Source organism: Gymnoscopelus microlampas, assembly GCF_963454915.1.
Source record: "Gymnoscopelus microlampas genome assembly, chromosome: 6".
NCBI classification, from domain to species: Eukaryota; Metazoa; Chordata; class Actinopteri; order Myctophiformes; family Myctophidae; genus Gymnoscopelus; species Gymnoscopelus microlampas.
Genome location: NC_139943.1, coordinates 28,852,977 through 28,924,573, shown reverse-complemented (window position 1 = coordinate 28,924,573; position 71,597 = coordinate 28,852,977). Strand labels below are relative to the sequence as shown.

At 41.2% G+C, this 71,597-nt stretch overlaps 4 protein-coding genes across 14 annotated transcripts in view; 1 reads left to right on the top strand and 3 right to left on the bottom strand.

Annotated features, from left to right (window-relative positions):
* ciapin1 (cytokine induced apoptosis inhibitor 1) overlaps positions 1–6,089 on the top strand; it is a 7,480-nt gene extending 1,391 nt beyond the window's left edge. For all 3 annotated transcript variants that reach the window (XM_084060312.1, XM_084060313.1, XM_084060314.1), the window contains 7 exons: positions 36–179; positions 526–605; positions 799–970; positions 1,223–1,287; positions 1,551–1,666; positions 4,928–5,012; positions 5,273–6,089. In XM_084060312.1, the coding sequence (XP_083916438.1) occupies positions 36–179; positions 526–605; positions 799–970; positions 1,223–1,287; positions 1,551–1,666; positions 4,928–5,012; positions 5,273–5,380 (770 nt within the window). In that variant the 3' untranslated portion in view covers positions 5,381–6,089. The remainder of the gene's footprint in view (positions 1–35; positions 180–525; positions 606–798; positions 971–1,222; positions 1,288–1,550; positions 1,667–4,927; positions 5,013–5,272) is intronic.
* Positions 6,081–14,367, bottom strand: prmt7 (protein arginine methyltransferase 7). The gene is made up of 17 exons (XM_084060311.1): positions 14,155–14,367; positions 13,077–13,113; positions 12,686–12,835; positions 12,414–12,522; positions 12,036–12,148; positions 10,778–11,007; positions 10,497–10,677; positions 10,121–10,248; positions 9,767–9,905; positions 9,546–9,629; positions 9,377–9,424; positions 8,955–9,044; positions 8,590–8,751; positions 8,430–8,504; positions 7,887–8,047; positions 7,445–7,541; positions 6,081–7,267 (listed from the first exon to the last, which is right to left on the bottom strand). Exons 1-17 carry the CDS (start codon positions 14,247–14,249, stop codon positions 7,112–7,114), a joined length of 2,055 nt encoding a protein of 684 aa, XP_083916437.1. The 5' UTR covers positions 14,250–14,367; the 3' UTR covers positions 6,081–7,111.
* A 2,195-nt stretch (positions 14,368–16,562) lies between these two features.
* On the bottom strand, positions 16,563–34,162 carry exoc3l1 (exocyst complex component 3-like 1). Of its 3 annotated transcripts, none has more exons than XM_084059363.1 (15): positions 33,946–34,162; positions 30,571–30,746; positions 30,247–30,466; positions 29,552–29,764; positions 28,585–28,784; positions 26,908–27,126; positions 26,224–26,294; positions 25,054–25,171; positions 24,129–24,254; positions 23,622–23,722; positions 23,372–23,488; positions 22,819–23,089; positions 20,777–20,932; positions 17,815–17,948; positions 16,563–17,328 (listed from the first exon to the last, which is right to left on the bottom strand). In XM_084059363.1, the coding sequence occupies exons 1-15, from the start codon at positions 33,983–33,985 to the stop codon at positions 17,145–17,147; spliced, it is 2,346 nt and encodes a 781-aa protein (XP_083915489.1). In that variant the 5' UTR covers positions 33,986–34,162; the 3' UTR covers positions 16,563–17,144. The 3 variants fall into 3 exon arrangements, with proteins under 3 accessions (XP_083915489.1, XP_083915490.1, XP_083915491.1); XM_084059364.1 differs by having other exon boundaries at positions 20,777–20,923; XM_084059365.1 differs by lacking the exons at positions 30,571–30,746; positions 33,946–34,162 and having other exon boundaries at positions 29,552–29,757; positions 30,247–30,386.
* A 2,255-nt stretch (positions 34,163–36,417) lies between these two features.
* anln2 (anillin, actin binding protein 2) lies at positions 36,418–61,696 on the bottom strand. Of its 7 annotated transcripts, none has more exons than XM_084059832.1 (25): positions 61,545–61,696; positions 60,777–60,870; positions 60,395–60,562; positions 58,842–58,943; positions 57,947–58,125; positions 57,557–57,649; positions 55,990–56,079; positions 55,006–55,089; positions 54,281–54,365; positions 50,946–51,271; positions 48,011–48,105; positions 47,535–47,664; positions 46,110–46,245; positions 44,985–45,155; positions 44,506–44,632; positions 44,267–44,315; positions 44,075–44,128; positions 43,942–43,974; positions 43,614–43,638; positions 41,862–41,971; positions 40,968–41,021; positions 39,997–40,083; positions 39,398–39,505; positions 38,624–38,775; positions 36,418–38,041 (listed from the first exon to the last, which is right to left on the bottom strand). In XM_084059832.1, the coding sequence occupies exons 2-25, from the start codon at positions 60,862–60,864 to the stop codon at positions 37,870–37,872; spliced, it is 2,718 nt and encodes a 905-aa protein (XP_083915958.1). In that variant the 5' UTR covers positions 60,865–60,870; positions 61,545–61,696; the 3' UTR covers positions 36,418–37,869. The 7 variants fall into 7 exon arrangements, with proteins under 7 accessions (XP_083915958.1, XP_083915959.1, XP_083915960.1 ...); XM_084059833.1 differs by having other exon boundaries at positions 43,614–43,635; XM_084059834.1 differs by lacking the exon at positions 40,968–41,021.
* Positions 61,697–71,597: the final 9,901 nt, after the last annotated feature.

The window sequence follows — 71,597 nt, the reverse complement described above, 5'->3', positions numbered from 1 at the left end:
TAACTCTCTGTTCTCTTGAACTCTACTCTTCTCAGCCAAACATGCAGCATCCACGTTTGATTGGGTACTGTCGTGCATTCTTGCCGACAGTTACTTCATCCACAGCTCAGAGACTCTAGAGGAAATGGCCAGAGTTCTCAAGCCTGGTGGAAAACTAGTTATCGAGGAGCCAGTCACAGGTGAGAGTAATGGTGGAGTAAGAATTTAAAGGGGATAAATTATATATTATTTGTTAAAATAAGTGTTAAATAGCAAAAAAAATCTGATGGTAATCATTGTGTGTTTGTTTAGTAACAGATCTCCCATTCTCTCAAGCTCTTCAGTAAACGGAAAACAAATTTTTATGTCGGGATACAAATTTAATTGATTCAGGAGAGAGAACTCATGCAGCATACAGGATTAACAAGTGAAAAAAAATAGCAGAACTTGAAAACTATAAAATTGAAGCTGATAAATGATCATGGTACAATCAGTGTAGGTCCCGGTGTGCAGACTATTAAAGTTTCTCCTCTACTTCTGTCCCAGAGCGTGACAGCCAGAGTGTGAGGACCACTGAAAAATTGACATCAGCTCTGAAGTTGTCTGGTTTGATATCTGTTACGGAGGTGAGTACATGACTTTGACTAGGTCCTCTCCATTATAGTTTTTTCAAATGATTTAGGCTTGTGCTGTGAAGAACTTTATATATAATAAATATATACTGTGTAATAACAAGACAAACCAATTCACAACATCTCACTTTCATATTAAAACATTCATTTTGATAAACATTTCTTTACTGTTTCCACCTCCATCCAGTTGAGTAAGGGAACACTGTCCCCGGATGTAGTAAGCTCCTTCAGGAGTTCCACAGATTACCAAGGTAACTCGCTGACCAGGGTCCGTATATCTTCTTCCAAGCCTTCCTATGAGGTGGGATCTTCCACTCAGCTCAAGCTGTCGTTTGGGAAAAAGAAACCCGCCAAACCAGGTACGATGATGCCCATGGCTCCTCACACATTTTGTAGATTATTCGGTAGACTTGCCCGATCAAGATGGAACTGTGACTACCATGCAGCTAGTAATTTTCAGACTGAGCTGAAGGCAAATCATCATCTCTGGAAAGAAAGAGCATGTAAACAGGCTAATTGATAGTTATAGTATGGTGGACAGAGTGGTATGCTCCTTCATTGATTTTTTTGTTGTTCCTGTTGGTGTGTAATGTCCATTGCTGTTGTTTTAGCTCTTGATCCCAATGCTGCAAAGATGTGGACCCTATCAGCATTGGACATGGATGATGATGATGTGGTGAGTTGATTATCTATACTTACTTCTGTGCCGAAACCCACATATAGATCCTACAGACATGTAAAGTAACGAAAATGACATGAGCATTAAATAATTGTGGTGTGGACTGTCACCTGTCTATAAGAATGAAAGGATTACTTTCGACCTTTTCAACTTTATCTTAATATAATTGATCCTCACTAATTATAAGATTGCACCATTTCTGTCGACTCACTCTGTCACAGGGTTTAAGCCAGTTAGTTCTTTCTTTCCCCCATCTTCAGGATCTGCTAGACTCGGATGCTCTGCTGGATGATGAAGACCTGAAGAAGCCTGACCCGACCTCTCTCAAAGCAGCCTGTGGACCGAACTCCAAGGCAAAGAAAGCATGTAGGGATTGGTGAGTATACCAGCATAAATACAGCGCTGTTTCTTCCCTGAACTCTTATCACAAGAAAAGCCTCCATCCTGTAGCCCACGATAATTCTAGCCTCTTGCAGAATGCAGACCCAGTAGATGTGAGCACATGATCCATTTTTGGTATTTAATCTTCATGAAATCAGACAATGATATTTTTCTGTTCACAAAAAAGTAAAGCTGCTTTGGTTGTGGCTGCCATTAACAAGAGCGAGTGAGAGAGGTGTTAATTAGAGGGTCGGTTGCAGATGCATAGAATCCAACTGAAGTGTAGATATTTAACTCTCACATGAAAAAGTTTAAAAGCATGTATTAATTTAGCAAGAACTGCTGTTGATTTTGCTAGTTTTATTAGGAAGAAAATCCAGACTGGATCCTGATCTTCAAATAGTAACAGGAAATTGACATTTTATAATGATAATAAAAAATATAGCTGCAAGCAGCGATAATACGGGGCCAGGAGAGAGATAGAGAAATGATAATTCCTTTAACAGGTCAGTTCATGAAAGTCCTTGCGGTCTTGTTTCCAATGAGGGCCTGTGAGCAATTAGGGGTCCCTGAGTCTTGCTCAAGGACAAATTTCGTTTCATCGACACATTTGCTGACCTGGCCTGGAATCGTACCTGGGTCAACCAGAGCCTCTGGCTCCCTAGGCGGGCTCACTAACCACTCAGCAGAGAGAGAGAGAGAGAGAGAGAGAGAGAGAGAGAGAGAGAGAGAGAGAGAGAGAGAGAGAGAGAGAGAGAGAGAGAGAGAGAGAGAGAGAGAGAGAGAGAGAGAGAGAGAGAGAGAGAGAGAGAGAGAGAGAGAGAGAGAGAGAGAGAGAGAGAGAGAGAGAGAGAGAGAGAGAGAGAGAGAGAGAGAGAGACGGAATAGATTGAAGATAGAAACGGAATAGATTGAAGCAGGGTCCCCACGGTCATGAAATTCCTGGAAATATTTTGAAATTAAAAAAAAAAAAATCCAGTACTGGAAAAGGTTTGAAATTGATCAAACTTCATCAAAGGTCCTGGAATTTATCAAGGGTCCTGGAAAAATATTTGGCTATGCATTGTTTTTGGCTATTGTTTTTGTTAAAACAAAACATTTTCATAAACATGAATAATATTACACAAAATATGTAACATAAGTAGTTTTTCGCCGAACGGGCTGTGTGACGGCAGCCTAATGTATGTCTCAAACCTTATTTTTGCTACACTGCCTATCTTTGGGCATTCTACATAGGAGTAAGAGACACATTATTGCGCCGAATGATTGTCATATAGGCCTGGAAATTGGGCTAAACATTCTGGAAAAGTTTTGGAAAAGTTTTGGAAATTCATTGCTAAAAATGTGTGGGGACCCTGTTGAAGAGACATGGAAACGGAATAGATTGAGTCATGTTTTTTTGCAATTCAACTTAAATGAGTCTGCATCAAGTGAGGCTTGAACCGGCAACCTTGGGATCGTGAGGCACTCTTAGGTAGCTGCAACACTACCTATAGTGCTATAGCTTTGTCCAGGCTGATATTGTCTGTTGAGGATCACAAACTCTTGCCTTCTGTCATGACCCAAGCCCCTGTTTCACTAACACAAAGATCACTCGTTCACAAACCATTTACCAATGAAGAAATTGTACATCTCCTCAGAACCAAAACTAGTGAAAGTAGCCGATCTACAAGCTCACAAACCATTAAAAGTTGTCAGATTGTACATCGGCTATTTTCACAATGAAGTATGTTATACATTGAAAAAACATACTCTCATTGCTATCTGAAAAGTTCTGAGATTGTAGATCAGCTATTCTCACAATGAAGTATGTAAAAAAACACTCAATTAAGTATTTCATGTTATCTTTAACAATTGCAAATGTATTCATTGATAGTCATGTTGTGTGAAATGCAACTTAGATGAAGTCTGCACCAAGTGAGGCTTGAACCTGTGACCTTGAGGTTGTGAGACATACACTTAAGCGGGACGCTATTGGACCAACAGACAAACCTCTGAAAAAAGAGATCACAGTGATCATACAGTTTCACGCAAATAGCTGAAAAATCCTGGGTCTAAGTGTTTTTCAAACTGCTCAAGATTGCGAACAATCTAAGGGCGGTGCTTACTGGTCAACGTGATAGATGTGTTCCTCATTAGTCAAGGCACATGTGTAAGCAGGTCTAATGGCTGTCGGCCAAACGAGGCATGACTTTTGCCTGTTTAAAGTTTCAATTTTCAAAAAATTGCTATAGCGCCCCCGTTTGACCAATTGGAGTAAGATTGGTTTCAGTGATATTTGGAATGGCCCTTTACATTTCTGCAAAGTTTCAAAGAATGGTAAGTCTGCATGTATGTGTTAGGGGCAGATGAATAATTGTCATAAGACTGCAATATTCATTGGCTCATTAAAGCTTCATTTTTTCACTTATGGAAAATATTTTGCAAACGTTTTTTGGCATAGGTCCAAAGTTCATGTGTACAAAGTTTCGTGCAGATTACTCAAAAATCCCAGGAGGAGATAGGTTTTAACTGTTTTTCATATAATTCAAAATGGTGGGAGATCTAAAGGTCAGAGGTCAGAGGGTGAAAGTTGTTAGGCATGAGGAGACGCATGTGTGCATCGAAGTTTCATGGCTGTAGGTCAAACAGGGCATGAGTTGTACCTGTTCAAAGTTGGCATTTTCAACTGAGTGCTATAGCGCCACCTTTTGACGAAAGATTGTGAGATTTCTTTTTTGATCGTTTTTCATGACCATCTATCATATGGCCGAGTTTCGTAAAAAGCGTATGCACGGTTCAGCCAGAACTGGCAAAAACGGCAGAAGAAGAAATGGAATAATGCCAATAACAATACGGGTCCATGCTGGAAGCCTGGCCCCGTAATAATACCAATAACAAAACGGGTCCATGCTGGAAGCCTGGCCCCGTAATAAAATAAACACTGGGTTTTGTTATATATTGGCAAAATCAGCTTTGTTTGCATCTGTTTATGGGCTAATAGTGACTTTGAAAGCTGTTTCACTGTACAATGTATGTCAATGAGGAACATATTTTGAATGATCAATTTCTAATCAATGGAGCAACTTTTATATATCTCACACACCTTAGTTACATCATTGCAAGGTAACTACACAACCAAAACCACTACCAAAGTGTCGTTGCCCTTTAATGTGGGTGGCCCTAGTGAGAAGTGCATCACTTTCCCCTTGTCTTGGTGTCTTGGTGCCTCAGCACACATAATAATAGCCCACTGACATTATTACTGTTTTTGTAGCTCATGTGGTTTCGCTGAGGAGTTGGAAGGGAATAATGATGGAGCCAAGAAGAAGGCCAACCTTCCAAAGTCTTCCTGTGGAAGTGTGAGTAGCTTTCTTTGAGTTGGCAGAAAAGAGATAACTTTGTGTGAAACATCAGCCAACCCGCTTGTGACAATACTATAACACGAAATTACAATGACTAATGGATTTATCCATGATTTCACTTGTGGTGATTTTCCAACCCTAAATATACAGCATTGATTCCCTTCTGAGACAGTTATGTAATCATTTTAATGATATTTTGTGTGGCATTTATTATTTACCAGACCTCTTCATAATTGACACATGTATTTCATTTTCAGTGTTACCTGGGTGATGCTTTCCGATGTGCCAGTTGCCCGTATACGGGCATGCCAGCATTCAAACCTGGAGAGAAGATTCTGTTGGACAACAAGACTCTTGATGCCTAAGAACTATCTTGATGCTCCAACACATCGCATTGAGTTACATTCCATCCACCTTAGAAGCCCCAAATTCCCTGTTGACCCACATTAACCATATGCAAGACTATTATTTTGAAAGATGCTTTTTCCAAATGGATCTTGTTGAGATGAGTTCTGTTTGACAGGCAGTGTGTGAGAAAGATATTACCAACTTCAATCACCTTGTTTTACTCAGTTGGTGGGCAGTGGTCATGTGTTGTCTGTACAAGTTGAATTGAGTCATTCTTGCCCAGCATCAAGCCTGATTTTTGCTTTGGCAACAAAGCGCAACTTGTCAACGTTTTCCTTTTTTTATTATTCATTTGAAAATGTAATTTTTGTCAAAAGCACCAAACAGACTAGATGCAGAGATTGGCAGTGCAGGCATGTTGGTGTGGAAGGTAATCAAAAATTATCTGATGCAGTGTTATTGCCGTTTGATTCTTGATTTTGGCAATTGTGCAAAGTTATAATTACTAGGTAGTTATTGGAGTACTTGAGAAGCACTGACTGAAAGCAGCTACGTTTCTGGCCTTATAATCCTAGGTAGTTAAGTCTGATTAGCAATACATTCACAACTATGTAATCAACACTTATGTCCATATAAGGCAGCCCACACAAAGCTTTTCAGAATTTTCTCTGTATAGATACACGATCGAGATCAGTGTTTTAACAGATTAAACAAAAGTTGTTTGCAGGTATGTTATTTATTTCACTGGTGTCAGGTTAATAAATCAGATAAAAAAAATCTAATTCACAATTCACATGTATGTCATCAGATGATACAACACACCACTCCATAAAAACAATCCAAGTCCCATTTCCCAGTCTGACTATACTGGCAGAGTATATTGACTGAGTTTTGCCAACTGAAAGAAAACCAAATAATATGAACATTTTATGCACAACATGTGCAACATTGAAGGAAATTATTATAAATGATTTTACAGTACTGTCAGTAGTAGTAAGACCCTTTTCCTTTCTGCTTGCTTCAATCAAGCAAGGTAACAATCTGTGTTCTCTGTAGATAGCAAACTAACGACTTCATGAGTAAATGCATGTTTAACTTTTAAACTAGCCTTTGTAAATCTGAAATGAATCAACTCCATGCCTATTTCTCGCCTCAAATGTTAAACTATGTTGATAACACAGACATCGGGGCAACAGGGTCGTGAAACTATTTCCCCCTTCTCTCTTTCACTGTCTCCAGTTTTTGCCGTTGACGTTATCCAATGAAATTGCCGTCATAGCTATGAGGTGTGGCCATTGCAGTAAGTTGGGGACGGTGGGATTAAAGGACTTCTTTTACATGGATAATTTTGTATTCCCAAATGATGCCAACCAAAGGCTTACAGTGGGACGATAAAAAAAAAAAGAATAGAGTCTGCACACTGGTGAAGTTGCAAAAAGCTCTGCTTGGTATTTTAATGCTCGTCAACGTTTCGGCCTGTTCAGACCTTCATCAGGACATATATATATATATGATGAAGGTCTGAACAGGCCGAAACGTTGACAATAAAATACCAAGCAGAGCTTTTTGCAACTTCACCAGTGTGCAGACTATTATTTTTTTAAGATACTTTATCTTGCACCTGGGCCACGGATGTGCGTGCACTACCTTTTTCATACGTTACAGTGGGATGATCACACGGTACAGTCAAGTAAAAGCAGTGAACTGTAGAAAAGCATCTAGTCTGTCCATCTCCAATTTAGGACTCATCATGACTCTACAGTGAAATCCATTTTGATATCTCCTAACCTGGGTTCAAAGGTGAAGCTGTAAGACACTCCGGCACTCCCATCCCCTAAGCTCTCCCACGGTGACCTGAAGAAGAAGACACCCTGTCTTCTGTGCCGACTCCACTCACAGGCACCCTGTAGAGCAGGAACAGAAAGTTAGCATAAAGCATTGGCTCACATGATAAATAATATACAGTATGGGTAATGTTCCTGGGATAGAAATAATGTCTCTACAGGAATAAGCTTGGTGCATGAGCAGAACTGTAATACTGAAATGAACTCGGGAAGACTGGGCTGCAGTGTTAATATTACCTGTTCACTGATAGGTCTAATCAGACCCATGCTGACAGTGATGTCATCAGTCAGCTGGTACTCCATCCACAATGCAACCCCATGACAGCAACCACTCCTGAAACCACAGAGTACAGACCAGGGGTCCTCAAACCGTTTGTTTTGTTGTTTTACATCATGAACTCCCTTTGGTCGATAAGTGCATGGACCAAAATGTTGTGGGAGATCATGACTGATGTGACCTGTAACATCGGGGCAGCAGCTTAAATCCCCAGAGCCAGTCAATAGAGTCAAGGCAGGATGGAGGTTAATGCCACGGCATAGTCACAGCAGGAGTATACTGTAGGTTACTGTAGGTTGAATTTACTTATTGTATGAAATATGCTATAGATAAAGTTGCCTTTTAATTACTTGCATGGTCTGTGTGATATCACTGATGGAAACCTGAAGAAAGTCTCTGTACCTTATGAATGGGAGCAATCCCCGACTGCTGATTTGCTGTTGAGGGACACACTGTGTAAAGTCAAAGGTCATGACAGCTTTGGTCTGGGTCAGAGCACGGCAGGGGTACTCCCACAGGGGGTGGGGCTCCGACTCACTGGACTCACGGAAGTCCAGAGATTTCTGAAGAGAGAGGGAATACATGGCGGGAGAGGAGGTGTGAAAAGAAACAAATATAGAGAGTGAGATAGACGTTAGATAATGATATGATTTCAAAAATAAATGTGATGTGCTGAAAGGGTAACTTTAACAGTTAAATTGTTAACTTTAACCACTTTCAACCTGGCATTACTATTTTCGGCTATTCAAAATAAATAAATAAAATAGGGTTTAAGTGGTTAATCTTTAAAATGAGAATGGGACTTTAACATAGTCTTTTCTTTATTGCATGCACATCACATTTATTCCACATAATACATTTATGATTATGATGATACATTATCACTGAAACACTTATCTCACAGGATGTAACCTGACAACTGACTGGCTGACAGAGTGGATTTACCTGGACCATCTCATCCATGGGTCTGACATCAAAGCCCTCACATGTCCCACATGGTGCTCTTATCCTCCATAGATCCTAAAACAGAAAACTGGTTAAAGAAGTTTTTTTTCCTGGCCTGGCAAAACACTCAAATTGGCATTTGCAGAAGTCTCTGTCTCACCTGGAATTCCACTGCCACCATGTGGAGGGTTGCAGCACAGGGAAGGATGGTAGCAGTGGGCTGTAGAAGTCCCACAAGGGCGGTCCGACAGTACCAGAAGTACAAGGAGTGCCATGGTAAGAGGCTGGTGCTAAAGTAGGGTTCGCCCAGCAGTACTGAGATCTACAGGACAGATGCCACACAGGATTGTGGTAATGAGGGGCATAACGTATGACTGAATATCTTATTTCTTAATACAAAATTGGTGTATTACACACTGCAATGCTACAATATGTGTGACTGAGTGACTGTGTGTGTGTGTGTGTGTGTGTGTGTGTCTGTGTGTGTGTTTATCCCAAAGACAATCATGGTCACTCCAGAAGTACCTGTTCTCCTCCTAAGTCACTACTGGTCAGCTGGTCAGGTCTGCTCTCTAGCAGCTGAACTCCTCCTTTCATGGAGTTAGCTTCTAACACCTGAAGAGTACATAACATAGCGTAAGGACCTTCAAGTTCGCCTGCATTGTTTAGTTAGTAACATTACTCAATCAAATTGATCCATTCCTTAATTATTATTTTTTCTTTTAATAAACCATGTCAATGTTCTTTTTTGAATTGTAAAATGGAAAATGTAATTATTTTCTTTATCATCATCATCATCATCATCCTTTATCAACATATGCCATATGTATATATATTTTTCCAGAGCCAATGCTAATATATACGTATATATGACAACAGTTTTAGTGTTTGGTTACTCTAACAACATTAATATTTGATGGTCATTTATTATTATTATTATTATTTACCTGTTCAATAACCTGCTTGGACATTCTAGAATGTTCCAAACTGAAAACCTGAATGGACAGAGGTAGGTAGTTTAGTGAGTGGTCATAGTGGATTCAGATGTCAAATAAGCCAAACGGTCTAAAAGTATCATTGAAATAAAACAAAGTAAAACACTTCTGTGTTGGATACCTTCTTGGCTCCAAGCATGTGAGCAAAGACAGGGAGGAGGCTCCCATCACTGACTCCTAGACACACACTGTCTGTCTTTAACACCTGGACGTGACACAAACCAAACCATACCACATTCATTAACACTATTGCACTAAAGCCTTATCATTTACTTGGATGACCAAAGTACAAATGCTGCTTAAAGGCTGCTTAACATTGAACCGCAGACATCTGTCACTTACACTGCGTAGTGCACGGACATAGCTCTCCGTACGATGCCGGTCATTAAGCTCCCCAAATCGTGGCCGTGTCCACACCAAGTGGGCCTGGCAGGTACAACATGGTCGACATGGAGGTGCTTCTGTGTTTGTGTCCTGTTGGCTGAGAGGATCAACAACCAAAAGGTCAAAAAGCTTAGTTAAAACAGACGGCAAACATAGGATAAGTACACACTCATTCCTCTGAAGGCCTAGAATAATGTTTTGGTAAGGTGCGAAGGTTTCATACAACATTTTTAAGACAATATGGATTACTGTGAATGAATCTCAGTGTTTCAAGGCACATGTGATGTTTTCATTGTGTGTAGTGTAGTGCACCTGTTTAACTGGAGGCTGTACCACAGGCTGTAATCATCATGGCAGACAGTCAGAGCCACCTCTTCTCCCTCTGTCACCCTCCTCTCTATAGGCAGGAAGTAGACACTCTGCATCCAGTGGTCACGCCACTGGAAAAACAACATATAGACATAAATTGGGATTAATGGTACCCCAAATGTACGGGATAGTAGACAGTAAAGAAGGATACACATTTGTTAGGATTACATCAGTGACAGTAAAATATGACACCAGAAACACTGATAACAGCATGTAAGAAAGATCATTTAGAAGGTTGCTCAGTAATGAAAAAAGAAATACACTTGTATCATAGAAATTAACCTCAACACGATACCACGGTATCAAGACACAAACTAACCGGAGCGGTCTTAGCATCTGGGTAGGTCCATTTGGGAGCCATGGAGCAGACAATAGTTCCGCTAGGGTCCATGTCGATATCCCACCAGGATAGGACCACCTGCGCACGCCCGCTGGACTGAGCCAAGAACCGGGAAGAGTACGTTTGAGAAGCGCTGCTCACTGGCTTACTGAAGTCCACACTGACAAGTATAGTGTAAAAAGAGAAATATAATGTTTTTGGTAGGGGGGCTTACATACAACTGGAAGCATAATCAATACTTTGCTTTCTCAGTCTCTCACCTGAACATGGTGCAGAGAGGACCCAGGGGGGTGAAGCTGTCAGGGGTCACTTGACTCAGCTGGATGTCACAGACAGAATGGGCTCCAGCACAGGAGGCCACTGTGGAGGGGGGCACCAATCTTCTGTTCTCCACCACTATGGGCTGGAGTTGAGCCCAGCTCCACAACAGCTCTGACTCAACCAGTTGGGCATAGATGGTAGCCCGGTGGGGCACAGCCTCACAGCCGTCCTATGGTGGAGAGGAAATATTAACAAAAGCATATTAACTTTAAAGAAGTAATTGATGCATATTTCCTGATTTGAGAAACTGTAATTTATTATTTATACATCACTTCAAATAAGTTACGCATTACTACCCTAAATGGATCCAATATATAAAGGGTTGCTCAATACAAGTACCTTGGAATCTGGCTTGATGACAAATTTAGACCCATTTAGACAATCTTGCCTGTAAACTAAGGCAAAAGATTGCCTTTTTTTTTTACAGGAACGGAGCTAGTTTCCCAATGATATGTAGGAAAAGGGTTATTGAAGCTTTCTTTCTGTGTTGGACTAAGGAGATGTAATTTATGGGAATGCTGCTCTGGATGCTATGCTGTATCTGGAGAACATTATAGGACTCATCACTACATCCTGTATGATAGAGTGGGTTGGTCTTCCTTGACTGACAGGCGAAACAAACACTGGTACCCGTTTGTTTTTAAGGCAGTTGATGGGACTTTACCACTGTATATTAAATCTCAGCTGGAATGGAATTCTGTAACATATAGGACACGCTCCAATGACTGGCTCCTGCTAAAGGTCCCCAAAGTAAAGACTGAACTGGGAAAAACAGCCTTTTGTTTTAGTGCCCCAACCACTTGGAATGACCTACAGCTTAAATTAAATGTATGTTCTCCCATAACATACGGTCAATTTAAATCTTTGATTGCAGACCTACCCACAAACGTCTGTAACTGCTTTTAAACTTGTGTTTAAGATAGGGGAAAGTTTTGTTTTGTTTTATCATTGATGTGAATATGAAATTGTACTGTGATGTATCTCGACGACACTGCAAATGAGGGCAACCTCAATGTCTTTTGAGAATAAATAGGTTTTAATGAATGAAAATGATAGAGACGATGCCTTACACACGCATCGTCATAAACCAAACATACAAAATCACAAATGATGACTTTGACTCTCTGTCTACATGAAGGGGAAAAAAGAGCAGACAGACAGACAGACAGACAGACAGACATACAAACACACACATACTTGAACCAGATGCAGGAGAGCATGTTCATAACTGGGTAGAGCTCCTTCTCCTATCAGTTCAGTATCAAATAGTTCTGTGACCAGGACATTGGCTCTCGTTTGCATGTCTCCATCTGTGATCAGTCACAAGTACAACACATATTTTATTGGAATGTGCCTACCATTCACATACACTATCATCGCTGTGGGGTGGAAACAAAACTTTTCACGTTACTTTTCAGGAAATTGAAAAAATTAAGTAGTTATTAATTAGTCACAAGCTCTTGCTAATGCGGTTCATTGGTTAGATATTTATAAAACCCACAGGCAAAAATAGTAAAAAACAAATAGAATTGAATGTGTGTGTGTGTACATGTACACACGCATGTTGACTCTGACCTGGCCCTACAGTGACTTCAGTGGAGTGTTTGTTGATAATCTTGATCTTGTCAGAGAATCCATTTTTCTCCACAATGCACTGGGCTGCATCAGCCATGGGCTTGAACACCTGGAAACAGCATTAGTCATGTGTTTATACAGTTTATGATGGTGAGCTGACCCAGAATAAAACATGACATGACATGACATATGTCCCTTCTTAGACTGTATGGACAGTCAATGCTAAGACCACTGATCCATCAGCAACACCCCAAACACAAGACTAGCCTCACCTCCACAGCATAACAGAAGTCAGCCCCGGCTGTGAGAGCCATCATGGAGAGTAGACCTGTTCCTGTCCCAATGTCTAGAACAATGACTCTCTCACCCCGTGCCTTGACTCTGGAGACAGCTGCACGGATTCCCTGGTAATACTTCACATTCTGGAAGAGAGAGACACATTAACAGTGTTAATGAGTGAGCATGTCTTGCAGTCACCGTTTTGTTCAGATTGATCAAGGAGGCATAAATAGTTTTTATTATCATTTTCCCCTAAAATCCCATATTTATGAAACGCTTACAACTTTTAACAATATATTTTAATGGCAGTTTATAGTGGATTTTAAAGGGAATCTGTGAGGACAATAACTGGGGGAGAACATGATATAGAAGAGCAACACTCACCCTATCATGATCATGCAACATATCTGCATAGCAGGACCTAAAAGACAGATTTTCTATCATCAGAAATTGAACTGAGCAACCGCTCAGGTCGGAAGTAACGTAAATTATACATCATTTGAACATGCTTGAACATTTCACATGTAAGGCCTAATATTTCTACAATTGCTACTGAACCTGTGGGTAGCCAGTCATTCTGGGGATAAACAAGAAGTTAAAGGGATCATTTAGGTCTGGGTAATGAGGCACCGTGGATGTTCAAACCATTTCCCAAATTATGTATTTCTTTACTATTTGGGGAAAATAGCCAATTTAACATTGTATCCAACCAGTTGAATGTCAGTCAGGTTTGTTTTCCTTGCAGGGACTGTTGAATGTTGATATGATAATGATGATGATAATGTTGTCAATGTTAAAAGGTAAGACAAACCTTGAATCTGACTCTGTCCGCTTATCAACCAAAACAAGCCAGACAATCACACATGAACACCAACGTTGAACCAAATGTGCAGTGACTGGCTTCCAACAAGCAGACAAAATAGCCAGTGGTGTAAAGTAACTAAGTACATCTACTCAAGTATTGTACTTAAGTACAAATTCGAGTTGTTTTTAATTTACTTAAGTATTTTCAATTTTCAATACTTTTACTTCTACTCCACTACATCTCAGAGGCAAATACTGTACTTTGTACTCCACTACAATTATTTGAAAACTTTACTTACTAGTTACTTTGTAGATCTTTTTAATTATTGCAAAAAAAAGCATCCCTATACTTTGGCTATTTGAAAAAGCTCACAACGCTTGCAGATCTGCTATTTTCAAAAGATTTTAATACATGTTGAAACCTGGAACTGTCTGCGTCTTAAGTACTTTTACTTTTGGTACTTTAAGTACAATTTGACAACAACTACTTTAACTCAAGTAAAATGTGAATACAGAACGTTCACTTTTTACAGAGTATTTCTACATTGCAGTATCGATACTTTTACTTTACTTGTTTCGTAAACCATGCGAGTACTTTTTTTCCACCGCTGCAAAATAGCATCCACGCCATGGCGCTAGCACGCATTGCTAACGTTACCTGGCAATCTCTTGGTGATAGTCGTACTCCTCACTCTCCTCCACCCAGTCCAAAGCACCCGAGATCGGGTTGGCTCGTCCACAGAAGATCTTCATCGTCCCGGTGGTAGCAACACACCGACTTTGTTGCAATGTAATAAATGTATGACGATTCCCTCAAAGCCTATAATAATCTAAGTCGGATTAAACCAGCATTGCTACTACGGGGGCAGACATATTTTGGCAAGTACGTCAGTAAGTCACGTGACGTGACAGCCACTGACAGGGAATTCTTCATACACACCAGTTCAGTGGTTTTCAACCCTTTTCATATCAAGGCTATTATTTATTCGGCATTTGAGCCACGGATCATTTGATGAGATTTAGCCTCTCAGACCTAAGACCAAGACCCAAAAATATTTTTGCTATCGTTGGATCTTTATTCTTGGATAAGATTTTGTCCACAATTCCATGCTGTATTGGTGTGGTACAGGAGAAATCTGGGAACCCATCGTCCAATACAAGGGGAATAGCGCCCTCTGCTGTTCTGTTCTTGAGAGATTACCATAGGAATCAGAATCAGAATCAGGTTTATTGTCACATCACAGGTTTACAAGGTAAAAAAGTGGGTGAAATTCGTTTTGTACATCACTCCCATCGCAACGTTAGATTCCGTAGAAAGAAGAGTGGGGAGAGAGAAGAAGAAGAAGAGGGGTAGGGGGCAAGTGGGAAGGAGATCAACAAGAGAACAATAGAAGGCCAAAAACAAGTTATCTACATATTTACAAAGTACCTGAGATAAGAGACAAACTAAGGTGCCTGAGCATAGCAGCAATGTATGTATACTGTGCATGATATACTTATAGACGCTAAGGTGCTTAGAGAGAAAAAAAGAGCGCAATAATAAAAAATAAAAAAAGACAAAAAAGTTTGTGCGTTATACATGGGGATTAAGGTGCAGAGGGTCAGTGCGTGTTCACCTAAGGGTGGACTGACCCTGGTATAATCCGCAAGTAGCTCCATGAGGGGAGAGCAACAAAAAGTAATCTTTAGCATTTTGACTAAAGCTTTTGCCACAAAGTGTACCGCTAAAGGCTTTCCTCTGTGTGTATCAACATGTGTTTCTTAAGATTAGCATTTTGACTAAAGCTTTTGTCACAAACTGTACACTGTAGGAGAGAGTGAGACAACAGGCAAACGCTGATTATAACAAAATAACAATTCTCTAATTAAGTAATGCAGATGTTTAACAATAATTTAACTCTTCTGAGTGTAAAATGAAACCTAATGGACCCTTAAATATCTAAAGGGTCCATTTGGTTACCAACTCTTCAATCATTTAGCTGGGGACCACCTGGAACCTCCCCAAGGACCACTGATGGTCCCCGGACCACTGGTTGAGATCCACTGCACCAGACTGGTTGTAACCTTTGTAACCCCTTCCAAATACATTATTTTAATGCCTTTAGAATCAGAATGTATTCCTTGATTCAGGCATTTCATAAATCGATAATTATTAATACAACATTTATGTGGTAAAAAACCCAAACAACTTAGTAGTAGTACAACACAATTTTGACATGTACCCTGAATTTAGCAGGAGACTCCTGCATTTTTTACCCTTTCTCGTGCTGTGCTCCTGAATTGTAATTTCTCCTGAAAATATACTTAATTTTGGACAACTCAACCCAGACAGACTATGGTTAAAGTGAGTATGCCCATGGGTTACACATCCCAATCCCACTGATGTGCAGCCAGGGCCATAATGTTAATACTGAGTCAGTGAATACTAAGTGAATACTAAGTCAGTGAATACTAAGTGAATACTAAGTCAGTGAATACTAAGTGAATACTAAGTCAGTGAATACTAAGTCAGTGCATACTAAATCAGTAAATACTACTGATTGATTGACCACTAACATGCTTATTAACAGTGAGTACAGGTACAGTCAAAGCTTGTGTTAAAAGGATAACAGAAAAAGCCCCAGGAGCTTGTTTCCATTGTGATCCTAAGTCAGTGAATACTAAGTGAATACAAAATCAGGCCCCCCACCAGAAAATGTTTCACAGTCTAATGTCTAATGTTTACAGACAGACATGCCATGAGACATATGTCTAAAATGTTACTTGCAGGGGAATGTATTTAATGAGTTTAATCGATATTACATAGCTCTATGGGTTTAATGTGTTCATGGGGTTTATGTGTTAGTGTCGCATTATGTGTATGGGTCCTGTCACTGCAACAGAGAGTAGGTTACTACGGTGAGTTTGACGCCTTGGTTCAAGACTGACCGTCTTGATAAAAGCCTAAGTTTGACTGAACTTTGTACATAATATCCATAGCCTGAGTTCCTGGCTGGCACTGTACATAATGAATGTGTCGTCATATACACTTTTGATCCAGTCTGTACAATGTACACACGTATGTCATTCATGTCTACCTATTTTCAATATTCTATTTTATCTTTAATACATTTGTACGCATTCCTTAGTTTATTTATTGGTTTATTAATTTTATTTTACACAATGACACAAAATAAACATCACATCAACAGCCATATGGCTTACAAAGTCAATTCAAAATCCCATTGGTTGTATTCATCTGTAGGAATGCATACGTCAGATGTTTTACAGCTCGGCTATCACAGAAATGAAATGTGCGTAGCAGTTAGAGTTAAAGAAAACTGTGATTCCAGGCTGAAAATGTGGAGTTTGTCATGGTTAATATTATTATGTCAATACCTCTCATGTTATCAGGGCATGAATCTAACATATCAACAAGCCACCGTGGATGCATATAGAATTTTACCATCTCATTTAATTTATTAGCAGCTAGAGAGTGTTATACCATATGAGGGACAATTTGAAAAGTTGGCCACCTGGAGAGTTCTAATTTCAAGGCCCCTGACAGTAAAACAGATGGCCAAGGTGATCTGGTGGTCAGTGATCCCTTCTGGAACTGGGGTCCACTCCGATCCTACTGTCACAATCTTGAAGCTTTAGTCAGTATGGTCATGCACACTTGGCAGTAGGGAGGCAGAAGGACATGGAGGGAGGAACCAGGATATCTGTGAAGATGGGCCTGTATCCTGCAGGGAGAGGTGGGGCACTCTGCTCCAGCAGGTCCAAAACTGTCCCTCTCACGTCTCTAGTGATGTCACCACGAATGTCCAGCAGCACAGACACATGCTCCTCACTGAGGAGACAGGAGAGAGGACAGGGCTAACTCATGTTCAGGATTCATCTGTAATCTGAATTAAAGCTGTAATCCGGGATTTATTTTAATGAATAAAATGTTATTTGAACCAATCTGTATGTTAGAGAAGTTGTTCTCAAAGTGGGGTCTGGTGACCCCTCGGGGCCCTTGTGTGTGTGTGTGTGTGTGTGTGTGTGTGTGTGTGTGTGTGTGTGTGTGTGTGTTAAGCCCTGTGTCAAATATAGCAAAAATAGCCGATCTACAAGCTCAAAACGTGTCGTAGTGTGACACGTTATGAGCTTGTAGATCAGCTAATTTAGCTATTTTTTGATTAGCTTCGATTGTTGTATGGAAATTCTAATGCCTTCAATTAATGTTAATGTTGCAGTATGCACGTAATAAGCCTCAGAGCATTTAAGGCACTTTAGGAAAGGCGAGTGTTGAGTTACTGGATTTTTGCAAATAATTGGGAGATGAAAGACTGACCTGATGTCAGGGTACTTTGCTACAAGTCCAGACACCTCTAGACTAAGCATGCCAGGATCCTTGAGTTGAATGAAGTCTGCCAACACTGGTAGTAAAGCCAGAGGATTCACTTCAGGTACTGACCCTTCACCCTCCTGGATCAACACACACACACACGCGCACGCACGCGCACACGCACGCACACACACACACACACACACACACACACACACACACACACACACACACACACACACACACACACACACACACACACACACACACACACACACACACACACACACACACACACACACACACACACACACACACACACACACACACGTTTATATATAAACATACAGGTACATACACATCCAGCACATGTAAAAGAACTAACAAATATACACATAATGCACTCATGAATATTGGCAAAACATTTAGTTTGTGAAGAGTTCGGATCATGAAGAAATAACGTATTACACATTTGTGTTATTTATTTGGCAGTTTCCAAGAACTGAATGTAAAGCACATTGTAAAGCTCTTTGGATAAAGACTCTATATAAATACACAATTTACAATTTACAAATCCTATTGGCACTCATTAGAATCATGCCTCTCAGCCAGTCACAATGCCAGGTCTGTACTAACTGTGGTGATTACCCAAATACAAAAAATACAATATAGCTGCAAGCAGCGATAATACGGGGCCAGTGAATAGAGAGAGAGAGAGACATGGAAACGGAATAGATTGAAGAGAGAGAGAGTGACATGGAAACAATAGATTGATGAGAGAGAGAGATGGAAACATAATGGTTTGATTGGACATCTCAACCTACTGCCATTAACAGGATTCGAACTCTCAACCTTCAAACTAATAGGCTGCAACACTACCTATAGTGCTATAGCTTTGTCCAGGCTGATATTGTCTGTTGAAGATCATAAACTCTTGCCTTCTTTCATGAACCAAGCCCCTGTTTCACTAACACTAAGATCACTCGTTCACAAACCATTTACCAATGAAGAAATTGTACATCTCCTCAGAACCAAAACTAGTGAAAGTAGCCGATCTACAAGCTCACAAACCATGAAAAGTTGTGAGATTGTAGATCAGCTATTTTCAGAATGAAGTATGTCATACGTTGAAAAAACGTACTCTCAAATAAGCATTTCAGGTTATCTTTACCATTTGCACATGTATTCATTGATACAGTCATGTTGTTTGCAATTCAACTTAAATTAAGTCTGCATCAAGTGAGGCTTGAACTGGTGACCTTGAGATTGTGAGGCATTCATTTAAGGGAGACGCCATTGGCCCAACAGACAAGTAACTGTGAAAAAGGAGATCACACAGATGATACAGTTTCACGCAAATAGCTGAAAAATCCTGGGTTTAAGTGTTTTTCAAACTGCTCAAAATTGCGGACAATCTAAGGGCGGAGCTTACTGGTCAAAGCGATAGATGTGTTCCTCATGAGTCAAGGCACAAGTGTAAGCAAGTTTCACGACTTTCGGCCAAACGAGGCATGACTTTTGCCTGTTTAAAGTTTGCATTTTCAAAAAATTGCTATAGCGCCCCCCTTTGGCCAATTGGAGTGAGATTGGTTTCAGTGATATTTGGAATGACTCTCTACATTACTGCAACGTTTCAAAGAAATGTGAGTCTGCATGTATGTTTTAGGCACAGATGAATAATTTTCATAAAACTGTAATAGTTAAAATCTATCTCCTCCTGGGATTTTTGAGCAATCTGCACGAAACGTTTAACACTTGAACTTTGGACCACTGCCTACAAAAATTTCCAACGGATTTTCCATAAGTGAAAAAATGCAGAAGTTAGGAGCCAATGACTGTTTTTCATATAATTCAAAATGGTGGGCGATCTAAAGGTCAGAGGTCAAAAGTCAGACCACGAAAGTTGTCGGGCATGAAGAGACGCATGTGTGTATCGAAGTTTCATGGTTGTAGGTCAAACAGGGCATGAGTTGTACCTGTTCAAAGTTGGCACTTTCAATTGAGTGCTATAGCGCCACCCTTTGACGAATGAGTGTGAGAATTATTTCTTGGTAGTTTTTCATGAGCATCTACCATATGGCCGAGTTTCGTAAAAAGCGTATGCACGGTTAAGCCAGAACTGGCAAAAACAAGTATTTTTCAAACTGCTCAAAATTGCGGAAAATCTAAGGGCGGAGCTTAATGGTCAAATCGATACGTGTGTTCCTCATGAGTCAAGGCACATGTGTAAGCAAGTTTCACGACTTTCGGCCAAACGAGGCATGACTTATGCCTGTTTAAAGTCTGCCTTTTCAAAAAATTGCTATAGCGCCCCCTTTTGGCCAATTGGAGTAAGATTGGTTTCAGTGATATTTGGAATGACCCTGTACATTTCTGCAAAGTTTCAAAGAAATGTGAGTCTGCATGTATGTTTTAGGCACAGATGAATAATTTTCATAAAACTGTAATAGTTAAAATCTATCTCCTCCTGGGATTTTTGAGCAATCTGCACGAAACGTTTGACACTTGAACTTTGGACCACTGCCTAAAAAAATGTCCAACGGATTTTCCATAAGTGAAAAAATGCAGAAGTTAGGAGCCAATGACTGTTTTTCATATAATTCAAAATGGTGGGAGATCTAAAGGTCAGAGGTCAAAAGTCAGAGGGTGAAAGTTGTTCAGCATGAGGAGACGCATATGTGTATCCAAGTTTCATGGCTGTAGGTGAAACAGGGCATGAGTTGTACCTGGTCAAAGTTGGCATTTTCAATTGAGTGCTATAGCGCCACCTTTGGACGAAAGATTGTGAGAATTATTTTTTGATCGTTTTTCATGACCATCTACCATATGGCCGAGTTTCGTAAAAAGCGACAGCGCGGTTCAGCCAGAACTGCGAAAAGTGGCAGAAGTGACAGAATAAAACGAATAACAATACGGTTCCAGAGCAGAGCTCTGGCCCCGTAATAATGGTGGTGAATGTCTTCCTCACCAGGCCATGGAAGAGCTCTCTGAACTGCTGGTCATCCTGAGTCATACGCTGGGCCAGTTGTCTCCTGTCCTCAGCACTCCTACACACAAGCCTCTTCTGCATTAGAGCCCTGACATATTCCACTACAGTCAACCACTGGGACTCCTCCTGAAGACGCTGTAGGGACACAATAATAGGTGCTATTAAAGGGGACCTAAACCCCAGGCCCTAGTGCCAATTTCATGAGATTAAGGCTAGGCTGAGCTTGGTACAATGTGATGTAAGCAGCACAGCTGCAGCTAATAAAATGTATAATGGGTTTGTTGCACACCTACATCTAACACACCCATTCTTTTTAATTAGCAGCTGTGCTTACAACAAAGTATACAGGTACGGCGCCCGCTGGCCTAGCGGTCCAGGCGCATACCACATAGGCTGGTAATCCCAGTTCCTACACCTAACTATCTCCTTCCCAATACATATTCCTGTGAAATATTTCAAGCAATTTGACTGCATATGCAACACATTTCTTTGGAATGGAAAACGCCCACAGATGCATATGGGAAAATTACAACTCCCTGTAGACAGAGCGGATATGGGACTTCCAAAACTGTTATTGTATCATTATGCATTTAGCTTGCGACATACAGTATCATCCAAAGGTCCCTCCCACCAGAAAGAGCTCCTCCATGGTCATGTATTGAGCAAGATGTGAGCCTGCCCCTCACCCCACTAGCATGCTTATCCATCAGATTGTCATCTGAGAAGAAGCACCACCCCATTTTCTTCCTCATCTGCAGGACCTATGGAAAAAGGTAGCTAGAATCCATAACATAAACATTCATCTTAAGTTGGAGTCAAACATATAGGTTAACACAAGGTTATGTGTTGCTAGAGTCCTGTTTTTATGGAACGTGTGGTTGAAGAAATGCATTCAGACACAGGGAGATTTGTTTAAAAATAATACTTTAGTTTTGTCTCCCCTGATCCAGTATGTGAGGCACTTGTTATCTATGTTGCTGGGCCCTCCAACAACACACCCTCAGCAATCTAAGTTGCTCTCTGATATCTAAGAAATCTGGAGTGGGTCATGAAGCCTCTCAATACCATTCCACAATATTTTGCACTACAATCCAAACAGCATTAAAGACTATTTGGGAGAAGGATTTTAACATAGTGGAATAAGATTATGCCAAAATCACAGGAAGCTGTCAAGGGAGCGTGCTTATGGATACCACCACTTGTCTAGGGAGACCCGCTGTGATTGGCCAGTAGCCGCTGCGATTGACAGTTCTCGTTTTTGCAACTATGCCTAAACCTATAACCTTAACCCTAACTTCAGTAAGACTATGCCTAAACCTAACCTTAACCCATACATGGCATGACAAATATTATTGAATTGAGCAATGAGAACTATAGAGGCAGACTATAGTGCAGGGGTCGGCAAGTAAATTTGACTTTGGGCCAATTATTTTCTAAGCCTTTATAGTGGGCCAGAACTCGATCAATGGCTAATTTAGTAACATGCGACAAACCACCTTATAGACAATAATAACTATATTGCTATAAACATTAATAAATAAAGATGTGTGTGGTATAACTGATAGAAATGGAAGTGTAATCATATGTGGCACCTGGAGGATATTAACAGTAGTTCATCCAAAAGTTGAAAAGAACATTTTTATCTGGACACAGCCGCCATACTCCCTTTTCGAACAAGAGCTCTTTCATGGTTCAAGGTCTCAAGGAGAGAAACAGTGTATTGTTTTAAGGCATGCATTTTTGTAAAGTTGACAGTAAAAACATTCAAGGAAGAAAGGAAAGAGAACTATGCGTACACGTACATCCTACCCGGTTTAATCAATGCAAAGCCATTGCTGTTCATATCCTACCTAGTACCTATGTGTAATTATAATAATTTGCCAGGCCATATATAATCACTGGTGGGGGTTGCCTGTTGCTGACCACTGCTATAGTGCCTTAAAGTTCTAAGAGGCAATATCTATGTACTCCAAAAGCAAATCGCTTTGGGATCCTATCCCCAATTTGGAGGGTAATCTGACCTGTCGACATGGAGGTCGCACGCGGCTGTACAGCTCCAGGTGTCGCTCCAGAACCTGGCAAACCTTGGGGGTGGGGTCACCCTGGGCCAGCCAGGGGCGAGTGTGGAAACCTTGGAGGAAGGGTTGAAGATCTAACAGCAGCTGGTCCATCACCAGGCGACAGGCTCGCCTCACAGCCCGGTCAAGGGCTGCCAGTGGGTTGGGGGGAGTCCGGGTGAACTGGCTCGCTGACCGGTATGACTGCTGCTGCTGCAGGCTCTCTGTGGACGTCCTGGGTAGTATGGAAGTAACATGATACTATAAATATACAGTAAGGAGAGGAGAAAATACCCTTTCAAACAATGCATTTTGAGAAGAAATAAATGTTAATGTCCATGAAAATGTAATACAGTACTGTTCCAGTGTTATATCACTCCCAATAGTAATTGTTTGGAGACTCACAGAGACTCCAGTCTCTCCAATGGACAATAAGATGGTGTGGAACCTCAATGAATTAAACACAAGCTGCCTTTCTCTTTCTCTTGCTTATTATCTTTTTCTTGCATAGTCTTACTTAAGAATGATGCAGTTACTGATGGAAGCCAGTAGATAATGGAGGTAGAACTTGTTTTTGTTGTTACTTGGATCCCTGCGATGCTCTTTGCCAAACTCCACCAGAGCCTCTCGAAACCTGGACATAAAGAGATATTATGTAACACAACAAGGTAAAATAACAAATCAAGTTGATTGATATACGTATACACTTATACAACTGTATGTACAGACACTCATATTCTAACACATGCCCACGCACACACGCACACCTATTTAAAAGGTTCTCCATCTCATAGAGGCCCATCTGTATTGTCTGGTCTCGTAGTGATTGTCCGATCATCAGAGCCACCCGGGCATTCTCCTCCAGCATCTGTATTAAACACAAATATTACATAAACAAACACAACAAACTCCAATGCAATATTTTATTGAGACATTAATAAATGAACAACCAAATTGGTTTCTTCTTTATTAATGTCTCAATAAATGAGTGCATCAGAGCAACAAGCATATGTCTATTGTCATTGGTTGGCACCAAAATGACACAGGTGTGATTAACATAAAAACACACAACCATGCCATTAACAATCACAGCTGAACAACAACCACCCAACAAATTAATCACAGCATCACAAATTCATACATGACTTATAGTCAATACACACACACAGACACGCACGCACGCACGCACGCACGCACGCACGCACACACACACACACACACACACACACACACACACAGACACACACAGGCACGCACGCACGCACGCAGCTGACCTGTGTGATAATAGTCGGCAGGCTGGTGTGGTAGAAGCCCTCATGGTCAGTGTCTGGCTCCTGATCTCTCTGCCAGTCGGTCAGCTCCACTTCCAGAGCTTTGTGCATCCACTCTGACACGCTCTTCTGAAAACGGCAACACACACCGCTCTGTAAAACACTGCTTCTCAAAGTGGGCTCCGGGGACCCCCAGGGGTCCTTTAGGGGGTTCCAGGTGGTCCCCATCAAAATGAGTTAATATAGCATAAAAACCTGTTCAACAAGTTTAAACCTATACTTTGTATATTGGCCACAAGCTCACATCTTGTCCGTGTAGCTCAGTCGGTAAAGCTCTGGCGTTTGGACCACAAGATCATAGGTTCATTCCCGGGCACCGTCAATCCAACGTATGAGTAGCATGGATTGGGTGTGGCAAGTCATGCGATAGGTAAGTACGGGGAGCTGTGGCTCTCCACCTCAGCATTCCATCTATTGTAACAGGGATAGACTCTTGCGGTCTCGGCTGATACCGACAATAAGTAGCTCCTCTGACCTACTTACTCACTTGTGAGCTTGTAGATCTGCTATGTTCAAATAAATCTTGGAGACATTTGGAATATTTTTTAAACATTTTAACAACATAACTCTTGTATGGGGGACCTGGCACATCATATTTTCAGATGGCGGCGGTCAGTGGCCAATTACATATTATTTTGGGGGTCCTTGAGAGTTACTACATTTCGTAACATCTCTAATACATAACAGGCACACTCATGAAGGCATCCATTCACACAAACAGACAGACACAGAGAGGGAGGGATTTACAGTTGAGAAGGACTGACTGCCTGGAATTAACGCCAGGCAGCCGACAGATAGAGAGAACCCAAGATGAACCGTTGTGCAAAGCATGCATGACTTCATGTGCATCCTGTCTCAGAGTCCTCACCCGAACACTGTGGACGTATTTGTTGTGCAGCTGCTCCAGCCCCTCCAGAGAGATGAGAGGTCCCAGCTCCTCTCTCTCTATCTCAGCTAGCAGCTCTGGGTGGCCCATCATGTCTGGGCTGCCAAAACAACACTATTAGATGTTAGAAATTTTCTAGGATAATATTTGCATGGCATTCATGCTTCATCGGTAATACTCTAAGAAGGGAGACACGCACACACGCACGTACAGTACACACACACACACACACACACACACACACACACACACACACACACACACACACACACACACACACACACACACACACACACACACACACACACACATACAAAAGTATAGACCCCTGGGTCTGTACTTTCAACAACAACGTATATACTGTAGGGCAGCGATTCCCAACCTGTGGGTGGTGAGGATATCGCAAGGGGGCCCCAAGTAATTTAGCCTGCTAAACCATCCCGGTCGTGTGATTTCACATTATCATGCGTCTTCTTCGGTCTGCAGAATACACATGATAATGTGTTGAACACAATCGATTGATTGATAATTAAAATAAACATCTCTGAAAATGCATGTGGCCCACCCACATGACCACTTAAGGGCTGCCGTGTTAAGTGGCCAGGTGGGTGGGCCGAGAACACTTGATCCAGACCAACCTTCTCTGATCCAGAGAAGGTTGGCTGATGTAGGGCTTAACCACTTAAACCCCAGCATCCATATTGTGGGGAAAGCTTTCACAGAAAATTACAGAAAAAGGAAAATACACTAGTATAGAGCCCTGAGGTACTCCGCTCAACCATATGGGTTTCAAGTGGTTAAGCCCTGTTTTATACTTGATCGTACAACGTGTTGCGTAAATGGCCCAAAGAAAATGTGTTGATAATTTAGAACATTTTCTGATTTCTTTAAAAGACATGTCTTGAAAATGTTAGCTAGGTTGAAACTAAAGTTAAGTGGTTAAGATTCTATGGTTCATTACAAAAGTTTGTGATTTGTGTGCTGTTGTTTTTTCGCATAGTTTTCATATTGTTGCACCAAATCAAGAGGGTCCCTGAACAGCAACTGTAAACACATACAGCATGGAGAGACAGCAGCTTGACACAATAGACCATCAACTTTTGAGCCTCGCTCCATTTCTTTTATTGTAACTTTATTGGTGTGGTTTCTCACCTGTTGTAGATGTGCAGCACCCAGTTGAGCACAGCGAAGATTTCTCCACTTTCTAGCTCCCAGCTGCTAACCTAGGCCAGAGAACAACCTCATATGTTCATTGTATGCAGATGCAGTCATGTAGTGGTGATTTAACCACCACCCTTTTACAAGAAAATAGCAGCTCTACAAGCTCACAGCTTGCTGCAATGTAACAGCTTGTAGATATTTTAGGTATTTTTGAAATTTAACAAATAAAATAGGGATGCCAGCCAGGGTTAATGTGGTTAAAAGGTTCAAGGGTATATGAACTTCAACAGAGAGTTAACAATGGGTTCAGGGTTGTGCATGGCATAGTTTGTCTCTAAATACGTCGCTTGTAATAGTAATGCAATGATGTTTAAATTAGCCACACTTCTTTTTTTTCCCTTACTTGTAGTGACATCACTTATCAGGGTCTATATTGAATTGAATGACTGAACATTTATTTGAAATTGACCTGACAAAGATCCACCATGGATAAAAGTGGTGGGTGCTGTATTGATAAAAAGAAGTCCGACTTTTAGGCTCGGTGTGCGGGTTCTACTGTACTGTAATGGTCTGTGGCCAAATGCATATCAAACTGAGGATCCTTGAAATAACATTTATTTTTTTATCGGAATAATTCTCACAGGGCCAAGAACACTATATTGTAGACTTACAGACCTGTGCCAGGTGAGACTGTAGGCAGCGGTGGCTGGCCCTCAGATAAGCCCCTGTTAGGCAGTAGTGCGGTGGGACACAGTGTTCCAGCAGGTGTCGTACCGTGGCCAAGTCGGCCATGACACCATGCTGGAGAGCAGACAGGTGTCCGGCCAGTCCTGGACCGCGTGTGTGCAGGAAGGATACGCTACGGAAGCGTGTGGACACCGCCTCTTCTAGTACCTGGTGTGGGCAGGAAAGGTTGAAAGTGTAAGAAGATTGATCTATATCAGCTTTTCTATGTACATTAAACACTTCTTTTGGACTGTTTGGTCCATTAGTTTGCTGAGCTCGATTTCCCTGGCTGTCTCAGTTTTCAGGGATTGGCTGAGCTTTTCAAAGTTAAAAGAGAAAAGTCAGAGAGAGGAAACTTGAGGAAGAAGATAAAATAACTCTTCTGTCGATTTCTCTCTCTCTCTCTCAAGGTCAAGTTGTGTGCGTGTCTGTCAGTGGCGGGTGGACGGAATATGCCCAAATATGGACATGCCAGACGTCAACACAGATTCCAAATATGGATATGCCCGATGTCAGCACAAATCAGCACGCAGATTAAAGGTTTGCATCTAGAGTTCGGGCGTTGCACCGCCAATCCAACCGATATGTCTGAGTCATAGTGTCGGGGGCTTTGTCAGAGTACCCGTTGTCTGTCTGTGTTCCTTTTGTGCCCATATATGGCGATCTCTTTATCTGTCTGTCTACCTGTGTCCCTTTTTTTTTTTTTTTTATAACTTTGTGTTTATTGAGGATACTTCAAACAGTTACATTTATCACTTTTTCCAATAAAATAAAACAAAACAAATCATAGAACAGACATTTACATGAACTTAGGTAAACAAAACAAAAAACAAAAAAAAACAGAAATTATATTTACATATTACCTTTTTAGACCTTTGTGGGGGTGCACAATAACCTCATTTTCTTACGTCATCACATCCCTTCTCTTAAGATTATGTATATTATCCATTTTTCCCATCTTTTTTCATAGAGATCTTCCCTTATTTTCAGTTTGAATGTCAATTTTTCCATGTCCTGAATATTGTCCACTATATTTCTCCACTGTGTATAGTCCGGTGCGTCAGTCTTGAGCCAGTTCCTGGTGATAGCCTTTTTCCCAGCCGCTAGGAGGATTTTGGCTAGATAACAGTCTCCTGGATGTACAATTCCCTCCATATGACCCAAATACATTACAAGACAAGAATGGGGAATTTCATAGCCTAAAACCTCACATATTGTTGAGTGCAGAGTTTCCCAAAAAGGCTGGATTTTCGTACAGCTCCAGAAGACGTGTGTATGGTTGGAGTCAGAGTTTCCGCAGTTTCTCCAGCATAGCTGTTGATTCTTAATTTGTTTGCTTTTAATCTGGGGTGTGATAAAATACCGGATTTGATTCTTCCATATGAATTCCCTCCATCCCTTTGACTGCGTTGTTGTTACCTGTGTCCCTTTTAAGCCCATATATGGAGATCCCTGATGTCATTTGCATATGCCCATACCCTGTATAATTGGCCTGCCAATATATGGGCATATTGTTTGGATAAGCGGTTCTGGACAACTGGATATCTGGACAACCGCATATCCGAACAACTCGGCGGTGGGCACCGCACTTCCTCGGGTCCTTGCCGATGTGCGAGTTTGACTTACCTGGAAGAGGCGTTCTCTCCAGCAGCGGGGCCTACCAGGGGGCAGTGGTCTGCTGTGGCCAGTGGCACCTCCTCTCTCTTCCAGAAAGAGCTGGTCGAGGGCCTCCTCTCGCTCCACGATCCGCACTGCAGACACAAAGGGCGTGGGGTTCTGACGGGCCAGGGCCAGGCCGCTGCTCACTACGGCCCACAGCTCCTTACCTGCAGTGGTGGAGTGCAGTCATTCTCAACCTTTTGAATTTCAAGGACCGCCAGCTTTTGTGATCTCTGGGATCCCAATCTACACTGTCAAATCCTTTGTGTTAATTTAACTCAGAGTTACAGACCCGTAAGTTTCCATTTGGACCCCTGGTGGTCCCAGGACGCAACTTTGAGAAACAGTGGTGTAGTGGCAGTTGAGGAAGTACAGTAGCTGCAGTGTTTACAGGGATGTCTGAAAGTTCTGCAACATGCAGAATAATAATGCGTGTCCGGTGTATGGATGTATTTTGTCGGTATGGCTTTTACATTATACATTAAAGTGATGCATTGTTTTATTGTTCTGATTTCTGGTTTGTTTCGTAGCTATGTGTTTTCTATCATACATAGAGTAAGCAGGTGACTGTAGTCTACTTCCAAATCAATATTTCGTTAGAAAACGCATTTCAACTGTGGTCCTCAAAGGTGACCATTTGCAGTATGCAGGCAAGCTGACAATATCTGACACAAAGGTAATGTTTCATCATTCACAATATAAAAGTCTCATCAATACTATGTATAAAACAAGAAACAACTGCTCTACACAACCAACCCTATCCTATACATCGTATTCTTAATCCCCTTTTCATTCAGGTTTTAGTGGAGTTTATTCCACTCAACACCATGCTATGAAAGGCGTTTTTGCTGTTTTCCTAACCAGACGTATATTGCAGTGCGGTGTAATTTGGCCACCCTTAATCACGCTTACCAGGAGTGGAACTATTTCTTACCCAGGGCCTCCACTAGACGTCCCACACCAGAGAAGTATGCCGTCACCAGCTCGTCGTCCTCTGCACTGAGGGCGCTTCCAGAGGTTCCAGCTCCTCTGTGGAGTTGCCAGAGGATGTCGTCCTGCCAGTGCTCCAGCTCCATCAGGCGGGCATGGGCTTCCAGGAGGCGGCGTGATTCCACCAGACGTTCTGTCTCTGCCACCATGCTACGCACTGGCAGGAGGAGGACGAGCGAGGCGATGGGAGGAAGGTAAGGAAGAAGAATACAGGGATGTGAGGAGAGGACAGTGGGACTTTGTGGAGATGGGCTAATGCAGTGGTTCTGCAAACATTTCATGTCAAAGACCCCCAAATTGATATGTATTTGGCTGCAGACCACCCTGCTGACATTTTTTTGTTGTTAATAATTGTTTTCTATAAAAAAAAAAAAAAGGCAATTTACAAGCTCACAATGTGTTGCATTGCGTTGTGTTGTCAGCTTGTAGATTGGGTATTTTCTGATAGCCGACTTGAAGATATAAGTTTAAAGTCGTTTAACTCATTTTGATACTATATTAACTAACTCCCCTGGGACCCCCCTCGAGGACCCATGGGGCTCTGAGAATCCCTGCGCTAATGAAAAAGTGGAGGAGGATGGGAGAAGAGCAGTAGGACAGGGAATACGAGGAGAATAGCCTGTTAAAGATTCTACCCACCAGCGTAGAGTCGCGGCAGGTTGCTGACTGCAGCAAGCAGCTGACTGTGATTGAATGACAGCTCTGTCAGTGTCTCCAGAGACTTGACCACCTCAGCGTTACGACTCGACTCCAATCCCGCCTTCCGCAGGGCGTGGGACACATCTGACAGTTCTGCCCTAGCCCCTCGGAGCTGCCCAAGACCCCAGCCCACCCCCTCCAGGTAGGACTGGACCACAGACTGGAAGAGAACCACAATAATTCAGCTCAGCTTGTTGGATCATTCATTTGCATTTGTACTGGTGATGGTTGATTCAAAACAACAAGCTGTGCAGATTTGCGTACCTTGAGCCTGGAGTGTATGGATGTGGTCCGGTGGCTTTCTCTCTTCCTGTACTGACTCAGTCTCTCCAGATGTTCAGGGCGACAGAACACACCTGACGCCCACTTCAGAGCTGCACCCCGCGCCAGCTGCTCAGCACGCTCAACCTCTGGCCACACCTCTGGTTGGGGTGCCACATCTGTCAAATACAATGTAAGGAACAAGATACATTTAGGAGAAATGTAGAAAAAAAGTTCCTTCATGGTATGGTCATTCAGCACATAGGCCACTGTGTTACCTACAGTATATTGCTTTTTGTCCCACACTGTAAAATCGAGAGTTAACCGCTTAAACCCTATACTTCCTTGACCAGACTCCCCCAAGTCTATAGTAGTCCCTCTACACACCAAATCTCTTTGCTGGAAATAGCCGATCTACAAGCTCACAACACCTTGTATCGTGACACGTTGTGAACTTATCTGTATATCTGTTATTTTCACCGAATGTTCACCCCAGAATAGGGATGCTAGTCCATATGGTTAATTTAACTCTGAGAGACTCTTGTACATTCTATATAAAAATTACCTTGTGGCCGGACAGTGGACGTCACAAATGTAACATGCCCATATAGAGACAACTTTAAACTATATTTGAGGGCCGGTTAGTGGCGTGAAAAACAAATATGGTGTAGTCATGGTCTCAGACCTGAATTTAATTAGCCACATTAACACAATCACAAAGTCGGCATACTATCACCTAAAAAAAAGCATGGGTTAAAAGACTATTATGTCTCAGCAGGATCTAGAAAACCTTGTCCATGCATTTATCTTCAGTAGACTTGACTACTGTAACGTGTTTTACTCCCTAAAAGATCTATCAGACGACTGCAGTTGATTCAAACTGCTGCTGCTCGAGTCCTTAAAGGGATATTTCACTTTCAAAAAAACTTTGGGTCATTTTATCGTCTACTCAGGCTTTTGTGAGCCCCCAGACCGTTTTTAAGTTGCTTGATTCAGTATTTAGATATTTGATATTCATTTTATCAGACACGCCCCCTTCCTATACAAACCCATTATAACTTCAAACTCCATTTTTAACCATGTTAGATTTATCAAAAACACCCGTCGTTGGTTCTGGTGACTCACCCCGCCCTCCTAATACACGAGGGGGCCGTGTTTTTTCGATCACTTTTTTCTTTTCTTTTTCTATTGTATTTAATTTTTTTCATTTTCCAAAAATAATATTAAAAATAAATGAAAAACGTTATGGAAAAAACACGGCCCCCTCGCATATTAGGAGGGCGGGGTGAGTCACCAAAACCAAGGACGGGTGTTTTTGATAAATCTAACATGTTAAAAATGGAGTTTGAAATTATAATGGGTTTGTATAGGAAGGGGGCGTGTCTGATAAAATGAATATCAAATATCTAAATACTGAATCAAGCAACTTAAAAACGATCTGGGGGTCTCACGAAAGCCTGAGTAGCTGATAAAATGACCCAAAGTTTTTTTGAAAGTGAAACATCCCTTTAACTAATACCAAGAAAGTGGAGAATATCACCCCAGTTCTTAAATCCTTACACTGGCTCCCTGTGAATTGGTTTCAAAATACTACTGTTGGTTTATAAAGCATTAAATGGTTTAGGGTCAAAATACATTTCTGATCTTGGGCGATATAATGAACCATCCAGATCTCTCAGGTCATCTGGGAAAGGTCTGCTTTCTGTCCCTAAAACCAAAAATAAACATGGGGAAGCAGCATTTAGTTTTTATGCACCACATATCTGGAACAAACTCCCAGAGAACTGCAGATCTGCTGCTACTCTTATTTCTTTTAAAACACAACTAAAGACCTTTTTGTTTGCCGTGGCCTTTAATTGAATTACTTTTCTTTTTTCTTTGTCTTCTGCACTGTAATTGTATTTGTTATTTTTTACTTATTTTGTTTTATGCATCCTTATGTCATTTTATAATTGTGTTTCCTTTGCTTGATGTTTTGTGTAAAGCACATTGAATTGCCTTGTTGTTGAAATGTGCTATACAAATAAAATTGCCTTGCCTTGCCTTGCCTAGGCCATACAATGAATTTAAATCTGTAAAGTAACAGAGATCTCACAAGTCAATGGGACTCCCTGGTGAAATGCAAGGAGGATTAACTGGTCAAGAACAAAACGCTCTTTTAGAACACCAGGCATCAACAACTAGTGACGCTGCAGTAATGGATTTTCAAGAGAGGATATCTTTTTTTATCAGCTCAAACAAGGCCTTCTGTTTGTAAGTCAGAATCAGTCCGTTACTAATCAGCTTGTCAGCTGGTCACACAGCAAAGCGAGCCAGACGGACAAATACAATCTGTCAGCCAGCCTGTAAAGGCAGTCTGTCAGTTGGTCATCAAGTGAACGAGATAGATAGGACTTGCAGGCAGGCAGGCACCCCATCATCATAATCCGCATCACAGGATGTGGTCTCCAATTAACTTAATTCAATAATAACCCTATGAGTGAGTCTCAGCACAACACGTGAGTCAGCACGCAGATCTTTATGCGAATGTGTATGTCTGTGTTTTATAGGACTCATGTGAGTTTTACCACAGTGAAAGAGAGAAAGTAAGGCAAAGCACTCACTTCGAATAGTGTTCATTATATGGTTGAGGGTTAGGTTTAGTGTTAGAGTCAGAATTAGGGTTAAGTCAAGGTTATGGTAACAGTTATGGTCTTGTGTTGTAAGCAAGCATTCATTTACTGGCAATATGGTAAGGTAACACCATGAACATAAATCTGAGTGCAGAATATGTCATCATCAGCAATTCTGCCAAACAGCAAACCGATAGAGTTCCCTCTCAGGAGAGCCATTATAGCCTAATGCATTCTCGAACTGCACCATCACGGTCAAAGTCACAGCCATAGAGTTCATGGCAACACAGATGATGTTAGCATCCGCTGCAACACTGACACAGAGATTGTAACATGTTTATAAATGAGAGAAAACTTGAGCCACCTTACCTGCGTAACAACTACATCATTGTGATCAGGGCAGGCAGGCGTCCTCTAATTAAATAGACAAGACTATACTGTAAATTAGGCGCTGTGTCTATCACATCAAGGATAGGCTGAGATAGGCAGAAGTTCATTGACATTCAGTCACACTCATAGAAATTCAACACTAGCCATCCACTGTGCTGTTTCCTCTTTTGTGAGACTTTGGAAGAAATGGGTGTCACTTGACTGTGCTGGCACTGTGAGTGAGTTGTGTGCATGTGTGTGCCTGTGTGTGCCTGTGAGTGTGAGTGTGAGTGTGAGTGTGAGTGTGTGTGTGTGTGTGTGTGTGTGTGTGTGTGTGTGTGTGTGTGTGTGTGTGTGTGTGTGTGTGTGTGTGTGTGTGTGTGTATTTGCCCATTACCTTCTGGTTTGTCACCACCATTCTGTTCTCTGTCTGACATTTAACTTCAGTTTTCAGCCAACCGCCTGTTCTTCTGTCCACCGAGCCTCCTCTTCCCTGAGGGCCAGCGCTCCGAGTGCCGAGGACACAACACTGCAAGAGAACGGTGAAGAAAGACACACACAGAGAAGCAAGGAGAAAGGGTGGAGGAGAGAGGGCACATATCCATTCTACTGACGGCTTTCCTCTTTCTCTCACACACACACTCCCAGACACATCCTCTACTCAGAGGCCGACAGGAAGGGAGGGAGCTGCCTGGGGGAAGGGAGAGAGAGGGGGAGAGAGAGAGAGAGAGAGAGAGAGAGAGAGAGAGAGAGAGAGAGAGAGAGAGAGAGAGAGAGAGAGAGAGAGAGAGAGAGAGAGAGAGAGAGGTGGGGGGGGGGGGGGGGATTACGAGGGGGAAGAAGAGGGGAAAAGAGAGGGAGGGCCAGGGAATTGAGAGGGAGAGAGAAAGAAAACGGGCCAGGGATAGGAAGGGTATAGGGAGAGAGTGGGTGAGAGAAGGGGGGAAATGGGGCAGGGAGCAGGGATGTTGAAGGTATGGGAAAAGTTGGGAAGCGAGAGGGGGAGTAAGGGAGGATTTTGACAATCATCTCCTTTCAACAAGTCATATATTGTCATCCCTCTGGCCTGCCAGTCTTTCAAAAAAGAGCTGCACAGACCCATTGTCGACACTGAACAAAGCTTGTTTCTTTTTTGGCCATAAGCACAAACAATTGTGTCACTGAAGTTCTCTGATCTTCCACAGCTGTGGGATCCTTGTGGAGTTCCACTAGTGATAGCTACTACCTCCGAGGGACTTTGTTTATTTGTGGAACAGTCAAGTCCTCTGACCCCTTTCCCCTCTACTCTGTTTACGTCTCACAGCTTCCCGGACCTCTTCTAAACGCTGTAGACCATGCCAAGTGCATAAACTCACTGGGGGGTATTACGATACCATTATACCAAAGAATTCTTTGTTCTCATATTATTTTCAGTGCTTTGGATGAATTTTGTATTTGTACTTAGATGTGTGTGTGTATTATCTTAGAATACAAACCAACTTAAAGAGGTACCAGGATATTGTAAAAGATGCAGTAAATAACTATACAAGACTTTGGGAAAGGGTTTCCCATTTATAAGCACATGAAACATTTTTGTAAGTGTTTTTCATCAGGCTAAAGAAATCCTCATATCAATAACTTTTCAAAATCAAGAGCCATGTAAGGAATACTGTATAGGTGAGGGGAGAGGTTCTGATCACAGGATGTTGGGTAGAAAACATTCTCAGGGTGGGACCACAGTGGTAACAGCAACAAGGCTGCTGACCTGCTGTTTATTGTCACGCTGACAGAAAGTATCACTAGAGTCGAGCACTTCCCACCAGTGGCCCTGGTGGTTTGGTCACTGAGAGTGACCTCAGCCCAAATTTGTATTTGTTTCCCTGATAAACAAGCAATGCATTTGTGCCGCCCTTTTGCAGTGTATCAAATTCCCTCTTGGAAAGGATTTATTTTATTTCATTTCATCATTACATTTTGTCATTATGGCTTACTTAGTCTATATTGACAGGTACAGTGTATTGAGACAGGTAACACAGAGAGACAAGCAGCAAAAGGTCCGGCCGGCCAGGAATCGAACCAGGGACCTGGTATGAGCCCTAACCATTCGGCTATTGGGTCACCGCTGGTCAACCGCTTAGTAAATCCAAGTACTTCCCACGAAATAAGAGTCCTAACTCATTGAGGTGTTGGTCTGCCCTACACAGCTGTGTATCCTAAAGTCCGGGTGTGGGGCACCCCTCCACTCGTTGTCATCACCTTAAGCTCAGCAACACCCTGCACCACCTCCACCCAGAGGGGCTAAGGGAGGAACAGGAAGTCTAATTCTAGACCACTTCCTCTGTGACATTCCTGACCTGGGCTGACTTCCTGTAAGACTCTCCCAGACGCAGTAGGTATCTATGTATGGCCCATTCAATCATCTCCTATGCACATGTATGCTAATTTAGTCACACACAACCATATATGGAGTGCGTCAAGGAGGGAGCATGCCATTGGCTTAATAAAGTGACATTTGACAGGAAAGGAAGGAACTTCCTTCCTTCAAGGAATAGTCTTCCTTCAAGGAAGACACATTTAACTTATCCAAGTTTACAGATAAAGAAATATTTGTTTAGTTGGGTTACGGTTTTGTTTGACTGATAATGGGCAATGACAACTTAACATAATTTCCGTACGCAAAATTTCTGGCTGTTGCAACAGGCAGTTTTTTTTTTTTTTTACGATGGCAACACTTATGATTGTTTGAAACCAAAAATTGCATATGTTGTATTTTATTCTATGCAGCCTTTAATCAAGTGCAAAGAGTTCAAAGAATCCTGTCCAAAGCTGAAAACGATGACAGACTACATAAAAATACATGAAGAGCAGGTAATAAATCAGGTAGACTATAGCACATACAATGCAGCAGCTTCTTTAATATCCCTTCAAAGGTCAGACAGTTTGCTTTATAAATGCCCCTTTCCTCTGATCAATAGTGCCATCCATCACAGTTGTATAAAAGTATACAGAAAAAGTATTCCCATCTTTAAACCCATCAGGTAAAGAACAAACAAACGGCTTGATAGAAAGTACGTCTAGGATGGAGGAGAAAACCCCAAGATACAGATGAACGTCAGGCACGATAGGCAAAGCCTTTAATAGATTCTATTTTAGAAAAAGGCATAAAGCTTGGCGAGTATAACAAAGCCTGCATCAAATCCTTCCCAGACAGGTAATGGATTACCTTTATTGGTGGCACTAATCTTAAATACAATCAGGTACATCAAGTGCCATACAAATTGCATCCATTGCAACACGAGCAGCAGGCCTTCATGTTACACCAGTAATATATTTTGTAGTGTCACCTGGTATTTCACATTCATATCCTACTCCTTAGTTGTCATGTTAATGTTCTTTAAATCCTTCACAATGTATATTAGTACTCTATTCATATATATATTTATTTACCTTTCCAGTTCAATGTTATTATAAAAATACATAACTGTAAAGATTGGATTATAATCTTTCTGAATTATATAAGCCATAAGAGGAAGCTCTGCCTCAGAGAGCTATTGAAAGTGACAAGTCAGTGCTGCCCACTAAATGTTAAGGCAGCTAATAACTAAATGCATTACATAAGAAAAAGTAAACAAAATATCCTAATGGCAATAACAAAATAAAAACACTCCCAATTCCTTACCTCATGGTAATAACTTGATTACCTCTAAATCTAATAACAATGAGACAATCAAATGGCTATTTCCCAACGGTAGTCAATCAACACAATATATACTTCATAAAGCCCTAGCAAGCAATATTATATGGTGGACCCAATTAAGTAGTTAAACACAGAGCTGATGTACTACTCAAGTGTGTGGTAAAGTTAAACTAAGCAAAACATTTTAGTTGTACCTAGTTATGTTGGTTCATAGGAGCTGGTTATACAACACTGTCATATTGGCCACTTGAACCAGAGGCAAATACAACAAGCTAGTTGCACTTATACTGGCTGTAGTATTATGATAATACACTAGAGAGCGGTTTACAGAATGCTAGTTGTACTGGCTGCAATGTTATGATAGTACTCAAGTAGTTTACAGAATGCTAGTTGCACGGAATGTAGTATTATGATAGTACTCAAGTAGTTTACAGAATGCTAGCTGTACTGGCTGTAGTATTATGATAGTACTCAAGTAGTTTACAGAATGCTAGCTGTACTGGCTGTAGTATTATGATAGTACTCAAGTTGTTAACAGAATGCTAGTTGTACTGGCTGTAGTATTATGATAGTACTCTAGAGCAGTTTACAGATTGCTAGTTGTACTGGCTGTAATGTTATGAAAGCGCTCTTATCTAGAGCAGTTTACAGACTGCTCTCCCTCATGCTCCTGCTGCTACAAGCCTTGACCAGTTGTGTTTTTGTTTCTGTCTTGGTCTGTGCGGGTTGGCTCCATGTGTGGACGTCCAGCAGAACCTGGTTTAGTTTCTCCATCCAATCAAAGCGCTCCTCCTTAGTGTCTGCTGAAAACCAGCACCTGGAGAACAAAGAATGAGTCTTTATATAGCAGGAACAAACCTTCATATAAATTATAACTAAGAAAAATAGCAGAGGTGTAAGTTTGACTTAATGAAAATAAAGGAGCATTGGTATAAGCTCAGCAGAAGATGACACAAAGTTACAGTTTGTGTGACAATTATCACTGTAGAGATCATATCATCATCCTCAGAGACATTGTGTATTTAAGCACAAACAAATTAAGTTTTTTATTTTCATAAATGAATGCCCTATTTTATACTTTGTTGTATGAGTGTCTTGCAAAAGTAGCAAACATAGCAGATCTACAAGCTCACAATGTGTCACATCTGCTATATTCTCTACTTTTGAAAACATAATATCATGCCAAAAATAGGGACATCAGGTTGAAATTGCTTGAGTTTGTCTGGGTTTTATAATGATTTAACAAATGAAAAGTATTAACAAGAGGTTGTGACTAAATAATAACCACATTGGATCCACTGGAACACAGGTTCTTTTGTCCATTTCCTGAAAAGTAATGGTTTTGGACATACAAGGTTTCTGCCCGACAGCGACAGTATGTGTGATAATGATAACCTACTTGGCTGCAGCGCCCTGGCTGTCATCATCCTGTTTCTGTTCCAGAATGTTGCTGGCCAGCTCAAAGGTGAAAGGTCGAGCACAGGAGTCCCTCTTCACAGGCTTGACACACCGGCTGGACGAGCTGGACAGAAGGACGCTGCCCTCTGGTGCCTGGGAGGGAAAGAAACAAAACAAAAAGAGGAGAGAACTGTCAGTAATACGTTTCCCATCCCCTTTACAGTATGTAGGCCTTAACAGCTTGCCACCAACACCATGAATAAGGCAAAAGAAATGTATAAATACAACAGAGAACAACTGATATGCTAAATGCTCATATTGACGTTGTCAGTGAAGCAAATAAAGCTAAGCAGATCTCTGTATATTAACAAATATACAGTATTACATATATATATTTATATATATGTGGGTCATAGCCTCTGGTGGCAGAGATTTGTATGATGATAATATAACATAATAAAACAGTGACACCAATACATAATAACTTAAAGTATACTACGTTAGTTCCATTGATTCAAGGTGGAACACAATGGATTGATTGATCATAACAATGTAAATGCAAGCTGCCCACCCATCTGACAACTTAACAAGGCAGCCGAATGGCTGCTGTGTTAAGTGGTCAGATGAGTGGGCCGCGAATGCTTTTGGGATTTTCAAGTGGGCCCTTATCCAGAGAAGGTCGACAACCACTGACAAAGACCTCTGTATACATGGATCAATCATGTGGGGAAATAAGAAAGATAATAGAAGTAGGACCGGTCTACTGTGACAGCACCTTGCTTTCCCTGTCATTGGGATGGTTCCAGTAGTACATGTGATGTCCATCTAGGACAAAGAATCGCCGGTGCCACACCCCAAAATCCTTTATCACCTCAAACATTGACTGGGGATAAGGAAGTATCAATTAAATGCGCACACACACACACACACACACACACACACACACTATAAGGAAACATGTCTCATGTCATTTGTATTTTGGCAGTATTGTGTTCTCCGTGGTGAAATAGCTGTTGAGGTTATTTGGTCTTTTTTTATAAAAGACAGCTGTCGAGCGGAAACCTTTTCCATACATTTCCATGACTTACTTTTCAGAATTCCAATTCAAAAATAGCAAAAGTAACAGATCTACAAGCTCAAAAACATCGCTTTTCTTGCTGCTTTTGGGTGACACTGTAGTATATGACAAAATAGGGCAATCATTTATGAAAAAACATACAAAGTTCAACTAGGGTCTAAAGAAAAAGAGGCATTTTAGTCATAGTAATGCAGCCTATGTGTACGTATGTGGAAACAAATTAGAACAAAAAGAGAGAAAGTGAGTGATTGAAAGACAGACATGGCCAGTATCACCAATAACACATCAGTACTTACCAGGAAGCCTTGGTGCTGCACATTGGAGTGGCTCTCACTCTCCAGATACAGGTAGATATTGCCCTCTAGAGGCGAAAGGAACGGCACCTAGAGTTAGAAGAGCTCATTCAGTTGAGGGCATAACAGAATTTTATATTTTAATAATTTCCTAACAAGACACGAACCCTGTTATGGCAAATGGCTACCTCCAATTCAATATGTACATTTATACATTTAATCAGAAGTACTCTAGTCTAGATTGACAAAGCATCATTTAACTACTTGGACCCCTGCATTCATATTCTGGGGGGAATATTAGCCAAAAATCTACAAGCTTGTAGATTGTAGAAATATAAACTTCACAAGTATTTGGTTAATGCCACAATGTTTGATATGCATGCTCAATACTATTTATAATAATTGTATAATAAGTGGTCATCGCAACATCTTCCTTAATGAGATAGACTATCCATGGTATGAACATTGTGTAATTTCTGTGGCATTTCTATCAATTCATTCAAGAGATACATGCAGATATTGTACCAAAAGCTCAACAATTGATAAATTGATTACAGTATTGCATTTGTAGTCTCTACTATAAGATTTACATACTGTAAATGTATATGGACATTTTTTTTTTACATACAGTATATCTATGTGTATGCAGTCACAAATGCTACTTCAAATGATGACTTGTAGATGTCTGCAAGCCAAAGGAACATTCAATGTAATAAAGTCTAGATATATGAAGTTAAAATGTTCCAAATAGTTATAGAGCAGGAGCTACCTGTTAAATCTCTATACTATGTAGAAATTCTACTTGATTTCTGACAGAACATGCCAGGAGGAAAGAATCACAAGCACACCATCAAGATTAGGGCGGCTATTATTTAGTTTGCACTGACACAAGAGGTCAGAGGTTAGTCTGTCTAGAGGAGAAGAGAAGTGAGAAGAATGAATGGAGGGGTGACAGTGTCATGAAAGACGGAAACCTTTTCCTGAAACTCATCCCCCAGGAGCCTCCTGATTTTTCCTTCAAATTTCATCTGAGTGAAAAAAGCAAGAGAGAGACACAGAGAGAGAGAGAAATAGGGAGGGGTAGACACATTACATCACCAGTGATCCCACCCTTGTGTAGAATGTCATTATGGTGCCACGGTGGGAAAAATAGCAAAGAGTGTAATTGTGACAGTGTGCAATAAGTCAAATGAATAAACCTCTGTTGAGCAGAATACTATAGAAGGTCTAGAGGACAGTGTTTGTCCTCTCAATACATAAATGTGTGAAACCCACAAGCAAAGTACACAGTGTTTCTATGTTTCAAAACACACAAACAAGGGAAGATGGTAGTTTTTCATCACTAATAAACAGTTTCCCCTAGACACCAACTGGTCCATACCAAATCTGTGATTACATTCAGCAATAGATTTTAAAGGAGTAGTTCGCCCAAAGAATTACTTATTTTCTATCAATTACACACCCCATGAAGCCTTGAATTCATTGAGATATTTTTGTCGCATTCCTGATCCAATAATCTGATGACCGGCGGAGACTCAAAGAGTCTCAGTAGGAGGAAGGGTCAAACAGTCTCCTACTGAGTCTCCTACCGGAAACATTAGCATCTTTCCGCCGGTCATCAATTTATTGGCTCAGGAATGCGACAAAAACTAAAAGATCTCCATGAATTCAAGGCTTCATGGGTGTGTAATTGATAGAAAATAAGTCATTTTTGGGTGAACTACTCCATTAAGTTCCTTTACGTTTTAACTGCACTGCCGTACTGTTTTCAAATCGTTTGAATGAAGTATTCAATCTATCAACAATTAAAGAAAAAAAAACGCTAGATGAAGTACTCTGCATATTTAAAGAGCCTAGCCATTAAGTACCTTATCCAGAGGGAACTTGCTCTGTCCCAGAGAGGCCAAGGTGATCTTGTGAGATCCCACAAGACAGAAGTTACTGGAGCGACGTGTGTTCATGATGGGCAAGGTGGCAGCTAAGGAAGGACCAAGGAAAGAGAAAGGACAAAAGTTCATCACAAACCATAAATGTTTTTCCATTATTCTCCTTTGCCCTATAATTCTAAAGCCTATAATTCAGGCTTCTACTGCTGGGAAATTTAAGTCAGCACATCACAAGATAAACTAGAAAATGTGCTCCTCGGAGCACAAGTCTCCGCCAGCAAATATTGGAATTTATTCCAAGATTGGAACTTTGATGATAGGCGTTGCGCCTTTGCTTCTTCATCAGTTTGCAGACAATGATTAGCTTCTTCAGTTTGCATAATTAGAGTTAGTTGCAATGTGTCATCAACTGTGACTGGAAAGTACTGTTCTTGATTAATCCTGTCTAAGCTATTTATATTACGTATTGTGATGACACCAGTGTGTCTACATAATGCATTTCTCAGCCATTTCGTGATTATTCCTGTCTTACCTCACTTTGACAGAGACACAAACTCTTTCAAAGTGACACATCTATTTATAGGCCGCTATACGTCATGCGTCTCACTAGCCAATCAGAGCACACTCTTTCAACGTATTGTCACGTGTCACGTGAGGCTTGACCAATGTTAGCTTGGCCGAGGGGGGGTGGCGGAAAGTGAAAACATAGTCTCCTGGCGGAGACAATGAAACAAGAGTTTGGGAAGTCCCCACAAAAGTGCACCATCCACAAGTCCAGATAAAAGTAGACCAATCACAGCACAGCTCACACTGGCACAAGTTCCTGGTTTGATCCCAGGCTCCTTTTTACTTCATGGCAACGTGTGAATGGGCGAATGTATTGTATTACATTACTCGAAATGACTCATGCCTCACTATGTTTCTCCAAAATGAACAGGGAAAAAATGGTTTGTTAAATGGAGGATTCTATTATAAAAATCACACCCAGTGTGAAGTGGGCGGTGTGGTCACAGTGGTCATCACAGTGATGGAAGTGATTCACTTAAAAAAAATCACACCCAGTGTGAAGTGGGCGGTGTGTGGTCATCACAACATGACTCACTTTAAAAAAAGGATAAATGACTTTTTTTAAAGTCCATACTGCTATTCATAGGGCTGCACATGTGTCATGTGTTTCGCTAGCCAATCACAGTCCTGAATTTGCAAAGTCAGCCAATCACATTACAGTTAGTGGTGATGACACTAGCTGTAATGTGATTGGCTGATATGAAAAAAGTATCGATTTGCATTAACAATGGAAGGGTTAGGGGGTACACACATTTTTTGGTCGGTGTCCAAAACTCACTTATAGGGGGCGGCTACACCGCCCCAAAAAACATAAAAGTGTTTTTTTTAAGTCCATACTGCTATTCATAGGGCTGCACATGTGTCATGTGTTTCACTAGCCAATCACAGTCCTGAATTTGCAAAGTCAGCCAATCACATTACAGCTAGTGGTGATGACACTAGCTGTAATGTGATTGGCTGACTTTGCAAAAGTATAGATTTGCATTGACTGTGGAAGGGTTAGGGTTGTAGACTGCGTTGTAGACTATTGGCCAATCACGGTGCAGGATTGGTCAGTGTCCAAACCTCACTTATAGGGGGCGGTTACACCGCCCCAAAAAACGCAGGTTAAAATGACTAATTACTCTCCCTGGTCTAGACATGATTTGAAAGAAATAAACAACTTACATGTCATACTGTTGCTGGAACGCTGCTGAAAAGGAAATAAAAGATTTGGTTGATACAACAATGAGTCTTTGATGAGATGAGATATACTTTATTAATCCCCGAAGGGAAATTGAGGTGTTACAGCAGCATAACGTGATAAAATAAATAATCTACAAGACAAACAAAAAACACAGACACACATGGACATAATCACACAAGAACAGGGCCGACACAGAACCATATGCATTTAGGGAGAAAGTTCTCATGCATTAGGCAGTTGGCATAAAATAGTCTTTCTAGGATTAACAAGCACCATTTCATTGGTCAAGAAATAAAACGGGACACTCACCATAATGGTACTCAGAAGCTTTCTTGGAGTGACCTAAAGGTATATGAACATCCCAAGTGAATACTTATGTCCTGTTTAAGTACAATCTTGCTAATTCAGGGCTATGTCACATGTCAGAGGATAAGTCACTTACCCGTGGCTTAGTAGAGGAGCTCTCCATGCTGCAGGTGTTCCCAGAGGTGTGGGACTAGACAAAGCAGAGGGACATTAAATCCTCAAATCATTTAATAGTGACAAGTTCTTGTTAGTGAAGAAATGCAGTAATTGACCATTAACTGTAAATGACTGACAATTTCTCTAGAATAAGAAAAAAATGCCTTCTCACCAGGCTGTAGACTTCCACATCAATCTCAAAGTTGGAGCGAATATCCTTCCTGGAGTATTAGGGATTTAAGAAATGAAATGCATTTGGTAAATAATTTATATTGAGCTGTGGCTAATGTCAATGTCAAATCATTGTTTTTAGATAGAAGATGGGAATATATATATTAAAAAGGCTTTAAGGAGGGCTCCTGAGCACCCAAACATGGGTGTATAAATCACAGTTTAACAATGCTGACTTACAGAGTGACAGAGGTGGGGAAGGAAATTGTGTCTCCATTCTTGGCATCTGCAGCTGTAGCCAGAGGGGACGCAACAATGTTGTAGGGCCCATAGCGGATCAGGACAAAGAAATAGTGACTAGGTTGACCTTTGGAGGGTGAGAAAATTAGATAGTCTTAGATACAGGTGGAGAAGGAAATGCTCATCCTCATTTAACTAATTGGAGGTTAATTACTTACAAAAAAAAGCAAACTACAGTTATTAATACTGTACATTTTACACAGCATTCACATAATTTCATTATAGCTGAAAGGAAGTCAGTCTGGCCAGAGTAAGGCTGACTAGCATTATTTTGTCTGCCAGGCTGGAACTTTAGGGTGCAGTTATTTTTCAGAATATGACTCACCATCCATCCAGGCTGTGGGACATGCACCAAACCAAAACAAATAAAATGTCTCCCAGTAAATTGACAGAAAGATACATATTTTGTGTTCTGGTACCTGTGCGGTTCCGTGAGGAGTACACAAACTCCACCTTAAGAGGGAGCTGGATGTTGCTGATGCCAACAGTCCCCCTGCAGGGCTTCAGGGAGGCGGCAGCTTCCTCAGACTCCAAAAGCCTTTCTTCCCTCAATCTCGCCACCTCCGCCAGGAGGGCAGCACGTTTTTCACCTGACACCAATCAGTTTGAACATGAATAAGTAAAATACAGTGTCCATAGAGATGAACTATAGAGATCAAGATGTTATAAGTAACAGCAATGCAACTATATCTACTACTGTATGGCATGATCTATTTGCTAGAAAATATGTCTGTGTTGGCCCAGAAACCATATCTGCTCTGCTCTTCAGACCCATGACCAAGCATGCATTTATATATCTAGTAAAAACAGCCATAAGTCACCTTATAAAAAACATATTTTTGATTGGACATACATATGTAAAACATTTATATTATAAAAACATGATCATAAGAAAACTTTTACAAGACAATTAAAGGAGAGATCCTCTCTGTTTGACAGCAGAATCAAAGCACTTAGACAGTGGCCCCAAGGATGGACTCCTACACTTAGCCCTGCTATAGATTGACAGTGAACAACCAACATGGATGACATAACATTATCAATTGATTTTGAAGAAAATGTTCTGCCAATTGCAAGGGTATTACTGTACCCTTGTTATCAGCAGAAAATGTTCCATTCCCATTGCGCAGGTGATGCTGAACACATAAACGAGGAAGCAGTCAGCCAATATTGCTAGTCTCTTCTGGGAAAAAAAAGAGGACCTCTCCCTATTAGAGTGGTTTTGAAAGGTTTTCCTATATCCGCCAGGCCAGAAAGCCTGGGAGGCAGAGATTATCTCTTCGCCCCGTTTGTGTGTCTGGATTTGTCTCTGTGCGCACAGCTAATATTGGAAACCGCTGGTTGTTCATGAGAAGTCCACAATATAATAATCCATTTAGCATTTTGATTAGACATGTGTAAAGACCTACATTTCTTATTTAAACATGGCTTGTGAGCCTTTTCATTAGATGATTGCATGACTGGTCACAGGACAATAACCTGTGACCAGTAACATTACGGGGACATGTTAGAACAGAGATATTCAACTACAGTGTGCTACATACAGGAGACAAGAAGTATTTTCTCAGCTTCAGCCTCTGTTGCTGAGCCTCGCCCATGCTCCTCGTCGGTGCAGCAGCTCAGAGCCTGCAACGTCTGGCTGATCACCTTCTGCAGCTTTGCGGCCTCCTCATTTAGAGCCTGGACAACCATGGAACAACACACAATATCAGAGAAAGCAAGAAAGCTAATATATCTATTTATCTATATCTTCCTTGTCGAGTTGACAGAACCGGCAGTTCTTGAGGCCATTGTCCAGAACACTAAAGGTTGTTACACACCGGGGCGAACCGGCGAAAATAGCGAATATACGCAAAATTCGGACTCGTTCCGAATAATTAAAAGACGCTTTTTCGCTTCGCTTTTTCGCTTTTTCGCTCCATGTACGGAGCCATTGACTTTATAAGGTTTTAAAAAAAAAACGCATTATTCGCACGAAAAAATCGCCCCGGTGTGTAAGGACCTTTATCCAGCTAACAGTGACAGGGGGAGTAACTGCGGTTACATGGACAATATTTATTCATTCAGAATGAACTCATTCCGAACAGAGATTCATACCAAACTGTTTACATGGAACCTGAATAAAAGTATTCCTAGTTTACATGACCCAAAGCATTCATTCTGAATTTAACTTTTGACATGTGCAAAGTGGTTCCCGCCTACGACCGGGCATGGACCAGGGGCCGCCCGGCTCCACTACCCGGGGCGTAGCTTCCCCTAGTGGGCATGGGGATGAGGCAATAGCCCCCTTGTGCCTCCGCGGCGGAGGTTTGGCGGCCGTAGGCAGGCTGGGAAGCAATGCACCGACTCCTGCCAGGCAGCGTTGTAAAGGCCTTTGTAGACAGGGTGCGATTAGTCAATCAGTTTTTACCGCATGCGAAAAGACGCACAAATCGAACTGGGTTCAATTGGGAAAAAAAACACATCGCAGCACGGTTATCGCGCAGGAGCGAGCGCTTCTCAGTACCAACCGTGGCCGATGCATACAGAGACATAAATAGACTTATGCAGTCTTTAAATTAAAGTTTTACTGCATACAATATTTTATATAAAAAATAATAAAAAGTTGAGTTTTTATGGGTCATCTTTGGCCAATTCTGACAGCATTATTAAGCGCGGACATGTGCAAAAGAATGCATGTATTCCAAACAGAGAGGAGCGTTCAGAAAAAAAAAAGTTTATATGGTAAATATATCCCGATTCAAACGTATATACCACCCCTCCAAACCCAAATGAAAATTCATTCCGATAAGACAGGAATGGAATATATATATTCCAATTGAGGTGTTTACATGAGCATTTTTATTCTGAATGAGCAGTCATTCCGAATATAAGCGGAATATTCATGCCCATGTAACCGCAGCCATTGATGTACTGCAATCCACCTCACAGACCATTACAAGAGACAGATATAAAAAGTTGACACATACTAATATCTTATCTTTCACGTTGATAGATTGTTGCGGACGGGACTTCTCTTGGGCTTTCCTCTGTATCTCAGGAGTCACACTTTGAAAGGTAGGTATCTTACTCTGTCTCTGAGTGCGATAGGCATCGATGCTGTCAATCAAGAGATAATCATTATCAGACGGGTGGCACAAAGAGCATAGACCTATTGCAAGAATGCTTAATATTAAGATTAAGATTATACCAAACATTAAAACAAGTTAAGATTCAAGTATTACTTGCCTTACAAGTTGTTACTTGCAAGGGACTCATCAGTGTATGCACAGAGTTGATACATACAGTATAGATTATCTGGGTATTCATCATTGCCCAACTTTGGATACCAAGGCCAACATCATACACCGGGTGATAATTGATTTGTCACATAGCCTTATTTACTCATCAAGCCAATGAGAAAAACAGCATTTGATTGTCTACAACTTCAAGGAATCATTATTACCTGTATAAAGGAGATGACTCCGCAGGAGGGGTAGTCAACTTGTCTGGAGTCAGGAGCAAAGATGGAGGGTTGGACAGCTGGCTCACTACCAGCCTCTGTGGATGGAAGGATGGAACATTTAGTTATAAATATTAACGCAAATGCACAAACATTTCAAATTGAAATTGCATTCATCTCATTCTCAATTGATTCACAGACATGCCCATCAGTGAAAATGTATCTTTTAGTGGGTCCTGAAATTCTCACATTTGTAAAAGTGGAAGTGCTAATATAGCATTAGTCCCCTTCAAGCCTGATCACAAAAAAAACATCAATTGACAAAACAATTAATTTTTTAAAGGCATTGACGGCGAGTCAGAGATAAACAAACATCACGCCTCCAGCAGTTCATTTCCCCGACCACCAGGGGGTGACGCAGGAGGGACTTCCATAGAGCTAAGGGAACTTCTGAAGGGGCCATGCAGAAAATAGGTTGCTTTATTCGGATATAATTCACGGAACTGCCCGCCCCTGCTGGTTCTCTGAATTTTTATTTTTAAATAGGCTCTTTCATGATAAATTGACCACATATATGAAGTTAAACAACTAAATTCTATCCAAACGCTATCTTAAAAGTAAATTCTGTGCCTCAAAAACGAAGTTTGAGAGCGTTTTAAAACCGAAAGTAAAAGGTTCACACGGACACGGACGCGCACATGCGTGCATGAATTTACGACCCGGACAAACATAAACAGTAGGGAAAATACGGATTTCAGAAAGAGGACTGTGTTTCAATGCAGGAAAACACCCCAGCATCATTATATAGTGGCTGATAGAGGGGTAAAAAATGCAAAATGTATATATATATATATATATCATACTATAATTCTAGTAAGGGCGTAGTGGTGAGTACGGTGGTGAGTACGGTGGTGAGTACGTGAAGATACCCGGTTCTCCTCAGTGGCTGGAGCAATTGCTCTGATTTTGCACACAGCCATTGACCATTACCATCTGAACTTAACTGTGAAGCCCGTTTTTCAATTTCACCAAATCTCAGCTTCTTATTAGCGTTTTTGTGTCAAACACTGTCGCCATGGTTACGGGGCTGCCCAGCTATGGGACGAACTGCCTCCCGGGTTGCCAGATCATGTGCGCATATCCCCCCACGGATGCGTCGACCGGGTATGGTCTAGTATTTTAAATTTAGGCTTAATGTTGCCTAGAATCCCTTTAACCTAGTCCAATGCCTGTCGAGAATGCATGCCCCTCCAGTTATGCAGTACCTGTTGTCAAGAGTACCCGTTGTCAGAGTACTTAGTGCAGTACCTATTATCACATTATAATACTATGACGTCGTATTGATTACATCAAGACAGGCAGACACAGTGACGTGATCCTGGTCGATAAACGTGCCAAGTTTTAAGTCGATCGGATGGTTACAGAGTTAAGCGGAGGACAAGACACACACAAACAGACAGGGATGGAGCTGTGGGGGCTTACGTGGCTATAGCTATGGATGTGATCTAAAATCTAGATTTGCTTATCATTTTTTATGAATATAAAAATATATACAGATTACAGGAGGCTTATTAAAATTCGAGGTCATTATAGCAGCAGGAGCACCAAGTAAGGTTTCATTTCTGTCTCTCTGACTGGACCGGCATCTTTAGATGTCATTGTGCACATGCAGTACTACTATGAACCAGTAAGACTCCCTAATCGGGAGATAAGCGACCGTAGGTCACATGTATACAGAAGAGGGCTGTAACGGCGATTGGTTCCTAGTTGTGTGGGCAATGTATAGTTTTGTTTGGTGGTCTAAGAAATGTGGTGGCAGGCATGTTGATGACATGAGTGTACACATACTGTGTAGTGTGTAGCAATTTGCGTGTTTTTAGGGGCAAAACTGTAGGAGTAGTGGGCAAAAATGTGTTGTGAAAAGCGGCCTGAAGGTGGCGCTAGAAGAGGGCCATGTGAGAAATTAGGGGTGGGGTGTCCGCGTTGCCTTGGCGGACGAATAGGTACCGGCCGCGGCTCTCCCGGACGCTCCTAGCCCGAGTTACGGCATTTTATGTGAGCTGCAGTGGCAGGGGGTCCTCCACTGGGGGCGCCACCACTTTTGCATCCGTTCTGGAGCACCAGGAGTGGGTGGTCCCCGGGAATGCCCCGTGAGCAGCCCCGTTGGGGTGGTCATTTGGTAATTTGTCCACATGTGCTCATTTTTTACACTTGGGGGTCCCCGAGGCAGCTGGGGGTCCCTGGAGCTCCGGGGGTCCTTGGAGGGTGTAGTTTGGCAGGTAAGGAGTGTGTGTGCAAAATCTGGCATGGATCGGGGCAACGGGTGCGGAGATATGAGCAGGGCAAAAGTGTGACGGGACGTGTGTGACGGAGGGACGGACGGACACCTGGAGCAGGTTTCTATAGTAAATGCGACCTACGGTCGCAACAAGGACGGGCAGCAATATGCAAAACGGCTGTGCTGTGTCAGCCGTATACAGCAAAAGTAGAAGTGATTCATTCCCCCATGGTGTTACGCTGAATACGCACAGCACTTTCATAAATTAATCATTTAAGATTTGTGCATCTGCAGCTGATACAAATGTATGTTTTGTAATTAAAATGTTATTAAAATAAATCTCTTTTACATGATTATTAACACATTAGGCACCCCAGATTTACAGTATTTCAGTATTTTACAGAGGAGAGTGGAGATGGTGAGCAGATGCAAGTAAGGTTTATCATCAGAAATCGTATACTTCATGATCTCTGCATCATAATCTGAACAGTGGAATCAATAAGCGAAAAAACTAATTGTAAGAAGAAAACACCCCACTCTGGGCTAAGCCCCTGATCTGGTCAGGACCTAGCTCTGCCTCTGCAGGCAGACTGATTCCTTCATTTATAGACATTTTAATATTGGACTATAATATATTTATATATATTCTAATGGTCTTACCAGAGGAGTGACCACAGCCTCTACAGATTTGCTGAGAGGAGAGAGGATCCCGGTGGGGGGGAAAGTTAGTTCATCTCTACTGGCGTCAAGCTCCTCACACCCTTGCTCCTCTTTGACATCCTCGTCTCTCTCACTTTTCTCCTTCTCCGAGTCCATCTTGTCCTTGCCTCCAGAGCAAGTGCTGATACCACTATCGTGGTCTTCAGTGTCTGCATCACCCCTCTTCCTCTCTGCTTCCATCTTTCCAGCATATTCCAGAACCTCCCCAAACATCTCGTCTATCATCTCCGCTGTGTTGGCCTCGTCCTGAGAGTTCAGTTCAGCATCTGGTGAGAAAAAACATCCCAACATAGATTAAATACCTTCTAAAAACAAGTAAAGATGCTGACCTTGGAACCTTATGACATGTTCACACGTAGCATGTGTCAGTCATCCCTCCCCCACAGTCTTCTAAAAAGCTCAAAGCAGAGATGTTTTTTCTTTTTTTTTAACATCGGAGCCACTCCAGACGTTGAAAACAGTTAAAACCTATTTCCTGAGTCAGGGTGGTGGGTCGTTGTTGAGGTAACAGTGTCGTGCAATCCATTATTTGAGCACAGAGCACAGCGTTTTCAACACTAAAACAGCTATATGTGAATTGTGAACATGTCCTTACCTGACTGGTTGGTTCACAGACGTGTGGGAAAATACCATATGTATAAAAAAAAAGTCAAACCTGAAATAAATGATCCGTTTCAAACTTGTGCTCAATAGTGTTCTACGGAATTCACTTGTGCCACCCGGAGTAAATACTAGAGCCCGACAGATGCTGAATTTGTGTCCCTTTTATGCCCATATATGGAGTCCTGATGTCATCAGTATGTGCCTATATATGGAGTGATTTGTTTGCACCTGATGCAAGAACGACACATTGAGGTTAGACAACACACTCTATATAATATTTGGGTGTAGCTGCATTGGGAACTCCTTATATGGTTATGGCGACATGAGCGTGATGAGGTCCGCCCGCCTGTTGGCAGCCAATTCTAATATAGGATACACATAACACACAATTGTTTTTCAATGACTTACCAGTTATGCAATGGAGACAGGATATCCGTCAGTTTAACAATAATGTTTATTGTTCAAAATCACATGAGTGCACTGAAACAGCAAACAATAAGATAAATCGGGCGGGCTCTAGTAAATACTTTCATGTCCATGTCCCATATTAAACCTGTGCTCAGGTGCAACGTAACATCCCCATTGTTTCTACCGTCTTTTAACCCAAGCTGTATCATTGAAGTCAGTTGGAGGAGGTAATTTACTGCAATTCAATACATTTCTGTTAAAAGTACCATAACAGTTCCCCAAAAACAGCCACTGTGCTCAAATGTAAATTATGTCTTCCATATGCAGCTGTATTCATCTCACCTGACGAGCTAGACTCTCTCCTGGGCTCAGAGAAAGTGTTCATCTCAGACAGGGTTGAGTCTTTGATTAGCTTAGGCTCCAAGATGAAGGAGACATTCTTTAGGCTTCCTCTTTTCTGTGCCTTATTTTCATGTGTCAGTTCATCTATGGCAACCTGCTCTCTTTCTAGTGCCTGTGACATTACTTCCCCTGCCTCCCCACAGTTTTCTGTTAGTGGGACTTTTATGGAAATATGAGCGAACATGGCTTCCTCTGAATTCTGAGCCTCCATCATGGTCTCTACATCTGCATCATTACTACCGAGCTCAATATCTTCTAGGTCATCTCTGCCCTGTCCCTCTTTCACAGCCTGAACTTCAACTGCTATTGTATTCCCCCTCTTCGACCCAAAGGACAACTCTATGTCTTCTTGTTTCATATCACATATCTGGGTCTCTGTGGATGAATTTGCTTGGTCCATGTTCCTTAAAGCCACGTTCATCACTTGGTCTCTGATCAAGTCATCAGAGATTATTTTGGATTCATTGTGTTCCTCTGCCGATGTGGAATCCATGTCCTCCTCAAGTTCTTCAGTTCTTGGGAACCCAGTAACCTCTGTGGGTGAGTTGCACTCCTCTCGTCCTTTAGTACATGCAGCATCTTCATCCTCAACTATACACAACTCTATCTCCCTGTACACCCTATCTTGAGGGTATCTCCACATCTTCAGTTCCTCATCCGTTGATGGTTCAGTCTCCTCTCCATATGAAAGTCCATCAAACTTATTTTCTTCAATTGAGAGGGAGACAGAGTCTCTCTCTGCAGTTACTTTGAATACCTCTTGGGTTCTCTGTTCATCAATTGCAGGTGACCCCAATGCACTCTGTTCTTCATTGGTAGCCAACTCTGATGCACTATGTTCTTCATTGGTAGCCAACTCTGATGCACTCTGTTCTTCATTGGTAGCCAAGTCTGATGCACTCATTTCTTCATTGGTAGCCAACTCTGATGCACTCTGTTCTTCATTGGTAGCCAACTCTGATGCACTCGGTTCTTCATTGGTAGCCAACTCTGATGCACTCTGTTCTTCATTGGTAGCCAACTCTGATGCACTCGGTTCTTCATTGGTAGCCAACTCTGATGCACTCTGTTCTTCATTGGTAGCCAACTCTGATGCACTATGTTCTTCATTGGTAGCCAACTCTGATGCACTCTGTTCTTCATTGGTAGCCAACTCTGATGCACTCTGTTCTTCATTGGTAGCCAAATCTGATGCTCGCTGCTCCTCAGTAGTAGCCAACTCCAATGCACTCTGCTCTTCAGTGGTAGCCAACTCTGATGCACTCTGTTCCTTAGTTGTAGCCAACTCTGATGCACTCTGTTCTTCATTGATAGCCAACTCTGATGCACTCTGTTCTTCATTGGTAGCCAACTCTGATGCTCGCTGCTCCTCAGTAGTGACCAACCCCAATGCACTCTGCTCTTCAGTAGTGACCAACCCTGATACACCCTGCTCTTCATCAACAGGTGACTCCAAAACAATGTGTATGTCAGGTTGACAGGAATTTAGCTTCCCTTCCTCATTTCCCAAAACATGGTTCTTCTCATCATTCTGCCCTGGATGTCTTGTAGCCTCTGACTCTTTCCATTCCATTTCCACCTGCCACTCTTTACAGCTCTCTAGTTCTACAGATAAGACAGGAGCTGAGGATTCACAAGTTGTGTTTTCACCTGTTAAAGAGTCACAGTTGCACATAACTATACTAAGTAATAATTATTTCTTTTGGCACATGTTTATCCAAGTACAATAGCCTTCTACACTAATGTGTCATATCAATCCTGTTTTCTCACGTTTAAACATCATTTGGCTACAAATGTACTCTTAGAAGGATTAATCAACTATGCATTGAGGAATTATGTGTGTTCCTGTCAGAGGGTCTCACCTGTGGTCTTTGGCTGTACCTTCTCTGTACTAGATGCAAAATAGATGTAGCTTCCATCTTTCATTTCAGCATCACCATCTACCTGCTGGAGAGATAACACTATGAATACCTTAGGAAAATACAATCACAGGAACTAATGGTGAATAATACCATTATGGCACAATGGTAGAGATGTATGCATAATACATTAGACATGTGTTTGAAAAGGAACACGCAATTGTCACATCAGAAATTAAACGCAGTGTGCCAAAAAGAAGAGAATAGAAAAGTGGCGCATTTTCACAAATCACATAAAGACTGTGCTGTGCATGTTTACGAAATGACAGATGTAATGACAACATTTCAACAAAAACACAAATGGTCAAAGTGGATCCCTTGTGTCTCAATTTCATCATGTTCATTGATCATGGCAAGATCGTTAGACCTACAATATCTTTAGTGGCCTAACCCACCGACCCAAAACCACAACAAAGACTTAAGTAGGTGACCGTTATCCAACTTTCTGAAAGTCACATTTGGGGCCATGAAAATGGGCACTTTAGTAGGCAGATGTGTTAAGGAATGATTATCCTTATTAATTGTATGTTGTTTGTTGCCAATTCCTATGTTCTCTGAAGGCCACATTGCCCACCTCCATGACCACAACATGTTGCCCAGGTGTGCATCTCTAAGTGACTGAGCCTGAGGACAGCTACTGTACAGTTGTAGCTGGTAGAAGCACTCACATCCCAGGACTGGGGAGGCCAGATTCTCCTGCTACGCGTAGGTGCTTTCCAGTCAGAGGACGGGCCAGGAGAAGATTTCTCCTGCTGATATAGACCACGTATCATCATCTGGAGCAGCTATTAGCAAACTATTTCTCAAGGGACAAATTAATCAAATAAATCAAATCTTCCTCCAAATTTCTGAAGTGATTCCCATGTCGTCCCAATAATCAAGGCAAACATTTCCGTCTACCCATAGCCCTTCTCATTTAAGTCTAAAACCATCATTGATTGGTATTCTAATGTCCATATGTAAATGTAAAGCTCTTAATGTGGAGAGAAGCTGATGCTTGTGTGCACGTTAACGGTGATGCATACAAATCATTAAATACAGTGATGCAGCTGCCTATAGGTCTGGCCTCACAAATATCACTTGTTGATCTTCAAGCATCAGAAAAAGGGTAATTCACCTCAGACTCTTCAGTTTGACAACTGGCTATGGACAATACCAGGGCTAACCCTAGGGCAAGTCAAGTCAAAAATCAAACATACCCATTAGAATCTGTTATACCCAGAGCCCCCCAAAAACGGCTAAATCAAATAGCAAAGTGGAGCATTTTCATAAATCACCTCATGAGGGTTTCCAAGGTAATAGGCATAATTACATTTCACCAAAAACGTACAAACATGATTAATGTGGACCCCTTGTGCCTTGATTTCATGTTAATTGTTTAAGACAATTAAGGAAATAATCTCCAATGTCTTTAGTGGCAAACCCACCAACCCAAAGCCACAACTTAAATTTGTGTATAGTTATTTAACCCTGAGAGGCAAACATTTTGGGCCATGAAAATGGGCACTTTTACGTCCAGTAACTTTGGATTAGATTTTATATCTGTTGCCGATTCCTATGCTCACTGAAAGCCTTAATGCCCACTCCCATATCCACAAAATGTTGCCCAACTGGGCAGCACCAAGTGACTGAGCTGCAGTTGAATCACTCACATCCCAGGGCTGTGAGGGAGGCCAGATTCTCCTGCTACGTGTAGGTGCTATCCAGGAAGAGGAGGAAGGTCCAGGAGAAATTTTGCCCTGCTGAGATTCACATAACCCCCTTTTACAACGCCTGTTCAAGGTGGGAATGTTGCACTATTATTCCACCCCACTGTTCCGTATAAAAAGGCGTGGGCATGTAATGGGGAGCATTGTTGTTTTGCAGTAGAGGATGCAGCGGAGGTAGTCACAGAGCTGAATTGACAACATCTGAGTAAAACTGGGATGAACAATTTAAAATTGTTTTTCTGCAGTTGAAACTTATTTTCAAATGAAACCGCCTGACCCACTTCCAACGTATCCATTTTCACTACATGACCAGCTGACATTAAAGACAGACACAGTATTTTCATATGGTTACAAACAATCAACTGACGGTGAACAAGTATAAATTTATCCAAAGTAAGAAAATCTGCTTACAAATCGACTACAATTCTCAGGCTTAGAAATGACCAATTGTCTCAAATACAGACGGTATCACATAACTAAATATCATAAACCAGGAGTCTTCAACGTTTTTCAGAGCAAGGACCCCTTAGCTGACAGAGAGAAATGAAGCAGGGACCCCTACTACAGTACATACTGTATAAAATTGTGTTTTAGATTCAACTTTTTCTTAAGATTGCTTCTTAGTCTTGTCAGTGTTCTGTTTGTTTACATATGAACTTTTCTAATAATATGTTGGATTCATGTTAATGTGTATTTTCAAACATTTAACCAGACATCTAAACCCTGTAAATTACTTGGTAAACTTGAACTTATTTGGCTCTGTACTTGGACTTTTTTCCCCTTCTAATCAAACCTCTTCACTGAAAATAGATGATCTACAAGCGTGAGCTTCTATGTAGATCTGCTATTTTTGGCAAATGTTTTGCCCAGAATAGGGATGCCAGGGTCAAAGTGGTAGTAACTCTGAGGACCTCCGAAGGGTCCCGGACCCCCTGTTGAAGACCCATGTGATTCAGAATCTATGAACTTACATTACGTGATTTAAAAAACCTATATGGGATTTTGAATTCAAACAAATTTTCATGACCCAGTGGCTGTGGGTTTGACGTCAGGACTTCGGTAATCTCCCAAGACAGATTCAGAGCTCCGCACTTGAATCTGTCGGGAGCTCCTGTTACAACGTGTATAGTGAGGAATGTTAGGAATGTTAAAAAAAGACACGTGGACCGGAAGTGGAGGGCTGAGGGCGGACCTAAGGGCCAACATCCTGTTATCCACATTCTATTGGGAGGTCCCCCAGAGTCAAATTCAAAGGGGAAAAAAACAGCAGAGAGCACTTTTTTTTTACTATGGGTTCTCAGATTGGGACTTCAGTACTCTATAGAACAGTATGATTAAGGTTAAATATTGGCATGGTTCCCCTATGACAAATACAACATATAGGGCTAGAATCCTCCGACAAACATACAATAGACATCATACCAAACAACATACCGTTAGAATTTTTTACCGAAAAGTACTTAAAACAGTCAGGTAAACAGACATCTGAAATCTGAAAACCAAAACACACCTCGGCCAGCGATGGGTCAGAGTTGCTCCTTTTCAGCCAGACGTTGTTAGTAATTGGTTGGGAGACCAACAGGCGCACCTCCTGTTCTCTCTCCTGATTGGTGGGAAGACAGAGGACAAGGACAGAAACTGAGTACATCTACCCCGAGAGTTGAGACTATATTTAACATTTAAATACAACTACCGTATCCACGTTTGTGATAAAAACCTTAACTTAAATAATTCAACTAATTATTGTACAAAAACGATTACAAAACTGATTTTTATAATGGAAGAGCAACCCTCAAAGCCAAACAACAGTCCATATGAAGCATTTTGCTGCTAAAACTACAGAGGGAACATAACTTAAGCTATAAAGCTACTGAGCTGACCCTCAGTAAATGTACTGTACCTGCCGAATGCGGGAAGCTTCCTTGAAGCTGGGTGTCACATTGCCCTGGATTTTCTGGTGGATGTCAGATACAAACTTGGAGAGGGAAAGCGGGCAGGTGCCGGCAGGACTTGCAGCAGTGCTAGCCTCAAACAAGGGGCCTTTGAAACGCTCTAGTCGCTGATTGAACTCTCCTTCACCTGAAGGAAAGACGCAAGAACAGTGACAGTGACACCAGGCTCAAATAGGTAGGTACTAAGCCAGAAAAATGTCACATGTGTATAATAATTTTAAGCCTTTTCAACAACAGAGAATGTAAATGTAAATATCACTAATGGAAAACATTATTTTCCTTTAATGATCATGAAATAACAATCCAAGTTGTTTATAACAATGATGGATTTGTCCTGCATTTGCTATAGGCAAGACTACAAAGAATATAAATTCAATTTAAATAATAGTTTGATAGTGTGAATTTTGTTGTTGTTACTCATAGCAATAATCATAAGTCAGTTATGACTCGTGACTAAACTATGTTTATTGCAAAGCTAAGATTAGGTTTTTCTTTTATTGGCAATAACTGAACTAGACTGTCCAAACAGTCCAGACTGGTTGCCTATGTATGTAGCCTCTCCCATTCTTAGGTAGTAGAACAACCAAGTGGCCTAGGCTTTGAAACTTTCTTCAGAACTCTAAAATCTTCAGGGGAAAAAAACGAATTCTATGATGCGTTATGAACACATGCATTGATATGGGTTAATTTGTTTAATCTGGTAAATTTGTACTCTGACAATTTACAGTAGTACTTCTCCTGAAAAGTACTATAGACACAAAATGTTATATTTTTTTCACTGAATGATAGGTGTGAGCTGTGAGGGAATAACAAACTAATGTGCGTGTTTCCACCCAGTCTCACCAAGAAGGTGTTGTCTGAAGCTGAAGTCCTGGAGAAAGACTGAGACTGATGCGCTACCACCAGCCCCTGGATCAGATTCAGCCCGGGCCAGAACTGGTACTCCTGAAATAACAGACATATTTTATTAGTCTCTCTCTCTCCAAACATCTCAGGAGAAGGGGAGGCTCTTGTCTCCTCGACAATAGAAGAGTCGTCAACACGTCCACTCGCTAAATGTAAATTCACCGCACAATCACCGTGTCCATTCACACTGAGCGGTTTGAGGCAAATCAGACATTACCCAGACTTAACTCAAGAGTCCTGCCAGCATAAATTCTGTTGCATGTCCGATCCTACTGAGCCGAAATATTGCGTTCATACATATAGCCGCTCTGTTTAAAGTCTGGAAAACGTCCATAATATAGTGAGTGCATGTGTGAAAGTGACTATAGAGGCATAAGACACTTGTTAATAGCACCATGCCAAGATGTATGTGTGGCAATCAACCACAATATCACAAAAGCCCAAGACAAAGACATTTCCTGAAATGATAATATTTTATTTTGTAATCCCTTCCCTGGTTAAACTGTGGACCATGCCAGGCCTCTAGTTTGCCATCATCAACAATAAACCCAGATGTTTTGTTAGACAACACATGGATGTCAGTAATTGATCTCCTTTTAGTACAATTTATCAAAAATGAACATATGTTAATTGCAAGGCAACTAGCCAGAGCCCCTAAAACCTTTGAAAAGAGCCAAAACCATAGATGCCACCTACATCTGCCAAAAATTACAAGCAAACAGAAGCCTGATTTATGATTCAGCGACAAAGTGCCACGCTAAACTTTGTCTGTCGCAGAGGCACAAATAAGGCTCGAGAAACCAAACTGAAACTTGGGTCACATTATACTACAGAATGTGCCAGGGGAATCGGGTTAACTAGAGAAATTTACAAAACTCATACAGGCGAGAGAGCCGACACCTAATAGCAGCACATAAGGATACAGTGCAAAGGCCTATCTACAGTACATACATTGGCCAAGAATGTACAATGAGCCAATTAACAACTAGCATTATTACAGTAATTCAGTACTACTGTTGCCATTTCTATTTGCAGCTACTAGTTTCAGTGTGCTGCATCTTGTTCATGACCTACATTCTACGTGTTGTTGTAACTGCACCAACAACCTATGAATGCTGCGAATAAAGAGATTGATATGAATGTACCTGTAACCACTGATCTGAGTAGTTATTTTGATCATTTTCAAGAATGGCCAAGATTTCAAGATTATTTTAAACTTAACATCATCTCAATAATATTTCAACTTTGTATGTTTTGTTTTTGTAAATTGATGCCCTATTTCATCATGCAAGAGTGTCACACAAAAGTAGTGAAAATAGCACAGCTTGTAGATCGTCTATTTTCACTACAAAAATAATTTAAAGGGAACGGTTTCGACTTTTACAGCAGCGATATGAGTTCCGGAAATTACTAAATGTGCTAAATGTGCTCTAGGGCACAATGAATTCTATTTTTTTCCCAGTCAGGTTCAGGAGTGACACCTTTCTCACCTGGCCGTGTCTGTGAGAGCTGCTGTAGTCGGGACCTGACTGAGGTGATGGCCGGTGTGTCTGGCTTTACATCCAGCTCAGCTCTACGTCCTGGGGATGAAGGTTTAGGACTGCGGTTTTCCTGGCCAGCACTCTCCAGGCGCCGGCGCTTCTGGCCATCATGCATTTCTAATACACATGGAGGGAGATAAAACATTTAAGGCCTGCGATGGGACTTGGGAGACATGGCAACAGAATTTCCCCTCCCACTGCAGGATCAATAAAGGTCTATCTGATCAATCTATCTATGAGAGACAACCAAGTAATTGCTAGATATGAACATTATTCCTTCACACTTGTTTGAGTACGTACACCATAGTGACGTACACACACACACACACACCTGATGGCAAGAGAACATTGTCCTCAGGAGACAGAGGAGCTCTTGGTCTTTTTGAGGTAGCAGCAGTGTTTTCTTCTCCAGATTCCATGTTGCTCTGCAAACAGAGAAACACAAGTGACATGAAAGACCTAATATGTAATTACTAGGTGAGCAAATCGGTGACAACCTGTTGAACACTGTAGGTTAGTTAGTTAGTCTTACTACAACAAAACAGGTTGGGCAGGTAGGCAGGCTACAGTAGCACAACACAGACAGGGATTGACCGTCTTGATCCAAGGCTAGGATTGTCCCAAAGTCAAACCAGTAACGTGAACCACGACAATGCCTTAATCACTGCAGTGATTTAATATACAAATTCAGAATGAACGTTACTCTAGATAAAAATCAACTCCGATTTTAACAATAAACATAACTAGTTTCACTCTTATTATTATAACTCCGTCTAAGGCTCCATTAGCTTGTGGATTAGCTAACGTTACCTACATTAATGCCACTAAATACGATCCATGTTTAAACTGTGGCCTAGTTAACAGTAGCCATGGATCACATGTTCGAGCCGTAAATGGAGAAATATCAAACACCAGGTTGAAGTTAATCTATGACAGTCATGATATGACAGTCATGTTTCAGGGCTAAGTTAACAGTAACTTTCGCTTGCGTTAACGTCACGTTACTTGTTTTATAACCAGCTTAATGCTGGTGAGAGACCGTGCTAACGTTACATTATTACGCCATAGCTAAAATAGCGAGATAAGAAAGAAGTCTTACCTGAATTGGCGTCTTAGTAAAAGTATGGTAGCAAACTGTAGTTAGCACTAACTAACGTCATTAACTGCTAAATAAATAGCGAACACCAGAAGAAAACTAAACAACTCAAAACAATAAAGCCTTTATCGACTCGAGTCTCCTGCTCTCCTCCTTCAAACTTTGAATTTCAGCGGGTCTTCTGACTAGAGTTAGGTTCTGACGTGCATTGTGCAGTGTTGCCAGATTGTGTGAGACAAATAAGAAACCAGGTCTAGGAAAACAAGCAACTAGCACTTTTATTATGAGCACTTAAAGGGGCTACACCATGAATTTCATTTTTTTTTAGGTTTTTAGTATTTTTTGGGCTCCCCAGTGTCTCTTGTACCCCAAAAAATATTTTGTTTTAACATTCAGTCATTCATGCTCATTTCATGGATTTCCTGAATGGGCGTGTCTGAACAGGCCATTTCAGAATGGCAGGGCAAGTGATGTCACTTGCCCTGATTTTGCATTGATGATGGACAGACAGAATTGCTCAGTAGCTCCCCCCTGCCCAATAGGACGTTTTGGTATTGCAGCTGAAAAAGCTTGGAATGACAGACAGTCAGATTGTGAGAAAAAATATCTGGATGTTTTTTAGGCTTACAACCTGTTTAAAACGTATTAGGGGGCAATATTTATATATAATATATTTTTTTCTAATTCATGGTGTAGCCCCTTTAAAGTTTCTTAAAAAGCATTGAAAATAGCCGATCTATAAGCTCAAGCTTGTAGATCGGCTATTTTCAAAAAAGAATCTTGAAATAAAATATGGAATATTTAAGATTTTTGAAACTTAACAACACAATTGGCAAATCTGATATGCGGGGCTCCCACAACACATTTTCCGATGGGGATTAGGGACAAATACATATTCATTTGGGGGTCCGGGTCCATGACCATGATGACATGAAAATATTTGAGAACCACTTTTTAAAACTATTTAAAAATTGTGAAGCAAGCTCAAATAAGCAGCTACACTCTACTAGAAACAAGCCCAAATAAACTGCAACCCGCAAAACTACCAATATTTACAAGCAACTTCACAGACAAATAAGCCCAAAGTCGCTTATAATAGGCGGACATGGCAACGCCGGCACTGATGCTAGTGTACGGCAGCTACCAGCCACTTCTGATCTCGGATCAGATCTTATGCTCTCCCGAAGAGGTACAGTCTGTGTCTGAGTGGCCTTGAAATCTGACTCCAGATCTGTATTGGGTGCAAAGCCGGAAGTGAGATCATTTTGACCGTGGTTATTAGAACAACGCGCAACGTTTTGAAATTGACCAGATATCGGTCAATTTCAAAACGTATACGCATACGCTTGGGACAATCAAAAGCACGGGAGTTCTGTCTTGCTCAAAGGTTCCCTGTTGCAAACTATAAATATAGTTAGGACCAGATCCATTGTTAGGACTAATACCTAGGTATTAATATTATAACTCTATGATTGCAAGGATTTAGGCTTTTGTAAGGATCAGCATTGGCTGATGCAGCTCCACGAATCATGTTCAACCCAGATTTGGCTCAAGTTCAACAAAGGGAATGAACTCGTTCTCATGCTATTCATCAAAAATGTGGAATGCCCTACCAAAAGGAGTAAAGGAGTGTAAAGCCCTACTCACTTTCAAAACTGCCCTAAAGATACACCTTCAGGAGGCTGCAATTCGAAAATGGCCCCTGTCTTAACCTACCCCCCTACCCCCCCCCCCCCCCCCATTTTTTTTATTTTTCTTCTCTTGTACATTTTTTTCACTCTTCATACCAGTAACCTGTAAGCTGATTGTATGACATTCTGACGTAGTGTGTATCTCATCTATCTTAAACAAGCTCAGTGCTTAATGAGTCTTCCAGTTTAGTAGACCTTGTATTGTGAATTTGTACTTCCATGTACTGATGTTCTCATGTCTTACTAAATAAAGTACATCAATCAATCAATCAATCAATCAGAATAATTTATTCTTCCTGGAATAAGTCCACTTCCTGGAATAAGTCCACTTCAAGTGGAGTAGAATCTATGAGTAGAATATTGTTGCAACTTTTTATTCCACTACAATTACTGTGCAGATTTAGATACAAAAAATAAAAAAAAACTTTTTTTGTATTAAACCTCTTAAATCGGTATTTCACTTTTAAACACTGGGGGTCATTTAAATGTTCTACTCTGGCTTTTGTGTGCACCCCAGACATTTTTTTAAGTTGCTTGATTCAATATTTATATATTTGATATTCATTTATTCAGACATGCCACCTTCCAAAAAGTTTAACAGACTCACTGCAAAAACACACACATCCTCCTTGGTTCTGGTGACTGATATTGTGCTGACAGGCAAAATAAAAAAATAAAATACAAATCAGAACAAAATAAAGCAGGGTTGGGACTATAAGAACTATAGACATTCCTGTAATAGATTGTGCAACACTACAGTGCACAATGTATACTGTACAAGGTATCAAGGCCTTTTTGGACGGACCTTTTAGACTTTTAGACAAGTATTATAAATGTAGTTGTGCTGTTTACATTTTTTGCCTAATAAAATATTCAATCAATCAATCAGTACACATCTTCAGGCCTAATCTTTGCACATTTCTCTTCTTAATGTTACTTTGATGTTGCAGATGGATACAGGTCCAGTGGGCACCAGGTATTTCTGGGCACCAGCACAGTTTTTTCCAAAATGTAAAAAAAAAAGAAAGAATAAATGTATGCTTTGGAAAATGGTTGGATATAATGTAAAGTACATTGCAGATGGCCGTGCCTTTTGTGCATAATACATATTGATGTTTTGCACATTGATGTTATATTTATATTGCACATGATATGGTGATGTTACCACAGGTTTTATTCAGAAAAAACAAATAACGCACATCCTCCGTACTTTTGGTGCTGAGCTTTAACTGTAGAAACAGTAACAATGCAAGAAAGAGATGAGGCTCGCAACTCACTTTTGTGCTCCAGGGTTTATTCAAACATAACAGCTCATGAAACGACGTTTCGACCCTTTCGGTCTTTTTCAAGTTGAAAACCACACCACAGCTCTTGCACCACAGGTTTTATTGCCATAGCACTGATGTTGCTACTGCTGAAAGGCTTCTTCCATTTCGTTTTTAAATCTTAGTTTATGCATCCCATGTCTATAATGCATTAAATAAACATACTTATAAGACATTATATATTACACTAGTTATAAGAACTCATAAATCATAATTCTTCATAACAATAATCATAACACATAAATCATTTTATAATTACTTATAAGGTCAAGTATCATAATATTTAATAATTGCTGGACACTCATGGATATTAGTTTTTTGCTTGTAACTGCATAAGTAGGCCTAGTGACAAATAAAACGTCTTGATTCTTGACTTTAGTGACTGGGCTTACTTTAACTACTCACTGAAGTAAAGATGTTTTCAAGTTATTAAAGACAGTTCTCCATCATAGCAATTTATTCACATATTTTGTTTAAAGCACATTTGACAACTGCAGCTTACAATTGTAGCTACCACTTCCCAATTGGGGAAAGGTTTTTGCTCATGTTGAATGAACAGAAAAAAACTATGTAGGCTACATATAGAAATCTCTATGAAGATATATCTATGTGTGGAGTTTTATGTGTCATGTGGCCTACTGTATTTTATTCCAACTGGTGTCTATGTGTGGGTATGTCTGTGACACCAACCGACTAAATGCTTGTGTTATTGATTGCAGGTGTGGTCCCAGTGTTCATTAAAACCAGTGAGTTTTGGTTCAGAGACAGATCATGGAGCAAGCATGGAGCAAGCAGAGTAGGATCCAATGTGACCGGTGGCAAGAGAAAGCGAGGCAGCTTCCTGCAAAGGTGGCTGCACTCTGCTCGCTCCATGGCAAGTGTTTTTTATTACATGCACGTAATGTTTAGATTCTTACTGATCATGTTTAGCTACTTATTTATTTCATCATGTAACTTTAAAACCCACTGATTAATTAGAATGTTGGTCCTCCCTCTGTCTATGCCATATCTAATTGAGATTGCAGTAAACTCTTTTTGTAGTGCTATTTACTTTGTGTGCTGTAGCCTGTGTATGTATTTATTTGATGTCTACTGGATCAAAAATTGTAATGGTAACTTGTAGAGGAGACCATAACTCATCTATTGTGATGCCTAAATTGTTACTGTTTTAATTTAATGTGGAGAAAATGTCAACTTTTTGTAACTTAGTGTCTTTCCTGAGCCTCCCCACCCAGTTCTTTAAAGCTCTGTTACGAATGTCCTTTTCTAAAGTTAAAGCCTTAATTCAGGAATGTCATGTTTAATAACTAATAATTACCATGCAAAACGCAGCATGCATGAATCGTGTTATAGTCACTATGCTTGTCACTATTCTTTATTCTTCATTTACTAGTACCTTTCTTTCTTCTCATAACTCCTCCTAACCAGGCCTGACACCATATTGGGGAATGCTAGTGACGTCACACTAAACCCCAAATTATAGTTATAAGGCTCATCCATTCAATAGTCAGAGAATGTATCTGTGATATAGGTTTAATACATAAGATTCACTAGAGGTTAATAGGAGAACCCACGCAACATTACTCCATAGAGATTAGAAAGACGCAACAAGATGAGACTCCTTGGATCCTTCCTCAAATACTCTATGTTAGTTTTTAATGGCATTATCTGTTTGGCAGGGGTTGCCAGCCTGTTTGCGGGTATCTGGATCAGCTTCGATGGAGGCTCCTTCCTGAGCATTCTTGATCAAATCGTGGGCGCGCCTGGGGAAGTCAAGCTGCTAATGAATGTGGGTTACCTGCTGATGGGGGTGGGTGGGATCCTTTTCATAATTGGTCATCTGGGATATAGCGGGGCTAAGAAGGAAAGCAAGCGTATGCTGCTCTGGTACTTTGTCATAGTGTTGGTGTTTTTACTAGCGCAGGGCGCTGTGGCAGTAATGCTGGGGTTCAATTCAGTGACGGAAAACCTCCTAACCCAGGTGAGCAACAAAGCTTTGGCAAACTTAAAACATCTCTATGGAGACATCGACAAGGACGCTCTCACAAATCTGTGGGACGAGACTATGGGTAGGCTACATTGCTGTGCAGTCAACGACTACAGAGACTTCATTGGTTCTCGATTTTACAACCTCACCTCGTCGTTCCCATGTCGGTGTTGCTTTCCAAAAGTTGACAGTGAGGACAAATGTGACAATCAACATGAGAACATATGTGACGAGACACTTGCGGAAGTTGCGAAGGATACGTTAACTGGCTGCCTCCCAAGGTTAAAAGCACTAATTGAAAGTAACATTAATTTAATTGCATTTGTGGCCCTGGTCATCGTTGCAGTGGAATTCTGTGCTATGCTTGTCTCCATAACCCTATACTTCAAAATAGCGGAAAAGAAGAAAAAGAGACGTATAAAGAAAGCTGAACAAAATGCTCATTAGGGTATTGGACTGGGAAATTTAATATTGTGCAATCATCAGAAATGAATGACACAATAAATCAAATTGATGCACATCAAACTTCTACATGGCATCCGAGGTGTGGACTGACATGTTTGCCCTGGGAACCATCATCTGGGCTATGATTTAACAAATCATGCTCATTGACGCGAAGTCCAAGCGCAAACTCGTCACCTACAGTACTATATGACGGAACAGAGATTGTGTCTGTCGGGGAGGAGGTACTGCTCGAGAAGCCCAAAACAGTTCTTCACATCCTCTCAGAAAGTTCTCCACATCCTCTCAGAAGACCAGGAAGCTCCATGTCAGAGAGAGTGCAGCAGATTCTCCAGGACATGCTGGCTGTCAACCCTCAGAACTGGCCCGACACCTTCCAGCTGGAGGTGCAGATGGACCAAGTAACGTGTGATGACCACCAGCTCCATCCCCTCGCATATTTTAATTATTTCTTTCATTTCTTAATTATTATTTTTTTCTCCCAATTTAGTCATTCTGCTAATTCCTGATTCCCTATGTATTCCAGTCCACCACTGAACTCCTACAGTTGTTCTTAGGGAAAGGAGAACAGACAACACTTATTGTTCACTCCTTTCCACCTGGAGCGGGAGGACGTACTAACTATGCTGAGATACACACTGAACATGGCCAATTGTTTTTGTATACCGCAGACAATTGAAACCCCTAGCCTGGTGAGCAAGAACTTTACCCCCGCACTACCTGAGTGAGCTTTTTGTTTTGGTGGGCTCACAATTTTTTCCAGCTCTGTCATACTCTCACCTAGAAGAAAGCTTTGAGAATATCCTGGGCTTTCTTTAATACATTTTTGCCAGACCCAAGGGGTCGGCCTACATGAGGCTTTGTCCCCCTTTCGTCCATACATGGGCATAAAAGTCTGTCTTTTTTTCGTCCCCCTTTCGTCCATACATGGGCATAAAAGGGACCTCTGAATTTCGTCCCCCTTTCGTCCATACATGGGCATACAAGCGAATTTATTCTGGGTCTGGCAGAACCAGGTCTCTTGGTCTTGTTTTTACATCTTTTGCATCGTCTACCAAAATAATCTACCAACGTAGGACAGTTCTGGAATGGATGATTTGTACATGGAGCATTTTACGTCAGACAGTCAAGAGATTGAGCCTACTCCAGGAAGAGTACCCGACTAAGTGTTTTCCAATTAATTTACCCTTTTCTGCCAATTTAGGTGTTATATGCCAATTCCATACCATATCCACCCCCTTGTACTGTCGTCCCTTGCCACTGATGGCCCATACTGGTGGTTGGTCTCTTCTGATACACATGACACTGCCAGCTACTTCCTTTCACCTGACTGAGAAATCTCACTGGGAGGGCGAAACAGAACCACCGTCCCTCATGTCTCATACTTGGAGTCCAGTCTGGAGCCGTGTGGAACTCCTGACAGATGTGGGCTCCACTGAACGCCACTTTCTAGTTTAACCAATTAAACCCTAATATACTTCGTTGACCAGAGTCCCCCAGGGGTCTGTTCACCAAATCCCTTTACCAAAAATAGCGGATCTATAAGCTCACAATACGTTGCAACCCGTTGTGGGATTATAGATTGGCATTAAAAATTATGTCTAAAATATTATGCCCAGAAAAGGGATGCGAGGGTTCATGTGGTTAAAGCTCGCTTTATTGTCATCCGCACTCACAAATACAAATTGAACGTTTTTATTATTCCGCAGCAGTCAACAATTTATATTTGTGAGTGCGGCTGTTTCTTTTGTTGTGTACGGAACATTGTCAAGAATCTGCACCAGTTAAATCTCAAGACGTTTTGAGTCCAGCGCGCCATTCCTTTGAAGTGAGTTGCTTAATTTGTATTGCTATGATAGTGTTCTAGATTTAGGAACTGACCTGATTTATGGCAAGACTGCCCCTCCCGCAAACATTGGAAGGCAATCGTAGCCAATCGGAATGGAATCTGAAAACTCGGACTGATACATCTTGACCGCATGACTCCAGATAACTCGAGATAAAGTGTACCGATTTGTGTGAGTTTTGGACAAAATCTGTAGGAATAGTAGCAAAAGGTGTGTTTTGAAGAAAATGCAAAATGGTGGAAAGTCTTGTCAGGCGTAAATGGGCGTGGCGTATATGTGGAGTTTCATTATGATCCATACACATTTTTTTTTTATCGTACGACCTACGGTCCAAGAGTTATAGGTCAAAACGTGAAGCAGCCTGTTATAGTGCCAGCATGAGGCTGATATGAAAACTTTGCATACTAGGAGTGTATGTACAAAGTTTCATGCCAATAATTACAGGGGTACCTGAGATTAGCTGTACACGGACGGACGGACGGACGGACGAACGGGGGCAAAAACATAATCCTAGCCCCGGCATGGCACAGATAACAGATTGGAATTTTCAGTACATTATTGATGTAAACCACTTTCTGTTATTATTACGGGGACAGAGCTCTGCTCTGTACACGTATTGTTATTGGCAGTATTCTGTCACTTCTTCTTCTTCTTCTTCTTCTTCTGCCACTTTTCGCAGTTCTGGCTGAACCGCGCTGTCGCTTTTTACGAAACTCGGCCATATGGTAGATGGTCATGAAAAACGATCAAAAAATAATTCTCACAATCTTTCGTCCAAAGGTGGCGCTATAGCACTCAATTGAAAATGCCAACTTTGACCAGGTACAACTCATGCCATGAAACTTGGATACACATATGCGTCTCCTCATGCTGAACAACTTTCACCCTCTGACTTTTGACCTCTGACCTTTAGATCTCCCACCATTTTGAATTATATGAAAAACAGTCATTGGCTCCTAACTTCTGCATTTTTTCACTTATGGAAAATCCGTTGGAAATTTTTGTAGGCAGTGGTCCAAGGTTCAAGTGCTAAACGTTTCGTGCAGATTGCTCCAAAATCCCAGGAGGAGATAGATTTTAACTATTACAGTTTAAAGAAAATTATTCATCTGTGCCTAAAACATACATGCAGACTCACATTTCTTTGAAACTTTGCAGAAATGTACAGGGTCATTCCAAATATCACTGAAACCAATCTTACTCCAATTGGCCAAAAGGGGGCGCTATAGCATTTTTTTGAAAAGGCAGACTTTAAACAGGCATAAGTCATGCCTCGTTTGGCCGAAAGTCGTGAAACTTGCTTACACATGTGCCTTGACTCATGAGGAACACACGTATCGATTTGACCATTAAGCTCCGCCCTTAGATTTTCCGCAATTTTGAGCAGTTTGAAAAATACTTGTTTTTGCCAGTTCTGGCTTAACTGTGCATGCGCTTTTTACGAAACTCGGCCATATGGTAGATGCTCATGAAAAACTACCAAGAAATAATTCTCACACTCATTCGTCAAAGGGTGGCGCTATAGCACTCAATTGAAAGTGCCAACTTTGAACAGGTACAACTCATGCCCTGTTTGACCTACAACCATGAAACTTCGATACACACATGCGTCTCTTCATGCCCGACAACTTTCGTGGTCTGACTTTTGACCTCTGACCTTTAGATCTCCCACCATTTTGAATTATATGAAAAACAGTCATTGGCTCCTAACTTCTGCATTTTTTCACTTATGGAAAATCCGTTGGAAATTTTTGTAGGCAGAGGTCCAAAGTTGAAGTGGTAAACGTTTCGTGCAGATTGCTCAAAAATCCCAGGAGGAGATAGATTTTAACTATTACAGTTTTATGAAAATGATTCATCTGTGCCTAAAACATACATGCAGACTCACATTTCTTTGAAACTTTGCAGAAATGTACAGGGTCATTCCAAATATCACTGAAACCAATCTTACTCCAATTGGCCAAAAGGGGGCGCTATAGCAATTTTTTGAAAATGCGGACTTTAAACAGGCATAAGTCATGCCTCGTTTGGCCGAAAGTCGTGAAACTTGCTTACACATGTGCCTTGACTCATGAGGAACACACGTATCGATTTGACCATTAAGCTCCGCCCTTAGATTGTCCGCAATTTTGAGCAGTTTGAAAAACACTTAAACCCAGGATTTTTCAGCTATTTGCGTGAAACTGTATCATCTGTGTGATCTCCTTTTTCACAGTTACTTGTCTGTTGGGCCAATGGCGTCTCCCTTAAATGAATGCCTCACAATCTCAAGGTCGCCAGTTCAAGCCTCACTTGATGTAGACTTAATTTAAGTTGAATTGCAAACAACATGACTGTATCAATGAATACATGTGCAAATGGTAAAGATAACCTGAAATGCTTATTTGAGAGTACGTTTTTTACGTATGACATACTTCATTCTGAAAATAGCTGATCTACAATCTCACAACTTTTCATGGTTTGTGAGCTTGTAGATCGGCTACTTTCATTAGTTTTGGTTCTGAGGAGATGTACAATTTCTTCATTGGTAAATGGCTTGTGAACGAGTGATCTTAGTGTTAGTGAAACAGGGGCTTGGTTCATGAAAGAAGGCAAGAGTTTATGATCTTCAACAGACAATATCAGCCTGGACAAAGCTATAGCACTATAGGTAGTGTTGCAGCCTATTAGTCTGAAGGTTGAGAGTTCGAATCCTGTTAATGGCAGTAGGTTGAGATGTCCAATCAAACCATTATGTTTCCATC

Bases quoted from the DNA above. Each gene is read 5' to 3' on its own strand.
- exoc3l1 (XM_084059363.1), bottom strand. From the start codon at position 33,985: ATGTCAGACAGAGAACAGAATGGTGGTGACAAACCAGAAG. The intron at 27,127-28,584 runs GTAAGTCAAACT...TGCCCACACCAG, and splicing joins GGAGAGAACGCCTCTTCCAG to GTACTAGAAGAGGCGGTGTC. The intron at 23,489-23,621 runs GTGTGCGTGTGT...CTTTATGTCCAG, and splicing joins ATGGAGAACCTTTTAAATAG to GTTTCGAGAGGCTCTGGTGG.
- prmt7 (XM_084060311.1), bottom strand. From the start codon at position 14,249: ATGAAGATCTTCTGTGGACGAGCCAACCCGATCTCGGGTGCTTTGGAC. The intron at 12,523-12,685 runs GTGAGGCTAGTC...TGCTGTTTCCAG, and splicing joins ACTTCTGTTATGCTGTGGAG to GTGTTCAAGCCCATGGCTGA. The intron at 9,906-10,120 runs GTGCACTACACT...TGATCCTCTCAG, and splicing joins TACAGCCTCCAGTTAAACAG to CCAACAGGACACAAACACAG.
- anln2 (XM_084059832.1), bottom strand. From the start codon at position 60,864: ATGGAATCTGGAGAAGAAAACACTGCTGCTACCTCAAAAAGACCAAGA. The intron at 56,080-57,556 runs GTGTGTTTTGGT...TGTGAATCTCAG, and splicing joins CTGACCCATCGCTGGCCGAG to CAGGGCAAAATTTCTCCTGG. The intron at 44,633-44,984 runs GTACCAGAACAC...CACCCTCCAAAG, and splicing joins CTCCTCACGGAACCGCACAG to GTCAACCTAGTCACTATTTC.